The 67,465-nt window shown below is 55.7% G+C and overlaps 4 protein-coding genes across 8 annotated transcripts in view; 3 read left to right on the forward strand and 1 right to left on the reverse strand.

Moving 5' to 3' along the window:
• Positions 1–25,187: 25,187 nt before the first annotated feature.
• LOC122732509 (cytosolic 5'-nucleotidase 1A-like) lies at positions 25,188–33,904 on the reverse strand. 3 transcript variants are annotated; one of them, XM_043972709.1, is made up of 7 exons: positions 33,774–33,904; positions 32,676–32,824; positions 31,900–32,067; positions 30,281–30,410; positions 28,395–28,517; positions 26,192–26,370; positions 25,188–25,933 (listed from the first exon to the last, which is right to left on the reverse strand). In XM_043972709.1, the coding sequence occupies exons 2-7, from the start codon at positions 32,718–32,720 to the stop codon at positions 25,631–25,633; spliced, it is 948 nt and encodes a 315-aa protein (XP_043828644.1). In that variant the 5' UTR covers positions 32,721–32,824; positions 33,774–33,904; the 3' UTR covers positions 25,188–25,630. The 3 variants fall into 3 exon arrangements, with proteins under 3 accessions (XP_043828644.1, XP_043828645.1, XP_043828646.1); XM_043972710.1 differs by having other exon boundaries at positions 32,676–32,815; positions 33,774–33,882; XM_043972711.1 differs by having other exon boundaries at positions 32,676–32,758; positions 33,774–33,867.
• SYT8 (synaptotagmin 8) lies at positions 33,665–46,163 on the forward strand. Its single transcript, XM_043970585.1, has 18 exons — positions 33,665–33,864; positions 33,962–34,008; positions 34,094–34,210; positions 34,590–34,736; positions 38,404–38,474; positions 38,587–38,662; positions 38,850–39,002; positions 39,192–39,293; positions 39,515–39,611; positions 41,310–41,390; positions 41,596–41,717; positions 42,149–42,315; positions 43,669–43,764; positions 43,986–44,153; positions 44,382–44,549; positions 45,508–45,613; positions 45,702–45,838; positions 45,930–46,163. Exons 1-18 carry the CDS (start codon positions 33,665–33,667, stop codon positions 46,161–46,163), a joined length of 2,289 nt encoding a protein of 762 aa, XP_043826520.1.
• Positions 46,164–50,439: 4,276 nt separating this feature from the next.
• On the forward strand, positions 50,440–56,955 carry TNNI2 (troponin I2, fast skeletal type). 2 transcript variants are annotated; one of them, XM_043969486.1, is made up of 8 exons: positions 50,440–50,545; positions 51,259–51,288; positions 51,418–51,424; positions 53,286–53,327; positions 53,837–53,965; positions 54,693–54,782; positions 55,070–55,246; positions 56,394–56,955. In XM_043969486.1, exons 2-8 carry the CDS (start codon positions 51,281–51,283, stop codon positions 56,487–56,489), a joined length of 549 nt encoding a protein of 182 aa, XP_043825421.1. In that variant the 5' UTR covers positions 50,440–50,545; positions 51,259–51,280; the 3' UTR covers positions 56,490–56,955. The 2 variants fall into 2 exon arrangements, with proteins under 2 accessions (XP_043825421.1, XP_043825422.1); XM_043969487.1 differs by lacking the exon at positions 50,440–50,545 and adding an exon at positions 50,591–50,712.
• A 2,941-nt stretch (positions 56,956–59,896) lies between these two features.
• Positions 59,897–67,465, forward strand: part of LSP1 (lymphocyte specific protein 1) — a 60,584-nt gene continuing 53,015 nt past the window's right edge. For both annotated transcript variants that reach the window (XM_043972470.1, XM_043972472.1), the window contains exon 1: positions 59,897–60,104. In XM_043972470.1, coding sequence (XP_043828405.1) covers positions 60,028–60,104 — 77 coding nt within the window. In that variant the 5' untranslated portion in view covers positions 59,897–60,027. The remainder of the gene's footprint in view (positions 60,105–67,465) is intronic.

Consider the following 67,465-nt stretch of genomic DNA (forward strand, 5'->3'; position numbering starts at 1 on the left):
CCCAAGGGGCTCCCCTCCCCCCCAGACCTGTACCGGCAGGTCTTCCTACAGCTTCTCATATACTTTCTAAACAAGCACACCTGGGCTGGTCTGTGCTCCCTGAGAGTAGGGACAGGCCCCAATTTCAGCTGGGCACCCTCCCCCAAGCAGCACCTGCGCCTTCCAGACACTTGATACTTGCTTAGTGAATTGGAAAGTGGTGACCTTGGCGTCTGGGATCTGAGCCTGGGAAGGGGAGCAGACACCCTCTTTAGGGAATTCAGATCTCTCTTTCACCCAAAGGCCATTTTTGGAAATCTAAACCCCCCTTTTCCCCAAAGGGGAGAAAAAGAGGAAGACTATGCCTACGAAATTAAAGAAGCGTTTTTATTCAGCGGCGGGGAAAATTGTCCATGGGGACAGCGGGACCTGTGCTGAACAGAACGCCAGGTAATGGACGGGGAGAGTCGATGTCCCTTCGAAACACAGAAAGGTCAGGAATTTGGGGGAGAGGTGGGCTGAGAACAGAGTGAGTCAATGAGCCCCATCCCCAAGGGGAGGGCAGGGCACGAGTCAGAGCTGTGGTCCTTGGCTACACACATCAGGAGGCATCTGTCAGACCGATAAGATAAGCGGTCTCTCAAAGCAGGATGTTGCCACAGCCCCATGGCTGTAGTCAGTGAAGTCTTTGAAGATAAACTGGCTTTTGAAGACCCATAAACAGCAAAGGGCTCAGGGCTCCTGCAAAGCATTGGTGGTATGTCATGCCTCACTCTGTGTCTGAGTTACTACAGCCCTTCCTCAAGCAGCTCTTCTCCCTCACCTGGACAATTGGGAAGCTCAAGCAAGCCAAGGGAGTCAGATGCACTCATACATCCCTGATTCCTGCTGACCGAGGTCCTGAGCAGCTGACCCTCAGGCCCTGGGTCCCAGCAAGCTGGCGGTATGACCTTGACCAAGTCCATTTCCCTCTTTGGGTTTTAGTTTACTCATCTGTAAGATGATGGACAGCTGGGTGGCTCAGTGGATAGAGTTTAGGGCCTGGAGTCAGGAAGACCTGAGTTCAAATTTGACCTCATACACTTCCTGGCAAGCTACATGGCCTGTTTGCCTCAGTTTCCTCATCTGTAAATGAGCTGGAGAAGGAAATGGCAAACCACTCCGGGATCTTTGCCAAGCAAACCCCAGATGAGGTCCACAAAGAGTTGGATACAACTGATAAATGCCTGATGGGCGTAGGGGGGGGCGGCGTGGATCAATGAAATAGGAATAAAAAGTATTCAATGCGCAGTAATGCCCTACTTGGGGAGCTGTGAATGGGTCCAGTCATTCTGGAAAAGCGATTTGGAATGAAGCCCCCAGAGCCATTAAATGCATAATCCTGGACCCAGCCATGCTAGCCATAGTCCCCAGAGAGCTCAGGAAAATATTGATAGTCACTTGGTTTGGAGGGTGCCAGAACACTGAGCCAGTGATGGTATAAGGAGGTGGCCAGGCTATAAGAAGTGAGGCAGGGAAGTCTGGGAAGACTTTCACATCCTGATGCAGAGCAGAGGGCTCACACCCCGTAGAACACTGAACACAATGCCAGCCAGATAGTAAAGATGGTTTGGAAGGTTCTTGAGAGACTCTGGAACCCAATGCCTTGCCCAGTCAGGATTTCAGGGAAGCAAGGACAGGCCTGCCTCCCCTCCTTCCAGAGGAGGTGGCTCAGAGGGCACTGGACATGGCCAAGGGGAGGGTTGTTGGCGTTGATGATGTATATTTATAATGAGGGTATAATTCTTTAAAGAAGAACCCCCATCTATTTCCCCATAACACCGGCATGGAGAAGGACCCGAGAAGATGCTTCATTTGCTCCAGTTCACTCCAGGTGTCATGGAGAAAACCAGGAGCAGAAGGAAGGGTTCATAAATACATTGCAATACATGTAATGCAGCCTAAGCCTCATCTCCTCGTCTGCAAAATGGATTCAACACCCTTATCCACATGTGGAGACTGTTAGGAAAATGATGCAGGAAACTGGCACAGAAATTCAGTCCAATGGCATTGATGAAGCTCTTGTTGTGTGCTGAGCTCTGTATGTCCTGAAGGAGGGTGGACTCTACTAGGGAAACAGCTACCAGGCACTTGGAGAGGCATGAGAACAGATGCAGCCTGGGTGGGGAGAGAACACAGACCTGCCCAGGAGCCAGCTAGGGCTTCCTGCAGAAGGCACAGGAGGGAGGAGGTCAGGGAAGGGAGGGAGAGAGGGAGGGAGGGGGGAAAGAGAGGGGAGGGAAGAGAGGGAAGGAGGAAGGAAGGAAGAGAGGGAGGGAGGGAAAGGGGAAGAGAGGGAGGGAGGGGGAAAAGAGAGGGGGGGGAAGAGAGGGAAGGAGGGAGGAAGGAAGAGAGGGAGGGAGGGAAAGGGGAAGAGAGGGAGGGAGGGGGGAAAGAGAGGGAGGGGGGAAGAGAGGGAAGGAGGGAGGAAGGAAGAGAGGGAGGGAGGGAGGGAGGGGGAAGGGAGGGAAGGAGGGGGGAAAGAGAGGGAGGGGGGAAGAGAGGGAGGGAAGGAGGGGGAAGAGAGGGAGGGAGGGAAGGGGGAAGAGCAGGAGGGAAGAGGAGAGGGAAGGAGGGAGGAAGGAAGAGAGGGAGGGAGGGAGGGAGGGGGAAGAGAGGGAGGGGGGAAGGGAGGGAGGGAGGGAGGGGGGAAAGAGAGGGAGGGAAGAAGAGAGGGAAGGAGGGGGGAAGAGAGGGAGGGAGGGAGGGAGGGGGAAGAGAGGGAGGGAGGAAGGGAGGGGGAAGATCAGGAGGGAAGAAGAGAGGGAAGGAGGGAGGAAGGAAGAGAGGGAGGGAGGAGGGAGGGGGGAAGAGAGGGAGGGAGGGAGCGAGGGAGGGGGAAGCATTTATTCAGCCCTTTCTTTGTGCCTAGCACGGTGCTGAGGGCTATATAAATACAAGCCAAAACAGAGGCAGGCCTTGCCCCCTAGAAGCTTCTGTTCCCAAGGCAGAAAGTGCCCCATAAAAGGCCTGGCTGTGAGTCAGAAACCCCTGAGGGCAGGAATAGGCCCCAGGGGATGAAGGCATCCCTGCTCTCTTCACAAAGTGGCAGCTGGAAGAAGCCACCACTGGCAGAGGGACAGTCCAAGCTGAGCCAGTCCCAACAATGGAAGGAGGGTGCAGAGTGAGGGATGAATTGGAGGGGGGAGGTGTGCTGCTCCTCCCTTCCCTTGTCACAGAGAAGGCTGTTGTCAGAGAGACCAGGAGAAGCGGGTCAGGGCTAAGCCAGTAGTGCAGGGGCGAGGGTGGGTGGCCTCAGAAGGGCTGGCGGGTCTCAGGAAAGCCCGTGTCCCTTCACAGCGTGACCTTCCCTGCCCCGCTGCCCCTGCTGACTTGTTTCCTGGCGCTGAGATGCTGAGTCACAGGGCACGTGCCTGTCTCCTGCCTTCCTCTGCTGAGTCATGCTGGATAAGGGACTGACTGGGACAAAAGCCAGCCACAGCAGGAGGAGGACAAGCGTGGGCCGGAGCCCACCACGGTTCGGGGCTCCCCTCCATGGGCCTGAGACCCTGGCCACTCCCCTCCTGGAGAGGCACTGACCCCCCACAGGGCAGGAAATCTCCACCCTGGGCTTTGTCACCGGCAGGCCCCTAAGCTTCCACAAGCATGGCGCTGGGAACCACCAGGGAGCTTGTGGGGGAGGGACATGGAGGAGGGCTAGGGGACCTGGACTTGTAGGAATTAGGGTTCCCATTTTACCGTTGGGGAACCTGAAGCTGCCAATGGTTCACTGGCTTCTCCAGAGTCTCACAGGGAACGGGGTGAAATTCAGAGCTGACTCCAAAGTCATCACCCTTTCCCTCACAGAGGAAGGGAGAAGGGAGAGACTGGAATTACTTGACCACAGACTCAGACACAACTGTGTGACCCTGGACAAGTCACTACACCTCTGCTTCAGTTTCCTCAACTGTAAAGTGAGGAAATAACAGCATCTCCCTCAAAGTCTGGTTGTAAAACTCCAATGAGGTGATGTTTGTGAAGTGCTTAGCAAAGCCGGGGCTCCTGGAAGCTTGTCTCTGCCTTACGTGGGAATCTGGGCCTCTGGTAGAATAGAAGCTCTCTGCAGGAAGGGATTGTTTCATCTGTACCCCAGTGCCTGACTCCATACCTGGCATGCAGTAGGTGTTTAATCAATGCAAAGTAGGCAAGCCCTGTGTGGAGGTGGGTAGAAATGGAGGCTGTTAGGAAATGGTCGGGGTGCTCTCCCCGCTTCCCTCCCTCCCCCCTCCCTCCCCTTTATTTCCTCTTGCCTTTCGTGCATCTGCTCCCCCACCCACAGTTGGGCAATCCTGAGGGCAGCCAAGGGTGAAGAGGAGAGCTGGGGCGGGAGGGGGGGGCAGGCAGCCACCTTGGAGCGGACAGGGGAGGCAGGGAGGGGTCCCTTGGGCTTCTCCTGGGACAAGGTGTGAAAAGCCTGTCTGATCATACTGTTCCCTCTGTTCTGGTGTTCTCCCTGGTGCCCTGGGTTGAGCTTGCCTCACCCCACCCCCAAATTGGGGGTGCACTAGGACCATTGGAAGGTAAGACTGAGAGATGGAAGGGAACTTTGAGAGCGACCAGGCCAGCTGCCTCATCCAACAGAAGGGGAAACTGAGGCTGAGAGAGGAGACCAGCCAGGGAGTAAGTCAATCTCCCAGTCTCAGGAGGCAAGGGAGGGCTCTCTACTGACAAGGGCAGGGAAGGACGGAGCTGGGCACAGAACCTGGGTGCTTAGGGATGCCCAGTTCCGTTTGCAGGGAGGGGGTGGCAGCAGGTGCCAAGGAAGGGGGGAGGGGGAGAGGAAGGAGCCCTTGTCGTTTCTCGGCTGGGGGTGCTGGGGGCGGGGGTGGCTGGGATCTCTGGGCAGAATATGTGTGAGCAGGTCCTTGTGTGAGTAGGTGGGGGTGGGCGGCAGTGGTTAGGCAAGTTCCACCCAGCCTACCCCACTGTCCCCAGACAAAGCCAGGTCTGATGGGGGAGGGGAGCATTCCAATGCTCTGGGCCCTTCCCTCCCCCCCTCCCACTGGCTCTAGGCTTGGGTTCAGCCCTGGGGGCTCAGGCTGGACCAGGAACAAAGGGTACATTCAGCACTACCCAGGCCCAAGCCCTCAGTACTGATCACATCCTAGAGGTACTGACAAGCCAGGGCACTGCCCCCCCCCCCGCCCCCGCAGGAGCTGGCTCTCTCCTCCGGCAAGTCCAGGGCACCCCTTGCCGAGGTTTGGGCCCCTGTTCTGAGCTTGGCTGACCCAAGGAGCACCCTTCACATTTTCCCTGCGGGGCTCTGTGGCTTGGACACCAGGCTTAGGAACAAGCCCTCCCCTGGGGCCCCACTCCCCTGCACAGACACCAGTGTGTGGACTGGAGATAAAGCAACATTAGGCAAGTGGGTGGTAAGCGGCTTGGCACCACCTGCCCTTCAAGAGGGTGCCAGCCTCTCTGGGGAAATCGCAGCCCCTCCCAGTAGCCAGGAAAACTGGGAGGCGGCTCTTCCCACTTTTGGGGCCGAGTGACTCAGCAGAGGAGGGAGAGGCCCTGGGCTTGGGGCAGGTGGCCCCTAGTGGCCCCCGGCAGACCTGGAAACAATGGGCCTTTGACACCAGGAGACCAACCCAGGTGGGGGCGGTGGGGGAGCCAGATTCTCAGATCCACTCAGGTCATGTGTGTGGTGGGGAGAAAACACATGGACACCTTCCCCGAAGAAGGGGTGGGCAAGCCCAAAAGCTGGACGACCTGCGTGCCCCTCCCCGAGGGATGCCAGCTGCCCGAGACCCCCCCCCCCCCGTGGGCTTGGAGGGCTAGCCGGGTCCTGGGAAGGAGCCTGAGGGAGAAGACCCAGAAGCTCCTGGTGTGCCCAGCGTCTGGGCCTCAATTTCCTCCCCCATAAGAGTTGGGGCTGAGACTCAATGACTGCTCAGGGCCTTCCCTCCAGTTCTGCCGTGTCTCTTGCCCGAAGCTGGCGCTGGCTTTGGACCGAGCCTGGTGGTGCCCAGCTCACCAGGTGCCTCGCTGACACCCCACTCAAGTCAGCTGCACTCACACCTTCTCCTAGAAGCCTTCTCTGCTAAACCGTTGTCCCCCCAAGCCTGCCTCACATTCGACTGTGGCTCTGACTGCAATGCCCCTTGGCCCAGTGCAACCCCTTCAATCGGCCATTCAGGGATCAATTGTTAGGTGCCAACTGTCTGCCAGGTGCTGTGCTAGGTGCCGGAAACCTCAGACCAAGAAAACCAGTGCCTGCCCTCCAGAAGCCCCGCCTATTGTTTCTGTGAAGGGCTCCTGTCTTCTGTTCTCACAGCATCTTCATTTTCAAACGTATCCAGTCCTGCCGTCCCTTGTAACAAAGAATGAAAAAATAGAAACTCCACAAAAGTAGTTGATGCAGTCTCCAGATGTGACAGTGTGGGCAGTGTCCCGTACCTACAATCCGCCACCTCTCCAGAGAAGACCATAGGGCATCCAAGGACAAAGGAGATCCAGGATATTTGGGGAGGGGAAAGGCACTAGCAGCCGGGGAGATCAGAAAGGTCCCTCCTGAAACAAGTATCTCTGAGAAAGGCCTCGTTTCTCATATACAGAGAGAACTGAGTCACATCTATAAAAACACAAGTCATTCCCCAACTGATAAATGGTCAAAAGCTAGGAACAGGTAGTTTTCAGACAAAGAAAACAGCTATCTATAGTCACATGAAAAAATGTTCTAGGTCACTACTGATCAGAGAAAGGAAAATTAAAACAACTCTCAGGTATCACCTAACACCTGAGTGGCAACTATAACAAAAATGGATGTTGGAGGGGATGTGGGAAAGCTGGTACACTGATCCACCGTTGGTGGAGTTGTAAACTGATCCAACCATTCTGGAGAGCAATTTGGAACCATGCCCAAAGGACATGCTAGGTTTATATCCCAAAGACATCTCCCCAAAAGAGAAAAAGACCTAGCTGTACAAAAGTATTTATAACAGCTCTTTTTGGGGTGTCTAAGAATTAGACACCAAAGGAATGCCCATCAATTGGGGAATGGCGAAACAAGCTGTGGTATATGATGGAATATTATTGTGCTGTAAGAAAGGACAAGCAGGACAATTTCAAAAAGGCCTGGAAAGACTTGTATGAACTGATGTAGAGTGAAGTGAGCAGAACCAAGAGAACCTTGTGCACAGAGGCGGCCATATTGTTTGGTGAAGAACTGTGAGTGACATAACTGTTCTCAGCAACACAATGATCCAAGACAATCCCAAAAACTAATGATGAAGCATATGATCCACCTCCAAAGAAAGAACTGATAGTGATTAAACACAGACTAAAGTGTGCTATTTTTCACTTCATTTTCATTTTTTCTTTTATTTGAGTTTTCTTATATAAAATGACTAATATGGTCATGTTTTACATAATTGCACATGTATAACCTATATCTGATTGCTTACCACCTCAGGGAAGGGGTGAGGAGGGAGTGAAGGACAGATACAGTTTGGAACTCAAAACTATAAGTAAAAATGTTTATTATTTTTTTAAAAAAGGATTTCATGAGAACTACACAAAATATCAAAAGAGGGGGAGAGAGAATATGGAACTAAAAAAATTTAAGAATATTAAAATAAAAATTTTTAATAAAAAAAAAGTTCCCTTCTGTGGGAGGGGGCCCTGGAGCTGAGCCTTGATGGGTACCAGAGGGTGCCCATAAAGGGAAGTGAAGAGGGCATGAAGCTCAGGAACCAGGGACAGCTTGGGCAAAGACACAGGGATGTCTGCATGCACCCTCTCCTCCCTATTCAACTATGAGTTCATTGAGACCAGGCCTAGCTGATGGTTAGGCCAGGTGTCCTCAGGGCTTAGCCCTGGACTCTGCACACAATAGACATGTTTCAATTCTTTGTTGTTGTTGTTCAATCTTCTTCATGACCCCATTTGGGGTTTTCTTAACAAAGATACTGGCCTGGCTTGCCATTTCCTTCTCCAGCTCATTTTCCAGATGAAGAAACTGAGACAAACAGGGTGAAGTGACTTGCCCAGGGTCACACTGCCAGAAAGTATCTGAGGTAAGATTTGAACTCAAGAAGAGGAGTCTTCCTGATTTCAAGCCCAGTGCTCTATCCAGTGTGCCACCTAACTGCCCTATGTTTCAATTCCACAAGCATTTATTAAACACCTACTGAATTCCAAGCCCTGGAAATGTAAAGATAAGAAAAGAAACACACACACATACACACCAAAGAAACAATCTAGCTCACAAGAAGCGTACAGATAACCTCTTCAAAACTCTTGTGACAAGTATGCTGAACCCAGCCTAAGTGTCCCGTTGGCCTCTCTCCATTTCCCCCTGAACTTGTCCCCCTCTGCCAGGAGGCAGGCAGCAGACTTCATCACGGTCCTTGGGCATCGTGGCTGGGATGAGACTTCTCAGGCCTTTGCAACTTTATTGTTGTTGTCGGGGAGGTGCTTCTCTTGCTTCGGGTCCCTTCCCTCTGCATCAATCCTAGTTTCCCAGGATTCTCTGAAGCCGTCTCTTTCATCATTTCTCAGCGCACACATTCAAGGATCACCGTTGGGGCTACCATTCCCGTAGCTGAGGGGCTCCTGTCAGCCTCAGACCAAAAAGAGCCATTGCAAATGTTTTTGTACCCGTAGGTCATTTTCCTCTTACTTTGATGTTCAGGGAAGAGGCCGAGAAGTGGCTGCGAGGACCAAGGAGAGTTGACTTTATCTTGTCCAGAAATCCTTAGCAGGAGGGTGAGCCCATATGCCCAGCTCCCCCATCCAGGGCCCTGGCTTTCTGCAGACCTCCAGAATCTGGCCTTTTCCTTTTTAGCCAGTTCAGATAGGAGTAGTTATTGGCATGAGTCCAGGTGGATGGAGACACTGCATTTTGAACAAGGAGATGAGAGGGAAAAGCTTAACTCAATGGAGCAATGACTAGGGCCAACTTCTCTGACCTGGGACAGGATGAGGGACCCTGATCCCCCCAGAATCACCTCAGCAGATGGTGGGGAGCAGCCTCACTGGCCCCCTTTCCCTGAGCATCCTCCCTTAATTCCCCAGCTTCCACTCCCAGCCCCTCCTCAGGGCCAGCCTTGGGGGGGAGGCTGAGGCAGGAAGGTATACCCCTCTGAGATGCCACAGGGCAGGCACCAGCAGACCTTGGAGTTGATTCCATCCATTCTCCTGCCTCCAAGATAAAAATGAATGTTTGGGACAGTCAAGAGGTGTCACCTGACTTTCATTTCCAGCTTCTCCCCATCAGTACCTGCCCATGGCAGATGGTGAGGTAGCAATTGAAAATAGGAGACATGATGCTGGGAGAGAGATAGAGACAAAGTGGCAGTGAGAGACAGGGCGGGGGGAGGAGAAAAGAAGAGGGGGAAAGAGGGAGAGAGACAGAGTCAGGGAGACAGAGAGAGAAGAGGGAGAAAAAGGAGAGACAGAGAGAGAAACACTTAAAGAGAAACAGAAACTGTGAGGCATCACCTACCTATCCCCACAACACTCACACACATACACACACACACACACACACACACACACACACACACAGAAAGAGACAGGAATTGGGGAGCCAAAGATAGGGAAGACCGGTCCCTATCTACCAGCCCTTGGCCATTCATAGATCTAGCTGGGGCCTCTTTGGGGCCAGGGTGAGTCAGTGGGACTCCCTAACCTGTTAGGAAGGTGGGTCTCTGCCTGGGATGGTTCACTAGCCCTGGAGGGAGGGGCTCCAAGGAATTCAGGTTTTACTGCGGGGGAGTTAGTCCCACCCCTGCACCCCCTCCCTTCATGGCCAGACCAGAGACTTCCGAAGCCTGGTCGGGTGACACTTCTGACCCCAAGAAGCCTCACATGGCTTCCTCCACCCACTCCACCCCTCACCACAGAGACACATCACTCACTTCTGTTCCTTCCTGCTTGTGAAACAAGCTCTCATTCCTTTCTTCCCCTTTCTCAGTCCTGGGGGTGGGGGCTTGGGTTGGGGAGAGATCCTCTGACATGGGGTAGTAGGGCCCTCTAGACTGGGATCTTTGGGATCAGGACTCTCCCCTTCCCCCACCCTCCTCCACACCCACAGTCACAGAATCCCTGAGGGAGGTACATATTATTATCCCCATTTCTCAGATGGGGTACTTGAAGTCAGGGAAGGTCGTGTCACTCGTCCAAGGTCTTGCATTAGCTTTTCTGCAACAAGTCAGTTGTTTGGGGGTGGGGCATGAGGCCTTGAGGGCTGCTTAATGCCCCCCCAGTGTAATAGCTCAGAACCAATGACTGGAGAAAGTGGGATGGCTCTGAGGCTCTGGGTCCAAAACCACTGTGGAAAATGACTCTTGGGATTAATATCTTGGAGATTTAATCCTGACTTCCCCCCATTCCAAAGTCCTTGATAAGATAAAGCCAACTCTCCTTGGGCCTGGTCACAGCCACAAACCTCTCGGAATCTTGATGAGTTTTCTTGTTAGGGCAAGGAAAGTGTGGTCTGAGCCCAAGGTCAGGGGGTGGGGGGTGGGGCTCTGATGAGCCCTTCATTTTAGTACAGCTCAGCTCCCAATTCAGTTCAGCAATCAGAGCTGATTAGGCATTCCTAAGGAACATCTCCTCAAAGGGCACAGAATCTGTGACCGCCCCAACCCGGGGCAGTTAGGGGCCTCTGGTCTGAGAGAGGTTGAGATAGACCTCATTTTCCTGATAACCTGCCAGCGTATTAATAAAATGATTAAATTACCCAGAAACTCTGCCCCTCATATTTTTAATCATCGCACTACCACTCATCCCCACATCCCTGGCAAGTGGTCCCCCAGCCTTTGCAGGGAGGAACCACTCACGCCTTACACTTCCTAAGCCTACTAGCCTCCACCCCTTATTCCCAGTTCTGCCCTCCTCCATAGGGCCTCTTCTATCCCATCTCCCCCAGATCTTTCCTTCTCCAGGATAGACATCTCCAGCTTCTTTAACCAATCCACTCAGAACAATAATCTTGAGAGCCTTCCCCATGCTACTGCCTTTTCCGGGACACTCTTTAGCCCATCAGTGTTCTCTCTACACTGTGGCCCCCAGAACTGATACCAATTCAAGAGTGGGCTGACAAGGGCAGAGGGTGGGGGGGTACCATCACCTGGATTATGGCCTTCATGCTGCCAAAGACTGATGCACTCTGAGCTTGTGGTCCACTAAAACCTCCAGATCCTTTTCCAGCAAACAACTATCCAGCCACATCTCCCACATCTCATACTTGTGAGGCTGACGTTTTGGAACCCAGGACTGTGGCTTCACATGGAACTTTTTAAATGACTCTTATTAGGGACATCCTAACTTCGAACTCTTTTTTCCATGCTACTCTTTCATCCTGTGCATTAGCTCTCCTTCCCAGCTTGGTGCTGCTTGCAAATATAATAAGTGTACTTTTCACACTTTGATCCAGGTGATTGATTAAGACATTAAGCAGTGCAGGGTCACCCACAGCTTTGTGGGGTGCTCCATGCCTGATGCCAAGCCAGCACTGGCTCTCTTTGGGTCTAGCCTTTCAAAATTTCCCCTCACCCCTGATGCACCAAACTTTCCCAGAGGCCATATATCTCCATCTCACCCACCAGAGAAGCAGGAGAGGCTTGTCCAAGGCTCCACTAAAACCTGGCTAAACTATTTCTACACAAAGAACTGGAAACAAAGGGGGTGCCTGTCACCTGAGAATGGCAGGACAAATGAGGGCCTGTGACTAGGATGGAATAAGAGCTACACCACCACGAGAAATTGTGGATTAGCTGGATGAAGAGAAGACTGGAAAGACTTGGACAAGCTGATGCAGACAGAAGTGAGCAGAACCCACAGTGGCCATAGAAAGAATAGGAAGAAAAACCACTTGAAAAGACCTGAGAAGTGTGACCAAAGCTGGGACCAGACGCCTAGGTTTCCAATGCTTGGGCACAGAGAATTGTATCCACCTTGGGGCAGGGAGGCCCCATACAAGTGGGCTATCTCTGACAGGGCCAATGTGGCAGTTTGGTTTGTGTGGGGAAAAAGAAAATGAAACAAAGTCAAGTCAATTTTGGATTCAGCGACATCTCCCTCTGCCTATCCATGTGTCTTTTCCCAGAAGGAGGGTGGGTGAGCCTGGCCCAGCCTGCTTCAGCTATTGGTGATCATGGCTTCTTTTCTCTACAGGGTCACAGTTGTTAGAAACACAGCTGGGGCAGCTAGATGGCGCAGTGGATAGAGCACCAGCCCTGGAGTCAGGAGGACCTGAGTTCAAATCTGACCTCAGACACTTAACACTTACTAGCTATGTGACCCTGGGCAAGTCACTTAACCCCAAATGCCTCACCAAAAAAAAAAAAAGAAAAGAAAAGAAAAGAAAAGAAACACAGCTAACCACTCTTTGTATTGCAAAGCTCTAGTGTTGGCAGCCCTAGTGTTGCTAGCAGGTCCCTGTTCAAAAACTCCAAGCAGGCAGCAGTTGGTGAGTGAAGGCTTTATTCATCTGTGCAAAGATGGGCACTCTTCTGAATGTGCCAGAGAGTGCACTGAAGTGAGGTTTCCCACCTCTATTTATACCCCTCAAGGGGTCCCCTCTGCCCAATCACATTAAGGCCTTTTGATACCCCTCATTTACATTTCAGTTATTACAGTTGCTATTTATACAGAATAACAGTAACAGCCTAAGAACCCATCAGGTGATACCAGTTAACCAATCAGATTTTACAAACTACAATACCAGGCCTTAACCTATTCCAGGCAAGAGTGTCGGCTTTCCCTCAGAACAATATTGTGTTTACATTCATAACTCTTCAAGAAAGAAAACCTGTCTTGGGGTCTGACCAATCAGATTGCTCCATTTACCAACCAATCAGATTGCGGCCTTAGGCCCTAACCTTATGCTGGAGTAAGAATGTCCCCATTCCCCACTAAATGGTGATTGTGTAAACATAACTTTTCAAAACAAAACTCAAGTCAGGGCTTGAGTTCCAAGTCACGTGGGGATCACCTCGGGTGCCTCAAGGTGAACTCCTAGCCCAGCCCAATTTCCACAAATCCCAGGCCCTTCTTCAGGTCCTACTTGGGATTAAGGCTCAGGAGCCTGGAAGCCTCATGTGCCGAGTGGCTCCCTGCTGGGATATTTGGGGCCACAAAGCTGTTGGGCCTGAAACCAGACTCACTCTCTGCCTTTAGAGCTCTGAGAAGAATCCAAATATAGTCTTTTCTCTCACAATAAATCAATCAACAAGCGATTATTAAGCACTTACTATGTGCCAGCCATAGCACAGCTAGGGGGTGCCGTAATGCATAAAACACAGGCCTGAAATCAGGAAGACCTGAGTTCAAATCCAGCCTCAGATTCTTACTAGCTGTGTGACCTTGGATGAGTCACTTCACAATGTTTGCCTCAGTTTCCTTATCTGGCAAATGAGCTGGAGAAGGAAATGGCAAAGCACCCCAGTATCTCTGCCCCAAAATTCCCAAATGGGGTCACAAAGAGTCAGGCACAACTGAAAAAATTGACTAAACAACAACAACCAATGTGCCAGGCACTGTGCTAGGTACTGGGAAGAACAACAATGAATGAAGTGCTGCCCACTCCCAGGAAGCTTCTGTTTGAATGGGGGAGCTCACAGGACGCATCTAAAACCAGAACGGGCATCAATACAAAGGGAAGCATTAGATGGAAAGTGGTTCCGTGCCAGGTGGCTTGGGAGGAAGGGAGAGGGGCAGAAAAGGCTGGAGCATTTCTAGAGAAACAAGTGTGTGCCTAGCACTGAGCTAAGCACTTCATAAATATCATCTTATTTCATCCTCACAACAATCCTGGGCGGTACAAGTTATTATTATCCCCATCTTACAGTTGAGGCAACTTAGGCAAACAGAGGTCAAGGGATTTGCCCAGGGTCACGCAGCCAGGAAGTTCTGATTTGAACTTCTATCTTCCTGATTCTGGTGCCATCCCATTGGCTGCCTCCCTGGAGGGCACTAGTGAAAGGGGAGGGGGACAGAGGAAGGCTTAGAGGAGAAGAAAGAAAAGGGCTCAGTCAGGAGGGACCATGGTCCAGGCATTCCTGGGGGATAGCCAGGGCAAAAGTGCAGAGATGAGAGATGGAGACGGGGAGTGAAGCTGGAGAGGTGGAGGGGCAGGAGGTGAAGGGCTCTTGCAGATGAGCAGAGGAGTTTCCAGTTTGTTCTAGAGGCAACAGGCTCAGTGGGGGTGAGTCACCAGGGGAGTGACGGGGTCAGATTTAATGGTTCTAGCGGCAGCAGGTTCATTGCGGCCTGGAACAAGTCCAGGCTAGAGGCAGGGAGGCCCACTAGGAGGTTGTGTCCATCATCCATCTAGGAGGAAAGGAGACAAGGTTCCACATCTCATTTGGGCAGAGAAGGGGCAGGACACGGCCACTTGTCACTCTCATAAGATTTCTAGATGTGGAATAGACTTGCCAGGAATCCGAGGTGAGCTCCCTGGTATCTCCTGGTTTGCAGACCTCTTTCCTATTCTAAAATCAGAGACTTTTGTATAGGCCTCTCTCCTGTTCCTCCTGAGCCTCTGTTGGCCCCACACCAGGGCTTGGCCACAGCATCTGATGGCTCTCTCAGAGATGGAGCTCATGTGGGGCTGGCTACCAGAACCTACCCCTTTCCATTTCTGGGCCAGTCACATCTGGAGTGAATCTAAGACAGTGAGCTGGTGAGCTCCCTGTGCCGCTGCATCACCCTTCTTCCCACTCCATGCACTTATTTCTCCTTGGGTCTTCAGAATTTCGTTCTAGAGAGTTGTCTGACCCTTCTGGGCTGACTTCCCCAAAGAACATTTATAACATTCATCTGGGAGGTCTTACCCATTGTTCCTCTGAAGCTTTGGAATCTTTTCCCATGTTTTCAAGTATCCTTATCTCAGGACAAGTTACAAAAGATCCCCGTGTCTCTAGTCCAGGCTTCATTTCTGCCTACCTGGCTATTCAGTCAATAATCCAAGCATTTCAGTTAATGGTCTAATAAACATTTATTAAACAACTGCTGTGAACCAGGCTCTAAAAATTAAAAAAAAAAAATCCACCCCCACCACCAGCCCCTCTCTTCCTTGAAGGGTTTGCTTTCCTCCTTGTTTATCCCCCAAACCCCATGGAGCTAATTTAGCCTCTTAAGGCCTAGGAAGGAGTCCCATGGTGAGAATCCTGGCATCTATGGGGAGGAGAGAGAACCAATGGAGGCAGCAATGGGATGAGGAGCAGACTGCAGAGATGGGCCAGGTCCTGGTGTCTCTATTGGTGTTCTGAACACCTCTCTGACAAAGTCCAACAGGAGAGGCTGAGCCAACCATGAGGCCTTCTCCATGGCCGGGTGGGGTTGGGTGGGGGAGAGACAGAGACAAAGAGAGAGAGAAGAGAGAAGAGAGAGGAGAGAGGAGACAGAGAAGAGAGAGACAGAGAGAGAAGAGACAAAGAGAGGGATAGGAGAGAGAGAGAAGAGAGGAGAGAGACAGAGGAGAAACAGATAGAGAAAACAGACAGAGAGGAGAGAGAAGAAGCAGCTAGGTGGTGCAGTGGATAGAGCACTGGCCCTGGATTCAGGAGGACCTGAGTTCAAATCCAGCCCTGGGCAAGTCACTTAAACCTCATTGCCCTGCCAAAAAAAAAGAAAAAAGAGAGAGAGGAGACAGACAGGAGAGAGAGAGACAGAGACAGAGAGAGAGAGAGAGAGAGGAGAGACAGAGAAGAGAAAGACAGAGAGACAGAAAGGAGAGAGAGAGATAGAGAGAAGAGGCAAGTCAGACAGAGGCCCACGCGCGCGCGCGCGCGCGCACACACACACACAGAGCTATCTGTCCCCTGAGTTAGGAAGCTGCTACAAGGAAAATGATCCTACAGAACAGAAAGGACAGGATGCTCTGGAAAGGAGCAGACCCTGGGAAGCCTACCAGGCAGGTAGTCGCTTGATGTAGATTGTTGTTGAGTTGTTTCAGTTGTGTCAGACCTTTGTGACCCCATTTGGGGTTTTCTTGTCATAGATGATGGAATGGTTTGTCATTTCCTCCTCCAGATGAGGAAACTGAGGCAAACAGGATGAAGTGACTTGCCCAAGGTCACACAGCTAGCAAGTGTCTGAGGCTGAATTTGAACTCAGGTCTTCCTGATTCCAAGCCACCTAGCTGCCTACAACATGTATTAAGCACCTACTGTGTGCCAGGTAAAGTGCAAAGTATTGGAGACATACAAAGGCAAAAGCCACCCTCAAAGAAGTAAACAAGTATGTACTAAAATCAAGAGAAACAGGAAGGCGTTAAGAGAGGGAAGGCACTAGAATTAATAGGATTGGGGCAGCCAGGGAGTGCTGCTGTGGAAAGAGGACAGGCCCTGGAGCCAGGAGGACCTGAGTTCAAATCTGATCTCAGACACTCACTAGCTGTGTGACCTTGGACAAGTCACTTAATCCTCTATCGGGGAGCAGCAGAGTATAGTGTGTGAAGGGGCCGCAAACATGCATGTGTCTATGACCAGGCATGTATATGCACATGTGTGTTTGCATGCACCTGTGTGTGATGTGCACATGTGTATCCAAAGTAGGTCTCACTGCCCTTCTGGCAGAGCCAGCTTCTCCGCTCCCAGATGTCCCCAGGCCCAGGCACCCCGCGTAGCCTCTGAGTCATGGAGGCTCGGGCCTCTCCCACACTCCTCAGCCCCAATGTCAATGACCTCTTCCTGGACGGGTGCCTAGGACTGCAGGCTGGTTCTCCATCCTCCCTCCTCTTTGTCCGTTCTTCCCACATGATGCGGCTCTGAGCAGTCAGCTCTGTGTGCTCTGGAGCCATCAATGGCTCCCCATCACCTGGAGGAGACTGCACCAGGGTCTTTGCCCAGTCTTTCCAACCCGGCTCCATCCAGCTCATTGCCTTCTTCTCTTCACAGACACAAGTGGGCACTGCCCCACAACACTTTCTCTCCTACGGCCACTCCTCCCTAGGCCTCAAATGCTGAACGCCTGAATTCCTTCAAGGCTCTTAGCTCAAGAGCCCCCTCCTTAGGGAAGCCCCCTCAGGCCCATAGTTGTCAGCAGGGCTTTCTACTTCATCTCTCCTTATTTCTTTTTCTTTTTCTTTTTTTTCAGGGCAATGAGGGTTAAGTGACTTGCCCAGGGTCACAGCTAGTAAGTGTCAAGTGTCTGAGGTCAGATTTGAACTCAGGTCCCCCTGAATCCAGGGCCAGTGCTCTATCCACTGCACCACCTAGCTGCCCCTCCTTATTTATTTATTTTTCTTTTTTGTTTGTTTATTTGTTTATTTATTTATTTTTGCTGGGCAATGAGGGGGTTAAGTGCCTTGCCCAGGGTCACACAGCTAGTGTCAAGTGTCTGAGGCCAGATTTGAACTCAGGTCCTCCTGAATCCAGGGAAGGTGCTTTATCCACTGTGCCACCTAGCTTATTTATGAGCATACTGGGTGGCCTAAGGAGAAGATAAGCCCCCTGAGGATAGGGCTTGTTCATTCGTGTCTCTGAATCTGCAGTGCCTTGCACATAGTGGGTGCTTTAAAACCACTGGCTGAACCGTACCCAGTGCTCTCCACGGTGCTCGTCATCTGCACAGTCTGTTCCTGCACCCAGTCCCTCCTTGGTGCCGAGACAAGGACTCAGAATAGACTCTTCCCCCTTATTCCCTGGGCTGTTGAAGGGATGGGATTAGCAGGAAGGGGAGCCTGGGATTTATTGAGGGCCAAGTTGGCAGAGGGAGGAGGGAGGGAGGGAGGGAGGAGGGAGGGAGGGAGAAGGGGGAGGGAGGAGGGAGTGAGGATGGGAGGGGGAGGAGGGAGGGAGGGAGAGAGAAGGGGGGAGGGAGGAGGGAGGGAGGGAGAGAGAAGGGGGGAGGGAGGAGGGGGGAGGGAGGAGGGAGGGAGGGAGAAGGGGGAGGGGGGAGGGAGGGAGAAGGAGGGAGGGAGGAGGGAGGGAGGGAGAAGGGGGAAGGGAGGAGGGAGGGAGGGAGAAGGGGGAGGGAGGAGGGAGTGAGGATGGGAGGGGGGAGGAGGGAGGGAGGGAGAGAGAAGGGGGAGGGAGGAGGGAGGGAGAAGGAGGGAGGGAGGAGGGAGGGAGGGAGAAGGGGGGAGGGAGGAGGGAGAAGGGGGAGGGAGGAGGGAGGGAGAAGGAGGGAGGGAGGAGGGAGAGAGGGAGAAGGGGGGAGGGGAATGGGAGGGAAGATGGGAGGGGGGAGGAGGGAGGGAGGGAGAAGGGGGGAGGGAGGAGGGAGGGAGAATGGGAGGGGGGAGGAGGGAGGAAGGGAGAAGGGGGAGGGAGGAGGAGGGAGGGAGAAGGAGGGAGGATGAGAGGGGGGAGGAGGGAGGGAGGGAGGGAGAAGGGGTGAGGGAGATGGGAGGGAGGAGGAGGGAGGAGGGGTGAGGGAGGAGGGAGGGAGGATGGGGAGGGGGAGGACCCTGGCTGGGGGCCTGCAAACTGTAGTACCCTGTGCCTGCTCTCTCATACCCATAATTTGCCTCTTGCCAACATGGGGACCCTGGGGACCAGAGGCTTTGGGACGACCCAGTGACGGAGATGGGGTCAGGTTCTTTCCTGGGGTGGGAGGGGAGAGGTGGGCTCCTGGGCAGCTGCACCACCACCTGGGGCCCAGCCATGAGGGACAGGCCTGGAGGCCAGGATCCTTGCCTGAGCTTGCTCTGAGTAGTTCAAGGCTGAGGCCAGACCCAGAGCCCATGTTGAGATGATATTCGGAAAACTCTCTGCTCAGGGCCTAGGTCATAGAAGGCACCTGATGAATGCTCAGTCCACCCCATGCCCACCCCTCCCTTCCCTTCTCCTCGAAGGGTCAGGGACGGCCCGAGTGACCATGGGGCCAGGGCCACATGTTAGCCTGGGACCACCCTGAGCTCTAAGTGGGCAGTCTGTATGGGAGATCCAATGAGTCCTGTCTCTGACCATTGCTGTGGGTCTCTCTGCTCTCTGGCTCCCAGGTGCTCCCCTTAGGAGTCACTGATCTCCCTGGGCTCCAACCCTGCCCCCCCCCCCCCAGGGGAGCACTGCTCACTTGGGCTGGGAGGAGGCCTGAGCTGATTCTGGCCTGACTGTGAAGATCTCCCCGCTTACTCCCGGATAGTCTCACCCATGTGGCTAGGGGTACATGCAGAGAGTGGGCAACTCGGAGAGAAAAGAGATGGAAGTGGGGTCAGCAAGAGAGCCCAAGGGAAGGTGAGGAGGCAGGGAGGCAGCAATTTGAGCCGTCCAGCCTCCCCAGCATCCACCATCCACCCGCCATCGGCCAGGCTGGCTGGCTCCCTCTGAGGGCAGTGAGCCCCACAGAGCACCCTCACGCTCCAACCAGCCTTCGCTCCCCTTTCCCCTTTATGTCCGATGTCCCCTCTGAGGATCGCCTTCTCCCTGTTCACCCCTCACTTCCCCTGGAGGAGCAGGAGCCCCAGACCCAGGTCTGGCTCCCACCACCCTCAGAGTCCTGAGGGCATTCATTGGAGCTTCCCTGGGGGCTTCTGAGCTGTTTGTGATAATCAATGAACACAAGAATCAATCAATAAACATCTATTAAGCACCTACTAAGAATGAATGAATGAATGAGTGAATGAGGAGTGAAAAGGCATTTCTTAAGCTCTAACTATCTGCCAGACCCTGTTATGTGCTAGGGATGCAAATGCAAAAGTAATTGTGTCCTGGTCTTCAAGGAACAACTGGGTTAGAGTGTGGAGTCCAGAGTCAGGAAGACCTGAGTTCAAATTCAGCCTAGATACTTCCTAGCTGTGTGACCCTGGGCAAGTCACTTCACCCTGTGTGCCTCTGTTTCCTCATAATCATAATAAAAGCGCTTGCCTCCCAAGGTTGTAGGGAGGGTTAACTGAAATGATATTGTACAGTTCTTAGCACAGTAAGCACTCTACAAAGGCTAGCTATCCTTGGGAGAGGTAACGCTCCCGGAGGGGAGTGATGGCTTAAATCCTCAGGTCCTGGGAGTGCTGGGTGTGGACATATCTGAGCCCTGCCCATTGAATCTTCTTGTTGCTGAATCATTTCAGTGTCAGACTCTCCAGGACCCCATTTGGGGTTTTCTGGGCAGAGATCCTGGAGTGGTTTGCCATCTCCTTCTCCAGCTCATTTTACAGATGAGAAAACTGAGGCAAACACAGTAAAGTGACTTGCCCAGGGTCACACAGCTAGGAAGTCTCTGAGGCCAGATTTGAGTCTCCTGATTCCAAAGCCCAGGGCTCTGTGCACGATGGCTCCACCTAGCGGCATCTTTAAGCTATGGATTACAAAATAATTAAGATTTTGGTCTCAAGTCTCCATCAGAATGAGAAACTTTATCACTGCTCAATCATGCTTCAAGGACAACAGTACCCACCACGGTTACTAAAGGCCTGGACACCCTCTCTCTTTTTTTTAAAGTAATAAACATTTTTATTTGTAGTTTGGGGTTTCAATTTTTATCCCTCTTTCCCTCCCTCCCCTCCCTCCTCCCTGGGTCCATAAGCAATCAGAAATAGGTTATACATGTACGATTATGTAAAACATGACCATAGTTGATATTGTGTATAAGAAGACTAGAATAAAAGAGAAAAAAAGAAAGAAAGTAACAAATAGCCTGCTTCAGTCTGTGTTCCATCAATATTAGTTCTTTCAGGGGCAGCTAGGTGGCACAGTGGATAGAGCACCAGCCCTGGAGTCAGGAGGGCCTGAGTTCAAATCCGGCCTCAGACACTTAACACTTACTAGCTGTGTGACCCTGGGCAAGTCACTTAATCCCAATTGCCTCACTGAAAAAAACCAACCAAACAAACAAACAAAAACCCATCAGTTCTTTCTCTGGAAGTGGACGGTGTGTTTCATCTATAGTCCTTTGGGATTGTCTTGGATCATTGCATTGTTGAGAATAGTTGTTATTCACAGTTCTTCATCAAACAATATTGTTGTCTCTGTGCACAAGGTTCTGTTGGTTTTGCTCACTCTGCATCAGTTTGTTGTGAGAGAAATAGGGTAGGGGGTTTGGGGTCCTTAGGAATTCCTCTTTAAAGAATTACACCCTCTTGCACACAAATCCAGTAGAATAGGATAACAGTTTATTTAGGGGCTGAGGAAGGGAAACCAAGAGAGAAATCCTTGGACTTCTTATGGGGAGAAGGCATGGCACAGAGGTCCAATGGTGGTCTGATGAGGAAAGTTCCCCTATTGAGGGAGGACCACCCCCACTGGTGGTGGCTGGAGGAGTTGGGTGAGGGGTGGCTTCGGATCTCTCAAGCCATCTCTCTCCTCCTCCCTCCACAGAGGCAGCAGCTACACCTAATCTTACCTCCCCAGGGGTGAGGGAGTCTGGAATGAAGGGTGGTGGTCCCCGAGCTAACTCAGTAGATCCAGTGCCACTTATCTCTTTAGGTGTGTCTGTCCTTTGGTTTAGTTTCTCAAGGAGAAGGTTCTTTGATGTGCCCCAGAGAACTTCTGGGGTGGCCTGGGCCCGTAACAAGTTCATACAAGTCTTTCCAGGACTTCCTGAAGTCCTCCTGCTTGTCATTTCTTAGAGCACAATAATATTCCATCACCATCATCTACCACAGCTTGTTTACTGGTCACTCTCTTTAAGGAAACTGGAGGACTGCTGAGGGTGGTCAGGCCCCCACTCTGTTGTCCCTGAGGATGGAGCTGGGGTGGGTGGTGACTGAGCCGGGACAGGGTGGGGTGGGCTCACCCTGCACTAATTCACTTAAGGACCAGACTCTGTGACCCAGAGCTTTGACCAGATTAGGGTACTGATCAGCTAAGAAGAGGAAGTCTCTGATTACTTGTGGGAAGCCAAGCATCTCCTTTGGGTGGTGGAGGCACTGAATGTTGGAGTTGGGAGCAGGATTGAGGGCGTGCCTCCTCTGAGTCACTCTCTAATGCTGTTCCCTCCTTCCTGCTGCTCCCCTGTTTGATCTGATCTGTGGAAATTTGCTGCAGAATACTGGGAACCCCAGCCACCAATGGCTGGTGTGAGAAGGGGCTGTCCGGAATTGGGAGGAAACTATCAGGAGGGACTCTGGGACCCTGGAGTCGTCCTCATCCTTTGTGTGTCTAAAGGCACTGACCCCTTTTCTGAATAGGTTTTTAAGTGAACCAAACACATGGAGTTGTGATGAAAGCCAATTAAATGGAAAGTTAGAATAAAAGGATTTTTAAAACCCAGCCCCGCCCCCACAGGGCACAGACCGCAGCTTAATAGCCCTACCCCAAAGTGCTTAGGAGACTTTGATTAACAAGTTGTTTCTGAAAGGCCTGGGACTGTAATACAGAGTGTTTGAGAGCTGGTGAGTTTGGCTCATGGTGGCTGCTTGGTGTTGGCCTGACCTCTTCTGGGCAGGACCAGATCCAGCTTGGAGAGGTAGGACAAGATCAAGGAATCAGACAATGCCAACACGAGGACTTTAGACCTAGTTTGTAGGCAGCTGGGAGCCACGGAAGTTTTTTGAGGAGCAGAGTATTCTGGGCAAGAGGAATATTCCTGGGAAGGGCCCATCCATGGGCTCAATGCAGACCCCGCGATTCCTTCGAAAGCCAAAAAAAACCCCAACAAAACCCTTCCTGGGAATCCTGGGAGCTGCATCGGCCTGCACTGTTACACTGAAGGGTCCTCGAGGGTAAAACCTGTTTTCAAATGTGTGCCCCCAGCACTCGGCCCAGGGCCTGGCACACAGGAAGTCCTGAACAAATGCTTTCACGTTCCTTCGTTGGCTCATCACCGTGAGGATGGTGCAATGCAGTGTTTCCTGGGGCCCAGCTTTGAACAGTGATAGATTGGTGAGGCTGGAGGACTGGTTTGAAGGCCACTGCAATCAGGGCAGGCGAGGAGGGAGGGCAAGGGGAGCGGGTGAGGAAAGCTGAGGACCTGCTCCAGGGAGGTGGCCCTGGGAGGCGTCCTGCAGCCTATCAGGAGATTGCAAAGGCCCTTCACCTGCTGGGGTCAGGAACAAGGGAAGCTGAGGCCTCTCAGCCTGCCGAGTCTGTGGGGGGCTGGGAGGACCAGGGAGGGGAGGACCAGGGAGGGCATGAGCGAGGGTGGCCAAGGGGTCTGCGGGCCAGCTGATGGGTGAGCCTGGAGAACAGCAACCTGCAGGGGTAACTGTGCAGCAGGGAATGAGGACATGGAGAAAGCGCTGAGGTACAGATGGAAGGGTGGGGGTGTTCTAGGGAGGCAGGGGGAGGGATCCAGGCAGAGGTCAGCCAAGGGAGGACCTGTAAGAAGAAGGTGGCCCTGGAGAGGACTGGGTTGGGGCCTGGAAGTCAGAAGGCCAGAGCTGGTGGATGGCTGGGGAGGGCAGCAGGGCCAAGCCCTGGCCAAGATGTTGAGATGTGTGTGTGTGGGGAGGGGGCGATGAGCCTGAGCTATGCGGGTGGGGCCAGGGGGCCTCAGAGGTAATGAGGACGCTGGAAAGTTTTGAGGGGAGAGATAATGAGATCCATCAGGAAATGCAGAGTTGGGGGGGGGTGAGGTGGAGATGACCTTGTGACACCCCCTCCATCCTCACCTCTGGCATTCTCTCTGGCCATCCACCCTAATCAGGATGCCCTCTCCTCATCTCTCACCTCTGGGCTTTCTTCAAGTCTCCCTCCTCCAGGAAGCCTTCCAGGGCCTTCCCTTGGTACCTCTCTCCTCTGGATCTTGCATGGACCTTGCTTTGTCTACCTTTGCCTGCCTGTTGTCTCTCTCCCTTAAGTTATGAGCTCCTTGTGGACAGAGACCGGCAGAAGACAGAGCTTATCACGTGCCTGGCACATAGTGAGGGAGTCTAGAAGTATGGTGGTGAGAGGGCACCATAGTGTACCAAGCACCAGGCCTGTGGTCAGGAAGATCTGAGTTCAAATCCAGCCTCAGACACTTCCTCGCTGTGTGACCTTGGACACGTTGCATCACCCTGTCTGCCTCATTTCCCTCCTCTGTAGAATGAGCCGGGGAAGGAAAAGCAAAGGGCTCCAGCCCGTCTGCCAAGAAAGCCCCGGATGGGGCCTTGAAGGGTCGAACAGGACGGAACAACCTCAAAAGTCTGGCTAGAGCTTGCTGAGCCTGCTCTGAGCGAGGCTCTGGTTGGGTTTGTCAGGCCTGGCCTCACCGGCAAAGCAGGGCTGAGCTAGACCAGAGGCTTCACTCCCTGGCGGCCCAGACCACATTCAGACCAACAGGCAAATCCTTCCCAGAATGAAGCAAGGGCAGAAGTCAGTGTCCCACCCCCAGTTTAGTGAGCCCTGTTCCTATTTGAGTTGGCCCCACCTCATTGGACTAGGCAGCCCAGCCCAGCAAAGGCTGGTCCTAAGGGGGTGCTCACTACCTGCCTTTGATCCTCAGGCTGGGGGGGTGGGGATGAGAGTCAGCCACAGCTATGGGGGGGTGGCCTGGAGATGGGCCTCACAGGTCTGGTTAGAGGATGATAACTGGGTAGCCTTGTCAGGCCTCCGGGCCGGTACGTGGTCCCTTCAAGCTCTGAAGACAGCCAATGCTGAGCTCTCCTGGGCACCTTCTCTACCCACCTCTGGCTGGGAAGGGTCCCACCCACCCCCGTACTGGCCCTGCTGCTTCTGCCCCGGCTAGCTCTGTGAGCAGCGTCTCCCGGCCTCCTCGCGGCTCTGGGGGGGGGGAGCCCCTCTCCCCACTATTGCCAGTCCCCAGTCTCTCGGTCTGCAGACTCTGCCTGTCCCTTATTCTGGAGGAGAGCCCCACCTCTCCAGGAAGGGAGGCTGTGGCCCAAGTGATGAGGGGCGGCCTGGACCAGCCTCCCACTCCGAGCCCCAGGTAACCCTTCCATGGTGCATTTTACAGGCCGTGGAAAGGAAGAAGACATGAGTGAATTGAATGCTGGCTGGAAAAGCCCCTTGGTTTGCAGAAGGGGTCCCTAAGGTCAGACAGAGGGGCAGGCTGCCCGAGGCCTTCTGGGTGAAGCTGTAGAGGTTAGCTCTCAGGATCCCCAAGGGAGAGCCAGCTAATCTGTGATAAATAGTCTTTCTTCGAGGCAGCCCAGTGGGCAAGGAGTCAGGAAGACCCAGCCTAACCATAGACTCAGAAACTTCCTGGCTGGGTGACCTTGGGCAAGTCACTTCATTGCCCTCTGCTTCAGTTTCCTCAACTGTAAGAAGAATCCTAATAGCACCTACTTCTATAGGTTGAGATAATATCTGTGGGCAGTTAGCACTGCCTAGCACACAGTAGGCACTCAATAAAAGCTTTTCTCCCACCCTTCCCCCTACCCCTTGCCCAGGCCCAGGGCCTCAGAAGGTGTGGTCTGTGTGTGGCTTGGGACTTTTTGTGCATAGAGCAGAGGGACTTGATGTCAGCCCTCCAGAGGGACCTCTCATAGTCACTGCTACCAGGAAGGCCAAGGATTCCCCATCCTGTGATTTTTTTTTTTTTTTTAGTGAGGCAATTGGGGTTAAGTGACTTGCCCAGGGTCACACAGCTGGTAAGTGTTAAGTGTCTGAGGTCGAATTTGAACTCAGGTCCTCCTGAATACAGGGCCAGCACCTAGCTGCCGCCCCCCCCCCCCATGATTTTAAAGGAAAGGGGCAGGGTTGAGTGTGGCCCTGCTTGGAGACAGGGGGATGGATGAGATGACCTCGGAAGGTGAGAGACATAGGCAGATGCACAGATAGAGGCGTGGGAGAGGGGAAGGAAGTTGGGGAGGGGTTAATGCTGGGGAGGCCCCTCAGCAGTCACAGGGCACCAGGGCAGAGGGGACACCGGCATCCTGAGCCCCCTGGATGTTGTGCATGGAATCATCAAAGAAGATGTGGGGGCAGATCTGGGCCAGGGTGGGGCCCTTGGGGGCCCCATCCATGAAGAAGATCTCATCAAGGCGCAGACCCCAGGCCTGCAGGGTGTTCAGCGCCCGGAGGCTCATGTCACCTTTGCTACGAGCGGTCACTAGGTAGGTGCGCACGGGTGAGTCATCTACGCCAAACTTCTCTCGAAGCCGTCCCAGCCGCATGGCGAAGGCTTTCATAGGCCCCTGGGGTTAGAGAGAGAGAGGAGAGGGGGAGACACATGACACAGAGGGAGGGAGAGAGACAGAGAGACATTCATATCCTTGCTGGTGCTGCACACACCAGCATGGGCCTCTCTGGACAGGGACAGAGGGGGCTGCAGGCCTCAGGACCCGACTGCCCTGGCCTGGCCTCCTGGCTCGAGGCAGGGGTGTGTTTCACCCTGGACCTGGGGAGACTTTGCTACTTGCTGCTCCGGGACTTGGGCCAGAGCTGCCACCTACTTCGCCAATGGGCACAGCCTCCAAGTCCTTCTCGTACTGCATGGCCCCCTGCAGCCCCCTCTCCTGGAACACGCGGTCGGTCTCATTGGAGAAGAGCACGGCATCCCCATCAAAGGCCAAGCGAAGCTGGGTGCTGGGGGCCTGGACCTCCTGCTGGAAAATGAGGGCAGCCGGCACCCCTGGGAAGACACAGAGGTGGGGAGGTGTCAGGGGGCTGAGCCCTCCCTGGGCCCAGGCCCAGTGTCTGGAGAACACCAGGTTTTCAGAGCCCTCCACGTGCACCATCTTATCTGAACCTCATGGCAGCCTTGGGAGGTCAGTGCTCTGAAGATGCTGCTTTTATAGAGAGGAAAGTGAGGCAGACGGGTGACTTGTCCAGGGTCTCACTGCTAGTAAGTATCTGATCAGGTCTTGCTAATTCTAGGCAGAGCACTCTGTGCACTGGGGCGCCCCCTGGTGGCTATCGCGTTGTTTTCCGCGCGCGCCCCCCCCCCCCCCCTTAGGGAAGACATCGGCCTTCGCAAGGGCTCAAATACATTCAAATACGCAAAAGTCTTTGAAACCCCTAAGCAGCTCCACAAATGCCAGCTGCACTTATTAGGACCGCTGGTCCCGGGCTGGGCCAGAGAGAGCCGGAGACCGAGGCTCTGCGGGCCGGGGCCGCGGGGCGGGGCAGCAGCCTGCGCGGGGCCGGCCCCCAGCTCCCCTTCAGGCCTGGCCGCAGTGACAGCCAGCGGCCATAAGATGGCGCTGTGGGACAGCCCAAAAGTCTGGCCGGCCCAGGCCTTCAGAAAACCCCTGGTTTGGGGCCCATCCGCTGAAACCTCCGCACTTAGCAGCTGTGGGACCCTGGGCAAGTCCCTTAAGCTCCCTAGCCTCAGCTTCCTTATTTGCACACTGGGAGCAGAGTTCCCCAGCCCCGAGTCCTGGCTGAAATCCCCCCTCGCGCAGGGAGCCCTTTCCCAAGGCCCTTCATGCTGGTGCCTCCCTCTGTGGGTGATTCCCGATTTCTCCATCTACAGCTCGTGGGTACCCCAGGTGTTTGTCTGTCGTCTTTCCCACTAGACTAGGAGCTTCCTGAGGGCAGGGCCTGGCTTTTGCCTTTTCTGTATGGCCAGCACAGTGGATGGCACATAGTAGGCACTTAATCAGTGCCAGCCAATTGACTGACTGGCTGCCATCCCTCTCCCAGGGTTCCTGTTAGGCCCAAATGAGACTCCAGTGCCCAGAATTAGCACGATTCTTATTTCTTCTCCCTCTCCTCACTCAGGAAGGGGCCTGAAGGCCATGTCCAGAACACAGGCTATAGTCAGGCCAGGGAACCCCCAGGTTGGCCGGCAAAAGCCCGGGACAGCCAGGTTGTGGCCAGCCACCTTCCTCAGGCAAGAACAGTGACAGCCCCCCAAATAAGGGAGGCAGGGTCAAAGGCAGGATTCCCACCCATACTTCCCTGCCTGCCAGGGTTCCCTTTCCCAAGAGGCAGGAAAATCCCCTGCCTTTGACACTTAAAAGCTGGTGAGTTGGGAAGTCTCTTCCCCTTTGCTTGCCTCAGTGTCCTCATCTGTAAAATGGGGGTAATAACGGCCCCTCCCTTTGGGGAGCGTCCTTGGTAAGAGATCGGACAAGCCCAGCTGTTTTCAGTCTGTTACCATGGCCGATTGCCAGGAGCTGGCAGAGGTAGGAGCCTGTACTCCACTGGAGAGACTCTGGGTGTCCGGGGCACCCCCAAAGCCGAGGGGAAGCCTGGCAGGGGAGGGGTGGCAGGGAGAGGCTTTCTGCCCCAGTTGGCTCCCTCTCCTTGCTCTCCAGCTGCCCTCCTGACTCTGGGCTCTCTCTGGGGGGGGGGGGGCAATCTCCTTGAGGCCAAACTCTTTGTTTCTGATTGTATACACTAAGTGCTTAATAAATTGCTCATTGCCACGGACAGGGAAAAGAGCCCTGGATTTGGAGACCAAGGATCTGGGTTCAAATCTGCCCAGTGATTTACTGGCTGCATGACCTGGAACAAGTCGGCCCCATATGAATCTGCCCACTGGTAATATGAAGGTCTTAGGTGAAAGCTCTTGGATCCTCCAGAGTTGTAGGGTCCCCTTTGTTTGTGCAGATTTCCCTCCCTCTTCCTCAGGTAGGCCCTGGGGCTTTGGGGTGGAGCGTGTAGTGTCAGGGGTGGAGGGAGGGCCTGGGAGGAACAGGGGAGGCTCACCCCTCCTCAGGGCGTTGCAGACATCAGTCTTGTCTGCTGACAGAAACAACCCCACGCGGTGGTCTCTCAGGTACTGGGTGGAGTCCTTCTCGCTGACAAAGCAGAATTTGGAGATCTCCAGGCCTGGGGTGGGGGAGAGGAGGGATGATTCAGGCACCCAGTGCCCCCCCTCCCCCGGGCAGGGCAGGGACATTTCTCCCAGATGTCGGGGCCTGGCTCCAGCCCAGGCCAGGGGTCTCAGTGTAGAAGAAGCCATGGATGGCTTTGTCAAGGTGTCACTGACCCTGGGCAGGCCCTTCCTCTCTGTAGGACTCTCATTTGGAAAGTAAGAGGGGTAGACACCATTGGCCTTCCCAGGGACAATACATCCTTATCGCAAGTTTTTGATGGTTGGCAAAACTTAGGCTGAAGGTCTTAAGATGCTTAACCTCATTCTGCTTCTGCTCCCCGCCCCCCCCCCCCCAGCCCCTGTTCCCTCTGTGGCAGTGAGGGCTGGCTTACCTCAGGAGAGAGCAGCTCCATTAACTTACCACAGAGGGCTTGGCTTGGGAAGCCTGCTCTTAGGTGGTCTCGGGGCCACCCACTTCTCAAGGGCCCCATTATGGGTTCTATGGTCCCTGCCCCACCTCAGTTTCCAGGACCCTCCCAGCATGGGTGCCCACCAAGGCTGGGGGTCACTCCTTTATCCCAGCCACAGAGGACTTGGTCCATTCCCCAGAGTCAAGGAGGAAGGTGGGGGCCTGTCCCAACTCCACCAATTCTAGCTGGGGGCCTTTGGGGGCAAGTCCCTTCTCATTTCCTAACCTCAGTTTTGTCATCTGGCCCATGTTACAGATGACAAAACTGCCCAGGAGCTCACAGGGCTGTTGAGAGGAAATGGAAGGTGGGGGCTGGAGCCTCGTCCTGGGGTCTGCTGGGCACCAGGGGGCAGAAATAGGAGCAATGGGGAGGGCTCTTCACCAGCTCTTCTGGTCTCATGGCCTGGCAGTGCCCGCCCCCTAGAATGCCATCCCTTTTCCTCTCTCCCTCAGAGAATTCCCAGCCTCCTTGGGGAAGGGCTTGGCCCAGCAGTGCTGGGGCAGGAGCCCCGACTGAACAACTAGCCCTATAAAGGAGGGTTCTCCATGCCGAACCAAGGAACTGAAAACAAATTCTATAATGATGACGTCGCCAAAGAGTTGGTTCCCTCGGACTTCCTGTTCTTTTATTTTAAGCACTGAAAGCCCTTGTCCCAGGGCTGCCTGCCAGCCCAGGCCCTGCTCTGAGGGTCTGTTAGAATATCCCTGAGACTACTGCCCCCCCTTTAGAATCAGGGGCCCCGTCACCTTTCTTTGTCCCCAGGACTCATGCCACAGTCAGTACCTAAGAAATGCTTGTGCCCGATTGGCTGAGCAGGCCCAGCATGGCCTGGGCTTCCCCTCCCCTGTCCACTGCTGCCCTCTAGCAAGGAGGGCTGGAGAGCTCCTGCTGGGGCTGCTTGGTTGGTTGGGGGAGGTTGGGGGGGTGGCTGGACGGGGCTTTCCTATTCTCTTATGGCCAAAATTCTGGGGGTTCTGTTTATGCCCTGGGAGGGATGCTAATGGCCCCTGCTCTAGTCTTATTGTTCATTCCCCTGCCCTCCAGGATGTAGGCTCCTGAGCCTCCTGGAGGCCAGTGGTGTTGGTGGGGGGAGGGACCAAGGCTAGTGAAGCCTCCTGGGATTCATCTGGGCCTGGCGCTCCTGGAGAAGGGGGAGACTGGGAGCGGGAGCAGGAAGGGTCTGTGTTCAAGCAGAAGAGGGTTTGGGGAGAAGAGACGGGGCCCTCCAGTCAGCCCCACAGGAAAGCCTCCCTTGGTCTTTCTTCCTCTGGCCTCCTCCAGAAGAGGACGAGGGAATCCGCCCTCACCTGCCCGCCTGGCACAATGGACAATTCGGATGCCAGCCTCTGGGCTGTTGTTGGAAAGGACGATGACATCCAGGAGTCCCCGCTCCTCTGGGTCACGCTCCAACAACCTCTGATTGACCAGCTGCACAGCCTGGAAGGGCAAGTTTGCAAAGCAGGGTGAGCTCAGCCTGTGCCCGCCCTCCCTGGGCCCTGGCTTAAGCCACAGCGACCTGAGATCGGGACTCGGTGAAGGGCCAAGGGGTTGTTCCAGGCTGAGGGAGGGAGGCACCTGTCAGGTGGGATGATGCCATGCAGGGTTGGGCTCTGCCAGGAGGGTTGGGGCTGGATCTAACGCCCTGCACTCCCAGCCATGGCCCAAGAAGGAGGCAGCCAGGGCGGCTGGGAAAGTCAGAGGACCTGGGTGTGAGTCCAGTCTTGTCACCCTGTGCCTGGGGGACAGTGGCCCAGAAGGGCAGGGTGAGGCAAGAACTTACTCTCAGGTCCTGGATCAACCCAAACCCCACATCTGACACCACCTTGAGGACTTTGGGCAGTCATTAGGCCTCAGTTTCCTCATTTGTGTAATGAGAAGATTCCTCCCTCTCAGATCAGGCCATGAACTTGTGTGTTCCTGAGCAAAGTCTTTGAATGAGTGAGTGAGGGAATGAATGAATGAGTGAATGAATGAATGAGAATGAATGAATGAATGAGTGAGTGGATGAGTGAGTGAGTGAATGAGTGAGTGAATGAATAAGTGAATGAATGAGAATGAATGAATGAATGAATGAGTGAGTGGATGAGTGAGTGAGAGTGAATGAGTGAGTGAGTGAATGAATGAATGAGTGAATGGATGAGTGAGTGAGTGAATGAATGAATGAGAATGAATGAGTGAATGAATGAGAATGAATGAGTGAGTGAGTAAGTGAATGAATGAGAATGAATGAATGAATGAATGAGTGAGTGGATGAGTGAGAGTGAATGAGTGAGTGAATGAGTGAATGGATGAGTGAGTGAGTGAATGAATGAATGAGTGAGAATGAATGAATGAGTGAGTGGATGAGTGAGTGAGTGAGTGAATGAGTGAGTGAATGAATGAATGAATGAGTCAGCAGTCAGCTGACCTGAGACCCTGCCCTGCCTCCTTCACCTGTCCCTTTCTTGAGGGTCTGTGCCTTGGGTCTCCCCTGTCCCACAAACAAGACAGGGAGGCTCACACCTGAATTGTGACGCTTGGGAAGACCTTTGTCAATGGGCCGAGGCCTGCCCCATTTCCCCTGCTAAGCCCCTTGGCCTGGGCTTGCTCTATCTTGGGCCAGGAGGGGAGAGGTGCCACTGAGAGATAGCTCAAGCTGCCTGGGGGAAGGTGGGGCAGGCAAGGCCTACCGGGATCTCACCTGCCTGCCTGGGAAGTGTGGGGGTGGGGGGCGGGGTTAGGCCCCAGGAGGCCCCCTGCTGTAATGGAACTTCTGGAAGGATGACAGGGGAGGGGCAGGAGGGGGAGATATTGGAGGCCGGGGGGCTTCTGGCATTCCTCACACCCTTGGAACAGCACGGAGGCCCCCGCTGGCCCCTGCGGAGGGAAGAGGGGCTGAGCCCAGGCCTTGCTCGGCCCCTTGGAGCCTGCACATGGAGGTCAGCACCTGGATGAAGGGGAAGGCTGTGCCCGGGGGCAGCGGGTCCTGGGCATGGGCCGTCTGATACTTAGTGTACTCTTGGGTGCCCTCAGCCAGAAACAGCTGGTGCTCAGCCTCCAGGTTGAAGATGGCTCTCGCAGTGACCGCGATGACCAGCGCTTCCCGTGGGTCTTTCTGCAGGGGCCAAGAGGCAACAAATGTCACCAGGGCTTCCTCAGGGCACTGCCCAGTGCCCCGGGGCTCCCTGGGGGGTCCAAAGAGCTGGGTCCTTCTCCCCTTCCAACCGTGGGCTCTCCGAAGGCGGGTCCCCAGGGCACTATCTCCCCCCACATCCCCGGGGGCTCCCTGAGGCCAGGGCTCTGTCTGAACCAGGGCAGCCTCGGGCCAGAGTTTGTCTCCTTCGCTCTTCCCCTGTCCTTGCTCAGCCCGGCCCAGCTGGCCCATCACCCAGTTGCTAGGTAGCAGAAGCTCTGCCCTGGCTGGGGCTGCTACTGGAAGCCCCCCACCCTCAGCCACTTCTTCACTGGGGTGGGGGGGGTGGGCAGTTTGAAATGGTTTCTTTATTAGCGTGTTTTAATAGAATGCTCATCCTTGGCAGCCCAGTGGTTTTGCTTTAGGTATTCAACAAGCTTATCTTGAGAAGGGGTCCAGGGGCCTGGCCCTCCCTGCTCTTTGAGGTCCTTCTCCCCTTGTCTTCCTCCAGGGAGCCCTTCTTAGACCGTGGGCAACAGGGCATGGATGGTCTGAGGAGGGGGAGAATGTGGAGCGGTGCCTGGACTCACCTGGACGACCTCAGGGTTCAGGATGACTGCCCCAGACTGGGCCATGGTGCCCAGACCCCCACCACTGAGGCAAAAGATGAGCCCTGGTAGCAGAAAGTTCAGTCACCAAGGATGGTGCAGGGGGTACCTTCACTGGGCTTCTGCCAGAACTCAATGAATAGACCCAGAGTTAATCCTGTGCTTTCACACACACACACACACACACACACACACACACACACACACACACACACACACACACACACTCTCACACCCCCAGCCCCACCCCAGCTTCCAGGCCTCTGAATGGAAGGTGGTGAGGGCGCCTGCCTGTGCTAGGCAAGATTAGACCAGGATCTGAGCTGCCAGAGACCAGGGGCTTCCTAACTGAACTGAGGACCAGAAGAAACCTTTGGGTACAGGCTGAGACAGGGACCTTCTACTGGCCCCCAACTTTAATCCCAAACCCTAGGACCCTACCCAAAGGGCACCATCCCAGGCTGGCCCTTCAGGCAAGAAGAACCAGGTTCAACTCTCACCTCCAACTTTTACCAGAGCCCTGAGCTAGTCCAGATAAAGGTTGGGCCTCGGTTTCCCTCCTCTAAAGTGGGGTTGATAGCAATCCCTCTCCCAGGAGATGTGCTGTGTCTTATCATCTGTTTACTCAGCCAATTCTGAAGGGTTTGAGGAAGGGCAGCGCTCTGCGGGGGCGGCGGGGGGGGGGGGGGGGGCGGGGTAGATGTCCACTTCAGAGATTACTGGGAGGAGGAGGAGGCCCAGAGGAAAGTGCTCCCCACTCCCCCAGGGAAGCAGCAGACCTGGGACCTACACCCTCCACCTCCCCAGGACCCTAAAGTGAAAGTGAACCCCAAGCCTTGGCGTTATTGGTCCCTAGGCTCTCAGCCTGGCCCAAAGGGATCGCTTTTCCCTTGTACCCCCACCTCCAGGGCTCATGGTAGCCCCTTTATCCATCCCCTCTATCCTTTGGCCAAACGGGTCCTAGCACCCTGATGTGGCGACCCCTGAAGCTGGTCTCGTTGGGCCCAAGGCAACAGGGTTTTGTTGAGGGCGGGATTGGCCTGGAGACTCTGGGGGGGGGGGCGTGCCTGGGGGACTCACCGGGCCACGGGCTGGGGCTCCCTCTCCCCACCAGCCAGCCGGATCAGAAAGGTGCCCCTCCCATGCCTGGCTTCCAGGAAGAGGCTGGCGGGTGGGGTGCCCAGGGTTGGGGTGGAAGGGGGCAGTCCCTGTTCCTCCCCAGGCACGCATGCTCCCCCCACACTGAGCTGGCATTCTGGGACTCGTAGCCGGCACCTGGCCCGCCTGCTGCGGTTGGGACTAGACAGACAGGCTGGTGGGGGTGGTGGCGGGCCTGGGATGGGACCAGAGCTGGGCCTGCTGCCTAATTACCTCTCTGGGCTTGCGCCCCCCCCCCCCAGCTCATGAAAAGGTGGCTTTGAGAGCAGGGCCCCCCGGCCCAGACCCCGCCCCCACCCCTTCCTGCCCCCCCATCCCCTGCACCGCGGGGGCCCCCCACTCTGCTGCAGGCGGCTTCCGTAGGCAGTTACATTGGGGTTTGCTTTGGCTTTGACCCAAACCCAGGAATGTTCTTGCTGGTTACAGGGTGCAGGCGAGATGGATGGGGTACAGGCAGTCCTGGAGCCAGACGGATAGGGGTCCAGGGTTTCGGGAACGGGTGGATGGACAGACAGGCTCCAGGGCTCTCCCAGGGACAGACAGACTGACTGACTGACTGACTGACTGATGGACAGACTGGCTCCAGGCTCTCCCAGGGACAGACAGACTGACTGATGGACAGATGGCCTATTTCCAGGGACAGAAAGCAAAACAAACAAAAGGGAGTTCAGTCTGTCTCAGGAAAAGACAGAGGGACCAATGGGTCCAGTCTCTTCCAGAGCCCACTCCCATGGACAGAGAAACAGAAGTCCATTCTGCAGCAGACAGAGAATGATGGACAGAGGACAGAGCGGTGGACAGCCAGCCAGGAGACCAGTCTGTCTCAGGAATGGTCAGACGAACAAATAGGCTTCCGGCTCTTTCAGAGGCAGATGGACAAAGAGGGTCTGGTCTCTCCCAGGAACAGATGGACAGATGGACAGAGGGCATCCAGCCTGTCCCAGGGACAAAGGAGCGGGCAGCCAAGGCACCGGTTGTCCCAAGGACATGGATGGCTGGAGACAGAGGCCGAGCCAGGAACAGAGACAGATGAGGGTTCATGTTGTGCCATTGATTGACAGATGCACAAACAAGGATCTGATCTGTCCCAGGCTCCAAGGCAGGGTCGGGGTTGGGACTGTCCCCCGCGTGCCCCTGGCTGATGGGGACACAGTCAATCCCATTGTCTCCCTAGAAGACCCCTTCCTTGTCCTTTAACCCAATGTCTTGGCCGACACACAGAGAACCTTGGATGGCCCAGCTCCCCCCTTCCCCCCACCTCAGAAGACCCCACCAGGCTGGGACATGGCAGCCCAGCCAGAGCCTCCCCACCCTCTTGGGACCCCGGGGCCGGGGCCTTGGCCACCAGGCCTGATTGCCTCAGACACAGAGCCAGGCCTCCCTGGGTGACCATATATCTCCCCTAGAGCTCTGTGTCTCTCCATGTTGCCCCCACCATCTCCCCATCCAGCCCACTGTGGCCACATGTCTCAGCCATAGATCATCTCTCCCACCCCCACGCCCCTCGAGGCCATGTCTGGCCATGCAATCATATATCCTCCCTCCCATCCCAGCCTGTGTCACACGGAGGTCATTGCACAGCCGTAGAAACAGAAAATGGAGAGTTTGAAGGCAGCTGGAGGCCATTGTTGGGGCTGCCTTTGGTCACTGCTCCCCTGCCCAAATCACATAGATGCATGGGACTAGCCAAAGAGAGACCACACACACACACACACACACACACACACACACACACACAGCCATATGTGTACACATGGGTTGGTACACATGCCTGTGCACTTACCTTCAAGATCCCCCCACCCCTGCCAGAAAACCTTACTTACAACTTCACCCTGTAGTCCCCAAACCTAAGACCCTCCTTAGCAGGAGATGCCCAACCTGGCACCAGGAGTCCCCATGGGGGCAGGGGGCAGCCCAGGCTCCAGACTGAATCAGTTCAGCTTGGATCACCCACTGAGGCCAAGCAGGAAAGCCTCATGCCTGCTGACCTCACAGATGGGCCTGAGGCTGGCCAGGGAGATCCCAGATGGGGCTGGGGGAGTCACTGCTCTGCTTGGCCACATTGGTCAGGATGAGGAAGGGGACAGAGGGAGATGTCAGGAAGCATTTCCTAACAATGAAAGGGACCCAATGTGAAAAAGGGGGGGCAGGGCTGGGCAGGTAGTGAGCTCCCCCTCCAGGGGGCCTGCAAGCTTGGGTTCAGGCTCCAACTTGCTGAGGATGTAGGAGAAGCATCTTGGTTCAGGTCTGGGTTGGCCAGACAGCCTTGGCCATGCTGTCTAACTCAGAGATTTTGTGATTCTGAGAAAAGCCTGAGCCAAGCTCATTTGCAGGCCCAGGGTGCCCTAAAAGGATGATCCTTTCTTTTTTTAATAGTATTTTATTTTATTTTTGTCCAATGGCATGTAAAGATAGTCTTCAACTTCATTTTTGTAAGATTTTGAGTTCCAAGTTTTTCTCCCTCCCCGCTCCCAAAGCCAGCAAGCAATCTGACATAGGTTATACATTACAATCATGTTAAACATATTTCCACATGAAAAGGAAAAACCCTAAGAAAGAAACAACTATAAAACAACATGAGTGAAAACAGTCTGCTCCGATCTGCATTCAGAACCCACAGTTCTTTTTTCTGGGTGTGGAGAACGTTTTCCATCATGAGTCCTTTGGCATTGTCTTGGACCATTGCACTGCTGAGAAGAGCCAAGTCTATCCCAGGTGATCATCACACAATATTTCTGTTCCTGTGTACAATGTTCTCCTGGTTCTGTTCACTTCACTCAGCATCAGTCCCCTTAAGTCTTTCCAGGTTTTTCTGAAATCTGCCTGCTCACCATTTCTTACAGTACAATAGTATTCCATTACATTCGTATACCACGCCTTGTTTAGCCATTCCCCAATTGATGGGCATCCCCTGAATTTCCAATTCTTTGTTACTACAAAAAGAACAGCTATAAATAATAAATATTTTGGAACATGTGGTTCCTTTTCCTTTTTTTATGATTTCTTTGGGATACAGAGCTAGAAGTGGTATTGCTGGGTCAAAGGGGATGCACAGTTTGATAGTCCTTTGGGCGTAGCTCCAAATTGCTCTCCAGAATGGTTGGATCAGTTCACAGCTCCACCAACAATGTTCTAATTTTCCCACATCTCCAACATTTATCATTTTCTTTTTCTGTCATATTAGCCGATTGGATATGTGAGAGGTGGTACTTCAGAGTTGTTTTAATTTGCATTTCTCAAATCAGTAGTGATTGAGAACTGTAGGGATTGAGATTTTCATATGGCTGTAGATAGATTTAATTTCTTCATCTAAAAACTGCCTGTTCATATCCTTTGACCATTTCTCAATTGGAGAATGACATATTTATTTTTTAATGTAATAAACATTTTTATTTATAGCTTTGGGTTTCAATTTTTATCCCTCCTTCCCTCCATTCCCTGCTCCCTGAGGTGACAAGCTATCAGATATATGTTATACATGTATGATTATATAAAACATGACCATATTTTTCATTTTGTACAAGAAAACTTGATTAAAAGAAAAAAAATTAAAGAAAGTGAAAAATACCCTTCTTCAGTCTGTTCCATAAATATCAGTTCTTTCTCTGGAGGTGGATAGTACGTTTCATCAATAGTCCTTTGGGATTGGCTTGGATCATTGCATTGTTGAGATTAGTTGTAATTCACAGTTCTTCATTGAGCAATATTACTGTCACTGTGCATAAGGTTCTCTTGGTTCTGCTCACTTTACTATACATTGTTTCTCTTTTTTCCTTTTTTTTTTTTTTTTGGCAAGGCAATTGGGGTTAAGTGACTTGCCCAGGGTCACACAGCTAGTAAGTGTCAAGTGTCTGAGGCCAGATTTGAACTCAGGTCCTCCTGAATCCAGAGTCGGTGCTTTATCCACTGTGCCACCTAGCCACCCCCTTTCTATATATTTTAGAAATTAGGCCTTGATCAGAAACACTGGCTGTAAAATATGTTTCCCCGTTTTCTACTTTCCTTCTTATCTTGGTTGCATTGGTTTTGTTTGTGCAAAAACTTTTTTAATTGAATTTAATCAAAATCATTCATTTTGTTTTTCATAATGTTCTCTATCTCATCCTTGGTCACAAATTCTTCCCCTCTCCATAGATCTGATAAGCAAATTATTCCTTCCTCTTCTGATTTGCCAGTGGGAGCTCCCTCTGTTTAGATCTTGTCCTCATTTTGACTTGACTTTGGTGTACGGTGGAAGATGTTGGTCTATAACTACTTTTTGCCGTGCTTTCCTAGCAGTTTTTGAAGGACAATCCTTTCTGTCTGAGGAGTCTGGGAGCCCCCCACCCAAAGAGCCTCAGTCTACTGTGGGTTGAGGAGGAGGGGTCCCTCTGCCCAGCCACAGTCCTACCTTCCTGTAGTAAGAGGAAGCTAATGCTCCCCATCTTGTGCCCAGGTTCCAGGGCTCATTGCTAAAAATCTGAAGCAAAGATGTTCAGAAATGTCCTCCCACATCCCTCCCCCATTTCCTCCTCAGGCACCTTCCCTTCTTCCCCTCTCTGGGCCTGGGAAGGGACCCCAGCACCCACACCCTGGTTCCTGGCAGAGCCTGCTCCTAAAGGTTCAGGACTTCCGGGCCTCAAGGTGGGGCTCCTCCAAGTCCTTCCCCACCCCCCCTCCCCTACAGTGCCAAGAAGAATTTCCAGTCCAGCAGGAGGCCAGAGGATAGGCAGCCTTTGGCTATGCAGCCCCTCAGGTCAGCCCAGGGTGCCGAGAGGAAAGGACCCACGACTCCTCCCTGAGCCTTCGTCTGTCTGCCCAAGCGGCCACAGGTAAGTGGTCTTCCCCGGCTCCCCCCTTCCCTCCCCGCCCCCCCTCCTCCTGTTCCTAAAAGCACCTCAAGGCCTTCTTCAGCAGCACCAGTGATTCTGATTAGACTGCTCAGGCAGAAGAGAGAACGACATGAGGCTGAGTCTCTGTCAAGGGTGTTTGGTCCTGGGTTCTACTCTGGACTGACAGACCTGGGGAGATGGGAGGAGGAGGAGCTCCTGCCCACGAGGAGGCCCCAGTCTAGAGGTGGAGGGGACTGGGAGACAGGATTCTCAGAACAGAGACTACTGCGTATGGCCATGAGCAGCAGGGCAGGAGCAGAGGGAGAGATCCTTGTGCAAGGTGAGGGGTGTACCAGGAGGGGAAACCTGAGGGGCAAAGATGTGGAGGGAGGATTGAGCCAAGGTTGGTTAGTTACTCAGTAGGTCCCAAGAGCTCAGTGTAAATGTTGAAGAGAAGTCAGGTTGTAGGAATGGGGAGTGGGGAATGGAAGAGTTTCTCATGGCTGTGAAAATCACCCCAAACTCATAGGGCCCAAATGGCCAGGGGCTCCGGGGCTCAGGCCGCAGGTGCCCACACTCTTCCAGATGCCCCTTAGCCCAGTGCTTTATCAAGGCACTGCAGGCTGCGCAGGTGAGCAGGTTTGCTGATGGGTGGGCCAAGGCTGCCCTCAGCAGTTCAGGAGCCACCTGCCCAGCAAATACTTACTTGGTGACTGCTCCCTGATAAGTGAGGAATGCATGGCCCATCCTGGGCCCTGTAGGAACTTACAAGGAGATGGGCAAAGGAAGGACGAAGTTCCTACAAGCCGGGGCTCCTGGCTCCCACATCTGGGGACCCTTCTCTGCCCTTAGCCTGCTCTGAGAAGGCCCAGCAAGGCCAGGAGGGCTGTCTCCTGCCTCATGGTCTTGGAGGCAACTGCCTCCCATTCCCCCGCACCCATGAGCTGTGGTGAGCAGGCTGGGTGAGGCCCTGACTCACGCAAGAGGAACGCTCCCCAATGTCCCCTCAGCTCCAACAGAGCCTTCTTCCATGTCTGCTGCCCCCACTCCCTACTACCCCTCTACTCCCTACTACCCCCTCCTCCCTGCTGTCCCCCAACTTTCTGCTGCCCCCCACTTTCTGCTGCCCCACTTTCTGCCGTCCCCCACTCCCTGCTGCCCCCCACTCCCTACTACCCCCCTACTCCCTGCTGCCCCCCACTCCCTACTACCCCCCTACTCCCTGCTGCCCCCCACTCCCTACTACCCCTCTACTCCCTACTACCCCCCTACTCCCTGCTGTCCCCCCACTTTCTGCTGACCCCCACTTTCTGCTGACCCCTGCTCCCTGCTGCTCCCCTGCTCCCTGTTGCCCCCCACTCCCTGCTGCTCCCACTCCCTACTACCCCCTCCTCCCTGCTGTCCCCCCACTTTCTGCTTCCCCCCACTTTCTGCTGCCCCCACTCCCTGCTGCCCCCCACTTTCTGTGTCCCCCCATTTTCTGCTGCCCCCACTCCCTGCTGCCCCCCACTCCCTACTACCCCTCTACTCCCTACTACCCCCCTACTCCCTGCTGTCCCCCCACTTTCTGCTGCCCTCCACTTTCTGCTGCCCTCTGCTCCCTGCTACTCCCCTGCTCCCTGTTGCCCCCCACTCCCTGCTGCTCCCACTGTCTACTACCCCCTCACTCCCTACTACCCCCCATGCCTTGCTGTCCCCCACTTCCTGCTGCCCCCACTCCCTGCTGCCCCCCACTTCCTACTAACCCCCCACTCCCTACTACCCCCCACGACTTGCTGTCCCCCACTCCCTGCTGTCCCCCACTTCCTGCTGCCCCCACTCCCTGCTGCCCCCCACTTCCTACTAACCCCTCACTCCCTGCTGCCCTCCACTCCCTGCTGCTCCCCTGCTCCCTGCTGCCCATGGCCCCCTGACCAGACCTCCTGACTTCAGGGGGTCCCAGCTGGCCTGTGGGGAAGGGTCTGGGCACAAGCCTGCCCTTGGTCATGAGCACAGGCCAGAAGGGATGGGAGTAGGAAGCACAGCACCCCTGACCTGGGTCACTCTGGTCTTGTTCATCAAGTCCCCTCTCCTCATCCCTGTTTTCTTGCTCAGCTTGAACCCCATGATAAGGTTGCAGGGACCTGGCGTGTGCCCAGCACTGTCCTAGACATTGGGTATGCTGAGGGCCCTTCCAAGTCTCCAAGTCCATGAGTCTGGTGGGAATGAAGCTCAGAGGGGGGAATAGGGCAGCCATGTTTGGCTGCCCTCAGAAAGCCTGCACTCTAGTCAATGACACACAATGTGAGTGAATAGCAAAGACACAGTCATGTGGGGAAGAGAATTGCAAAGGACTGTAGGGAGAGGTACCTGAGCTGAGCCTGGAAGGGGGCTGGGGATTCCACAGATTAGAGGGAAGGAAGGCAAGAATTCTATCCGGGGCACAGCCTGTGCAAAGGTGTGGAGGTAGGAAATGCTGTGTCCTGTCTGCAGAGTCTGTTCTTCCATCTGCCTTGTTACCACAAGCCTCAGCTCTCCGGGAAGCCTTTCTGCACACTTCCTGTATGTTCAGGTATATTTAAGGGGGGAGGAGTAACCCCACCCTCCATAGTGTGCACCCCCCCTCCTGCCCGTTATGCTGCCTTCCTCCCCATTTCTCTGCCCACAGGGGCAGGCTATCTCCTCTGACCAGCGACTGTGGTCCCGGCCAGCAAGGACAGCTTTGTTTTGGCCTTCAGAGCCTTCACTGGTGACACAAAAGCAGTCCATGGCTTCACTTCTGAATCTGGTCGACACTTCCCTCCTGGAGGTGTCCTGAGCTCTTAATCCATCAGGGCCCCCTGCCTCGGCCCCTAGGATGCCCTCAGTGTAGTGGGCAGCCCCTGCTGATGGCTATGGTAGCTGGGTTTGTCCACAGGCCACTGCCCAGGCTGACGGAGCCACGTTTCCTCTAGGTTCCCCAGAAACATGAGCAGGCCGGGCCTCTCTTCTGCCTACTCCCCCACTCCGTCCCCCTCCCCGGTTCAGACCCAAGGGGCACCAGGATTCATCCGGGACATCTGGGACAAGATTCCCTGTGAGTTCTTGGGCTGGGCTGGGAGAGGAGGCCTTTTAGAAGGTTCCCCTAGAAGCTATTTGTGAGCAGTGGGAGCTTGCCCAAGTCCCTACCACGTTCTCAACCTAAGTTTCCCCATCTCTAAGATAAGTGATTTGGGGCAGCTAGGTGGCACAGTGGATAGAGCACCAGCCCTGGAGTCAGGAGGACCTGAGTTCAGATCCAGCCTCAGACACTTGACACTTACTAGCTGTGTGACCCTGGGCAAGTCACTTAACCCTGATTGCTTTGTGAAAAACCAAAAACCAAAATCAAAAACAAACAAATAAAGAGTGCTTTGGGCCAGATAGCTCTGGAGAACCTAGGGTCCCCCAAGTGTGGAGGTGGGGAGCTGGCTTGGGGTACGGGGCCCAGAGCCAGCCGGCCCCCACTCTCTGACACCTACCCCACAGTACCTCGGTGGGTGCTCATCACCATCCTTGTGGGAGCTGTCTTCCTGCTGGCCTCCTGCCTGGTCTGCATTGTCTGCTGTTGGTGCCGCCGCCGGCGGAGGAAGAAGGGGGCAAAGAAGGAGACTGTAGGCCTGGGTGGGGCCCCAAATGCTACCAATACCCACCTGGTGAGTGCCCGCAGGGAGTAGAAGCCAGCCAGCCCAGCTGTGGGCCTGGTGCCCAGGTGCCCTTTGGTCAGGGGCCCGCTCCTGGAATGGAGGCTCCCAGTAGGGGGCAGTGTCCTCACACATATGACAAAGGAGGGCTGAGGGCAGCTAGATTGGGGGCTCTGAGGAGGGGGAGACTGTTGTGAGCTACGATGGGTCACCATTTTATAGAGGAGGAAACCGAGGCCAGAGAGTAGGAGGCACCTAGGGTAGAGTCCCTCCCAAGCCGGGCCTGGGTCACAGGATGCAAATCCGAACCCACTTCAGCAGGGCCTTGGAGGGGAGGGAGTGTTCACACAGGAAGAGAGGGGCCGGCCACAAGGACAGAAGTGTGGGGGGTGGGTCTCGAGAAGCTGCTGGCACTTGAGGGAAGACTCAGGGAGACCCTGGGCTATCTCTAACATTCTGTGGCCTCATTGGCTACACGGGATCAGTGGAGGGCAGAGGCGGAGGGAGCCAAGAGCTCTCCCAGCATGGAAGGGGTGGCCTCCCCCTCCCCGGAGGTCTCCAGGCCCAGGGGATTGTGGGACCTCACGGTGTGTGTGGCACAGGAAGGATTCTTGCTGAGGAGAGTCTAGTCTGGGCTGGGAGGGGAGGGGAGGGGGAGGCGGAGCTTTGATGGCCAGGCTCACAAAATCTCAGGCCCCAGAGGCCGCCCTGTAGAACCCAGCCCAGAACCAGAACAAGGGAGCCGGGGCACAGATGGCGACGATCCCAATGAACGCTTGTCTGGACCGAACGTCTCGGTCTGTTCTCTCCTGCGCCTCCCGGGCTCCTGGGGAGAATGTTCTTCCCTGACATACCCAAAGAGTTGAGGTCTGATCCTAAAGATACTGGGAGGGATCTGGTCCTAGAGGGACCAGTCAGGAAGACCTGAGTTCTAATCCCGCCTCGGACACTAGCTGTGTGACCCTGGATAAGCCACCTGCCTTCTCTTAGCCTGTCTTCTCCTCTGTAAAGCGTGGATCATGATGGCACCTCCCTCCCTCCCAGAGTTGTTGTGAGTGAGGATCGAGTAAGACCCCCTAGTGAAGTGTGCTGGGAACCTGCACAGGCTCTAAGAAATGACTGGGAGGAGGGGGGAGGAAGGCAGAGCAGGTTTTTGAAGAGGGGAATGGCTTGTGCAGAAGACCATCAGGCCCAGCCCCTCTGCTGGCAGCATTCCAGCCTCCCCCCAAATGCCCCCTGCCCCCTCAGCCCCACAGAGGCCCCAGAGCAGCCTCTCTGCCCTGTGCCAGCCCAGTCCCGGACTCCCTGGAGGACCCAAGTGGAAGTAGGGGGCAGGGTCTGTCCTGGTGGCTTCTTCCCACACAGGTGCAGCCCGACGTGGAGGACGTGGAGCTGGGGCTGGAGGACCCCAACAGAGGACGGGTGCAGGTCTCCCTAGAATACAGCTTCCGGGCCCAGGAGGTGGGCAGCTGAAGGGAGAACCCGAGATGATTCTCCCCATTGAAGAAAGGGGCAAGCTAAGGCCCGGAGAAGGCCAGTGACTTTGCCCAGGCCACCCATCGAGGCTGGGCTGGGGGATAATAGAGTGGGACGGGGACACCTGGTGGGGGCCACAGAAGGGGCTGGGCAGAGGCTGGAGGCTGCCCTCCCCCTGAGTCTGAGGGCCCTCCCCATGCCCCCAGCTGAGGGTTGGCCTGAAACAGGCCGCTGATCTGAAGGCCCTGCGAGCCAGTGGCACGGCTGACGCCTACGCCAGGATCTACCTGACCTCAGACCCCCGGAAGATTCATGAGACCAAGGTGCACCGGCAGACTCTTAGTCCCATCTTCAATGAAAGCTGCATCTTCCAGGTGGAGCTTGATGGGGGAAGAAGGGGGGGGGCCAGGCTGGGCTGGGGTACCTGGGAGGAGAAGGGGGGACCAGGCTGGGCTGGGGTGCCTGGGGGGAGAAGGGGGGACCAGGCTGAGCTGGGGTGCCTGGAGGAAGAAGGGGGGGCCAGGCTGGGTTGGGGTGCCTGGGGGGAGGGGGGCTAGGTCAGGGGGGCTAATTTCAGGGCTCTCCTCCCTCCTCCCTGCCAGGTCTCCCAGGCAGAGCTGCCAGAGGCCACGCTGGTGATCCAGGTCCTGGACTTCAGCCGCTTCTCCCAGCATGCTCCCATTGGGGAGGTCCTTGTTCCCCTGGACATGACTGACCTTCACCATGTCCTGGAGCAGTGGCATGAGCTGGGGCCACCAGGCCGGGCCAAGGTGAGGCATCGGGTCACGTGCCTGAGGCACCTTTCATCCTCCTAAGGATGGATGGAAAGAACACTTGGGAAAAGGCCAGAGCTGGGGAGGGGAGGCACTGGTGGTCTTCTCACCCCACCCCTCCCTGTACCAGTACTGGGAAGGAACATCTCCAAGGCCTCTAGGACCTGGGCAAGCTCATGAGAGCTGAGGGCCTGCTCCAAGGTCCTTGGGAAGGGGCTGGCCCTGGAGGCCAGAAAGGAAGTCCCGCCGCTGTCTCTTAGGGGCGTCCTCTGGGTGAGAGTCCGTACTGGGTATGGGGTGTCCAGTGTGGTCCTCAGGGAACTAGAGAGGTTTTAGGGAGCAGGTGTGACCAAGCTCAGCCTCGAAGGAAGAGGAGCCTTTGGTAAGGTCCAGGAGATGAGGGGGTGTATTCTGCCTGAGGGACCGTGCGCTGCAGGTGGGTGGGGGGAGAGCTCTGGGAAGAAGCGGACACTAAGGTGGGAGAAGTGGGCGATGGGCATCCACAAAGGGGGGACGCTGGAAGAGGAGAGGAGAGGCCCGTCAGGTGGGGGAGAGCCGGAAGCAGAGACCCAGAGAGGGGTCACCAGCTCAGAAGCAAGAGGCCCGAGAAGAGGCCACGGGACTGGAGCGCCTGGTCACCCTGGACAGAGCATGGAGGAGGGCATGGAGTGGATTGTGGGGGCTTTTGGTGGGAGTGGGAGGGGAAGCAGTGGAGACAGGCAGCGGGTGTAGACATCTCTTTCTCAGAGTCTGGTAGTAAAAGAGGGGAATGGCGTGGGGTCAGTGAGCATCTTGTACTCCATCACAGAGAAGCCGAGTGGAGACAAGGAAAACAGACAGGCTGCTTCCACCCATTTCACAGAATGAGAAAATGGAGGTGGGGAGAGCCTAGATTGTATACAGCAAGGGCTGGGGGGCCCAGCGACACCAGCTCTGTTTTCTGTGCCCCACGCAGCAGGAGCAGACGGGGGAGCTGTGCTTCTCTCTCCGCTATGTCCCCAGCACAGGGAAGCTGACCGTAGTGGTTCTTGAGGCTCGAGGCCTGCGGCAGGGGCTGTCAGGTGGGTGGTCCCGGTCGGGTCTGGGGGGAGGGCTCCAGGGACCACCCTGTGCCTCCGCACAGGAATCGGCGCCTTCTCCCCTCTCCAGAGTCCTATGTGAAGGTTCAGCTTCTCCTGAACCGGAAAAAATGGAAGAAGAAGACAGCGATGAGTGTGAAGAGCAGCACGGCCAGCCCCTACTTTAACACAGCCTTCGTCTTTTCCGTGCCTTTTGGTCAGATCCAGGTGGGCTTCCCAGCAGAGGCGTGGGGTGCACGGGGCCTCCAAGGAAGGGCTAATGCTGTGTTCTTGTCTCCTTCCTCCCCCTCCTGCCTAGAATGTGGACCTGCTGGTGTCCGTCTGGGGCCACAGCCGCGGATCCAGGGCAGAGCCCCTGGGCAAGCTACTCTTGGGCTGCCGAGCCACCGGCCACCAGCTGCACCACTGGTCAGACATGCTGGCTCATGCCCGGCGGCCCATAGCCCAGTGGCACAGACTGCAGCCTCCCGAGGAGGTGGACAAGGCACTCTGGCTAAAGAGGGGCCTGCGGCTCCCTCTGCCCCGCCCCTAGCAGGTCCCCTGGGCAGCTTTGGGGGCCTCAGTCTTCCCAGATGGGAAATGGGTGGAACGGCTTGTTCCTTACACCACCTATCACCATGGAGGCACGCCCACAATAAACAGGAGACAAGCAGGCAGCACTGACCTTTGTCCAGTTCCTTGGTGGTAGCGTTCTGGCAGCTCCTGGTTCTCCCCACACTAAGAGCTTGGCTATGGCAGAGGCAGATGGGAGCTTTCAGCAGCTCAGGGCCTCTGCAAGGGCCGGTTCTGGGGAGCCCTGGCCTCTGGGAGAGGCTGCAGGTGGCTCACTGGTGCACCAAGGAGTTCGGGCAGGCCATAGGGCTGGAAGTACCAGGGGAGGTGGGACTGCCCCCTTTCTTGTCACCTTCTCTGGGTCAGGGGTCTCTGCCCCTTCCAATTCCCCGCCCCCCCACTCCACTCCTACCCGCAGGGGACACCACCTGATGTCCAGGAGGAGTGAAGACACTCCTGGGCACATGGCAGGAACTTTCCTAGCCCCTGCTGTCTTTCCCCAACAGGGTCACTCCACATCATCCGATATGAGCTTGGTCTTTCTTCTGCCCATTCCTGGACTGGACACAAGGGGGAGACAGAGAGAGAGAGCAGGAAAGATGCCTCTTTCTCCCTGTCAGCCAAGCCAGCAGGAAGGGGACCCGGTCTGATGGGTGGGGGAGGGCGAATGGGCGAATGTGGTCTTCCAAGCCTGGAATGCCAGAGCAGCCTCCCTCCAGCGCAATAATGCCCTCTGAAGCCTCTGAGGAGCAAGGGCAGATGGCCTCTTCTTGGATACTTGCAGGGATGAGGAGCTCATTACCTCTACCTTCTAAGCCAGTCCATTCTGGGCCTGAACAGTTAGGATTCTTGGGAAGGTCTTACATCAAAGCACAATCTGCCTTCCTCAGGTTTCTCCTCCTGGCTTCTAAGAAGCTGAGCAGCAGAGAATAGCTCAGCTCCCTTCCCCCACACACACCTGGTACTTCAGTGCATTCATTCTGTGTGACCTTGGACAAGTGCCTTCTCCTTTCAGGCCCCCAGTTTCTTCTGCTGCAAAGGCAAGGGACTGGAGCAGTTGGTCTCTGAGGCCCTTTTTTTCTCCAGCCTCTCCTAGACTAATGTCGGGAGCTAAAGGCAGCCTTTGAGCCAGGGTCCAGCTGGTCTGTGATTATGGGGGGGGTGTAGAGGAGGAGGGCGCGAGGGGAATGGTTCCCTTTACTCCCACACATCAATGCTCTTCATGGTTGTTGTTGCTCCAACGTTTCTGCCCTGGTGGTGGCCCCCAAAGAGGGCACAGCCCCGGGAGATGTTGAGATCCCTCCCCAACATGGTCCAATTTAATTGTGTCATTAACATTTTCTCCATCACTTTTTGAAGTCTACCCAATCAGAGAAATGCCAAATCAGGCCCTGGTTTGCTATTTCCTTTGCCTTTGCTATTTCCGAAAGCATAATTGTTCATGATGGAGATTTAACAACCAACTCTCAAGAGCCAGTGTGCACTGACCCGAGTACCCACGGGATGCTGCCCTCCCTCAGGACTGGCTGGTCTCGGGTCAGCCCCGGAAGCCACAGACACACACCCCTTCTGTCAGGGCTCTTCTGTTGGCCAGAATTTCCCATGCACCTCTCAGCCAAGCCGCCCAGCAGCCCCAGGAGGGAGATGAGTCAGGCCAGGACTCTCCTGACTGGTTTGCCGATGGAGGGACTGAGGCCCAGAATGGGCAGGGACTGGCCCAAGGTCACCCAGACAGCCAGCACCAAAGCCTCTGGGCTTTTGACCAGAGACATTCAGCCTCTTTCATCCTGGGGCATTTGGGGTTTTTAAATGTTTTACTGATGCTGTTACCCCAGGATTAGAGGAGATGAGACGGGACAGATCAGGAGGGGCTGGGACCGAAGGGAAGGGAGCTGGGTTCTTATTTTCCTGCTGGCTCAACAGGGGAGACAGGGGAAAAAAGATGTCCAAGCTCCATTCTATAGTAACGTATGGAGCCTGTATTTCCCAGTTTGACCAGCAGGTGGTAGTAGGTGACTATTACCTAAAAATGCACCATCAAGAGTTAGCCGGGAGTGAGGGGGACGAGGAAGTTGGGAGGGGGACCCTGGACAAGAGGCTGACTGCTCACACGGTGGGAATGCAGGAGGCATTCCCCTTAAAGACCGAGAGATGTATGTGGGCCTGTGAAGAGTGCCTTGGAAAGCTGCCCCTGAGCCCTTGCCCTCATTTTGAGGTTTGCAAAGTCACTGTCAAATCCAATGACCTTTTTTCAATGTTCCTTCTCCTGGACCTCTCTCCTCCAAGATACTCTTATCTCTAGCTTTTCCAGGCATCTCCTTATCTGATGGCTTTTTCACTATCTCCTTTGCTGGAACATCCTCCCCATCAGGCCAGATTAGGCCAGGTGTCCTTCTGGGCTCTGTCCTAGGCCTCTTCCCTTCTCCCTCTATATTTTCTTCCTTGATGATCTCATCAACTCCCAGGGATTTAATGATCATCTCTAGGCTGATGGTTCTCAAATATACTTGTCCAGGCCTAACCTCTCTCCAGAAGTCTCACGTCTTCAAGTGCCTTTCAGACATCTCCTATTGGATGTGTCAGAGACATCTTAAACTTAATGTGTTCCAAGCTTAACCCATTACTGTTCCCCTGAAGCTCGCCCCCTTCTTCCTAACTTCCCAGTAACTGTCAAGGGTAACATCTTCCTCCCAGTCCCTCAGGCTCCCATCCTGGGAGTCATCCTGGATTCCTCTCTCCCTCTCTCCCTCTCCCTCTCTCCCTCTCTCTCTCCCTCTCTCTCTCCCTCTCTCTCTCTCTCTCACTCTCCATATATAATATGATACCAAAGCCTGTCAATTTCACTTCTGCTGCATCTCTTGTTGATTTCACTTCTATAGTTTCTCTGGTCCATTTCACCTCTGCTACATCTCTGGTCCATTTCACCTCTGTTACATCTCTGGTCTATTTCACCTCTGTTACATCTCTGGTCTATTTCACCTCTGTTACATCTCTGGTCCATTTCACCTCTGTTACATCTCTGGTCATTTGTAATAGCTGCTGGGGGATGGGGGGAGAGGGTCTCCCTGCCTCCAGTCCCTCCCTCTTTGGTCTCTCCACTTAACTGCCAAGGTAAATTTCTTTTAAAGCATAGATCAGGGGCGGCTAGGTGGCACAGTGGATAAAGCACCGGCCCTGGATTCAGAAGTACCTGAGTTCAAATCCGGCCTCAAACACTTGACACTTACTAGCTGTGTGACCCTGGGCAAGTCACTTAACCCCCATTGCCCCGCAAAAAAAAAAAAAAAAAAAATTTAAAAAAAAAAAAAAAAAGCATAGATCAGAGTGTGTTACCCTCCTCCAGAATCAAATATAAGATCCTCTGGTGTTTAAGGCCCTTCACAGTGAGGCACCTTCCCACCTTTCTAGTCTTCTTCCCTCCCCCCAGTTATGATTCAGCCCCACTGGCCAATACTCCATCTCCTGACTCCATGTCTTTGCATTGGCTGTCCCCAATGTCTGGAATGCCCTTCCCTCCTCAATTCCACCTCCTGACTTTCCTCCAGCAGGAGGCCTTTCCAAGCCCCTCCCACTGCTAGTGCTTTTCTCTGGAGCTAACTTTTTATGTTCTGTGTGTAGCTCTTCAATGTACCTGATTAAATTAAATGTTGTCTTCCCCATTAGGCTGTGACCCCCCCTTGAGGGAAGGGAATGTGTGTTTGCCTTTTTGGTACCCTCAGCACTTGGCACGGTACCTTGTACACAGTAGATGCTTAATAAATGCTCTCTGACCCTCAGTAGCCCCATAAGGAGTCTGGTCTTCGATGTGTTAGCTTCATTCTACACTTGAGAAAACAAGGCTAAATCAGTAAGTTGCCTCGGGTCACACAGACAGCAAGGGTTGGAGGGGAGATGGACACCTAGGTTTTCCTGATTCCCACCCTCCACTTGTCTGTATGATCCGTAGGCAGAGGCAGGACAGTGCTGTGGAGCCTTGGGAAAAGCGATGACTCTCTCTGGACCTTGGCTTTCTGCTGCAGCCCCAGGAAGGCTGGGCTGGGCTGGGCAGACACTCTGCCCAGGGTAACTCCTTAGAAGCCCAAGGCATCTTGGGCTCATCATAAAGCCCTAAATAGACTTGCCCCTGCCCAGCCCTCCCCACCTCCCAGCCTCCCCACCCCGCCCCCCATATCTCCAGAACTCCCTAGGGAGGTTTCTGAGTCTCTGTCCCTCATTGGTCTGAGGAAGCTGCCATGCCCTTACAGAGCTGGGGCCCCCGCCCCAGACGCCCATTTATACCCCCTCCCACCGGGCCCAGCTGCTGGGACTCCATCTCGTGTCCTGACCTCTTACCATCTGCTGGGTACTTTTCAGGGAAGCTAGGTGAGCGTCTGGGGGCAGGGGTCCCTGAGGGCTGGGGGCTCTGAGGACTGGAGCCAGGCTGCCAGGGAGGAGGAAGGTGAAAGTCAAGGTGGAGACCCTCCCCTGGGGACAAGTCTGCTCTTCGAGGGCGCACTCTAGCTGACTCCCACTGGGCCTTCATGGTGGTGGTGAGCAGCACATCCCTTGGGTTATACCTAGAGGCTCAAGATGGGGATGAGCATGGGGCCTCACTTGGAGAAGCACTTCCTGGGTGTTTAGATCTCCCTCCTGAAGAAGGTGGGGTGGGGGTGCAGGGATGGTCACTCTTCTGCCCATCCCAAAGACCTGAGGAGAGCTCCCCCCCCCCCCCATTGACTGAAGGGTGGAGCCATTCTCTTCTCTCTTGGGTGAGGGGCTGAAGGGGACCAGGGCTATAAATATCTCCTCCTGAGAGGCCACCTGTGCTGGCCTGTCCCTTGAGTGAAGACTCAGCCCTAGTTGGGAGGGGAAGGAGTCACCCAAGGAGACAGCTGCTGCGGCAATTTCTAATCCCCGCCCCCGCCCCCACCCCCAAATAGCATCCCATTTTTAGAAGCACTTTCTCCAGCTCCTGGGCATTTTCCAAGATCAGGTTGGCCTGGGAGGAAACGGCCCTTGGGTGGGGGTCCCAGGAACCCCTTGACCCTCTTGGGGGGAGGGGACCCCATTCACCTTTTATCTTCCTCTCCCCACAGGTTCTAACACCAAGACCTCAAGATGGGAGAGTGAGTACCCCTTTTTCTGGCCCTTCCCAACCTCCTCACCCTCACCTGATTTTCTAGCTCTTACTGTCTAGGCCTGACCCTAACTTGTCTTCTTTCTTTCCTCCTCCCCTTTCCCCCCTCCCTGACCAGTGAAGAGGTAAGTACTCACTGGGGGTGCGGTTTGGGAACAAGACTCGAGTGAGGGATGGAGAAGGGATGCAGGCCCAGGGCTTAGAGAAGCTCTTAATTCCCTGAGGGGGGGCATTCTCTCTCCCCCCCCAGCCCCCACCCCGATCCGCCCCAGCATCTGAGATGCTCTGCCTGAGTCAGGTCTCCCCAGACTAAATCTGTCGTCTAAGGGGCAGGGGCGGCCACGGTTTCAGAGCCTAAGCAGCCCTCACCCCAACCTCCCGCGGTGTCCTGGGCCAGCCACCCCCCAAGCACAGGGATTGATTAGGAGAAATTCGATGAAGAATAAAGTGTCTGGCTGACTCCTGCTAAGTAGTGGAGGCTGGATGTGAGTTTGGGGGAGGCTGAGCCCAATGCATGGAGAGGCTGCCTGCAGGGTGGTCAGGCCCCTGCCCTTGAGCCCCTGACTTCTCAAGGCTCATGGTCCAGTCTCTGGGTGTGTGACCTGGACGGCCCTTCCTCGCCTGCTGGGCCCCTCTGGGGGCCTGTCCCTCAGCCTCTCGCCCCATAAAAGAGTCAGAGGCCCACTCGCCCTCACCCAAATTTGAACATCCAGCGGTGCCCCCCCCCCCCCCCCCCCCGCCACCAGCCCATTCCCGATTGACCCTCCCCTTCCCATCTCTGGTTCCCTTCCTCTGACCAGGGTCCTACCCCCCTCGAATCCCTCCAGCCGAGCTCCTCAGACTCTCAACCCCCAGGCTCAGTCTCATCCCTCTTGCCCACCTAAAACCAGGCCTGCTCACTGGTCAATCCTCTTTGTTCCTTGCACCCTATTTCTCCCCCCTCCCCCATCCACGTTAGCCTGGTGAAACTGAGGAAGTGGCCAAGGTCTACAGAGGAGGAGGGGGAGTGAAGAAAGAGAGGCCTCCCCCTCCTCCTCTCCACGTGCCCCCCCCAGGGTTCACACCCACACCTCCAGCTTCCCCCCCCCAGACAAACCCCTCCCCCATCCTCTGGAGGTCCTTCTAATGAAGGTGTGGGGAAGAGGGAGAGATGCCTTCAGGGCAGGGAGAAGAAGGAGGGGAGGGAGAGGAAGGAGGGGAGGGGCCCCCGCCCCCCCTAACAAAAAGAGGTTTACCAAGTGCTTCACCCCCTGAGGTGGGCAGAACCAGAATGTCTAATTGACAGATGAAGACACTGAGGCTGAGTCACAGCTGAGGGGGGAGGAGCGGGCCAGAGCTGGTGCAGGTGTCTGAATAGGAGGCAAGGGGGCCTGTCTTGGCTCCGGCCATTTTGAGGGGGGCCATGGTGGGGGGTCTGCCTCTGGAGCTGGAGAACTCCAGGGCTCTCATCGCACCTCAAACGCTACCCTGACTGGGCCAGTCACCTCACCTCTGCCAGCCTCAGTTTCCTTAACTATACAATGGGAATAACGCCTGCAGGGTCTAGCTTAGGGTTACTGTGGGGCTCCAATGAGATAGAGGGGGTTAAGCCCTGGTGGCAACTGCAGTAGAAAAGAAGGCCACCCCTCAGGGAGCCTGCGGGCCAGCCTGCACGCTGACTGACGGAGAAAACCACCGAGAGCTGTCATTTCCTCGCATTTTTACTAAATATTTCTCGGGTTAGCCTCGTTTTCACCAGAGACCCAGGCTGTGTGTCTGACAACTCTGCTGTAACAAACCTGAAGACAGTGATTATTATGATCATTCTGGGCCCAATGTCTACGGGGCCAAGGCTACCTATTGAGAGGCTAGAAGTAAAGTATGATGCAGCTGATGGGTGACTAATGGGTGGGGGCCTGAATACCTGGAGAGGGGTTGGAGGAGGCACTGGGGACCTAGGGAGGGGTGAACACAACACACCTGACCTGTCTCCCTCTGCCCCTGCAGAAAAGGAACAGGGCCATCACAGCCCGCAGGCAGCACCTGAAGGTAAGCCCCTGAGCCCCCTCATCTCCCCCACCCCCAGCCTTTCTCCCCAAGGGTTGGCCTCTTTGCCCTCCTTGCCCACCAGCGGCTCTGTTGGAGGAGCCTGGGGGGCCAGAACCACAGGGTTCCCTGCTCTGGGGCAATTCAGTTCAGTGGAACAAGCCTTTGCTGAGGCCGTGGGCCACTGTCCTAAGCCGAGGCGCAGACCGGAGATGGATACGGGGCTTCTCTTGGGTGGGGGGGGGCTGCATCCAAAGCTGGAGGTAGGATGAGATAGAAGGGACCCCAAAGAAGGACCTGAGAGTAAAGATAGATGGTGGGGCATGATGGAGGGAATTGAAAATGGGCTGCTCTGAATGGGGAGTGGAAGTGGGGCAGAAGCTGGGGAGGGAAGGCTCCCTGAAGGGGTATGGTGCCCTTGGGTATTTTGGGGGGCAGGGGGTCTGCTGCCCCATGGGACTCGCTCCAGCTGTCCCTGTCCCACCCACACGTCTCCCACCTGCTCCTCCCAGAGTGTCATGCTCCAGATAGCGGCCACTGAGCTGGAGAAGGAAGAAAGTCGCCGTGAATCGGAGAAGTCCAACTACCTGGCTGAGCACTGCCCACCCTTGCACCTGCCAGGGTCGATGTCTGAAGTGCAGGTAATGGGCCAGCCCCCAGCCCCTTGCCCCCTGCCCCCTGCCCCCAGCTCCCTGCCCCTTGTCTTCTGCCCTCTGCCCCCTGCCCCCAGCCCCCTGCCCTCTGCCCCCTGCCCCCATGCCCCCATGTCCCCAGCCCCTTGTCCTCTGCCCCCTGCCCCCAGCCCCCTGCCCTCTGCCCCCTGCCCCTAGCCCCCAGCCCCCTACCCTCTGCCCCCTGCCCCATGCCCCCATGCCCCCTGCCCTCTGCCCCCTGCCCCCTGCCCCTTGCCCCCTGCCCCCTGCTCTCTGCCAGGACACAGGGCTTGGGCCCAGGACCCTCGAGTCCTCTCACCATGTCTCCTCTGCCTCTCTGTGCCCCCAGGGAGGCCCTTCCAGAATCCCCCCATGTCCTCCCCAGCCCCGCACTGTGCGAGTCTCCCTTTCTGGACACTGTCCAAATCCTTGCTTGGGTCTCCAGGTGCCCAACCTGGGTCACCCTCCAGGGATGCCATGGACCCAGAATCCCAGCGGCAGGCACCCGGGAGGCGTCCATCCAGTCTAGGCCTGGGGTGTGTCCTCCACAGCACCCCCAGCAGCTCCCCAAGGGACCTTCTGAGGCAGCTCTCCCCATCAGCTCCGTCCTGGCCCCAGACATGGAAGAGTTAAATGCCAAGAGCAGGTCTGGGATCAAGGTGGCGAGTCTTAGTGTTGGCTTGGCCATTAACCCAGACCTCCCCCTGCCCCCCAGGACCTTTGCAGGCAGCTCCATGCCAAGGTTGATGCCGCCGAAGAGGAGAAATATGACATGGAAATGAAGGTTCAGAAGAGCACCAAGGAGGTGCGTAGATGGTGGGGGTCCCTGCCCCAGCCCCTGCTGCAGGTCCTGGGCCCGCTTGGCTAGGCTCGGTCCTGCCATGGCTCTGTCTTCCCCAGCTCCAGTGGGCGCCTGGGTCTGCCTCTTCTTCCCTGCTCTGTCCTGGGGGTGGGGGGGTCAGTGGAGCCTCCAGGAAGGAGACCTTCAGGGAACCAGGGCAAGGCCTCCTCCTGTGTGGGGGTGTGGGACCTTCCAGTCACTGAGGATGACACAGCCCTTCTCATCCTGGGCATTGCCCTGCCTCCCTGCAGCTGGAAGACATGAACCAGAAACTCTTTGACCTTCGGGGCAAGTTCAAGAGGCCTCCTCTGAGGAGGGTGCGGATGTCCGCTGATGCCATGCTAAAGGCACTGCTGGGCTCCAAGCACAAGGTGTGCATGGACCTGAGAGCCAACCTGAAACAAGTGAAGAAGGAGGACACCGAAAAGGTAAAGGGGGAGGGGAGCATCCCTCCTCCTCCTCTGAGCACTCAGCCCTAGTTCTGTCAGCCCTCCACCCTCCTCCCTCTACCCTCCACTCTCCTCTCTCCCCCTCCTCCCTCCTCCCTCAGCCCTCCACCTTCCTCCCTCAGCCCTCCACCCTCCTCCCTCAGCCCTCCACCCTCCTCTCTCAGCCCTCCACCCTCCTCCCTCAGCCCTCTACCCTCCTCCCTCCACCTTCCTCCCTCTTCTCTCAGCCCTCCACCCTCCTCCCTCAGCCCTCTACCCTCCTTCCTCCACCTTCCTTCTTCCTCCCTCAGCCCTCCACCCTCCTCCCTCAACCCTCTACCCTCCTCCCTCATCCCTCTTCCCTCCTCCCTCAGCCCTCCACTCTCCTCCCTCAGCCCTCCTGGCTCACTGCTTTCTCTTCCTTCTTTTGAGCTGCCCATACCCACCCTCCATGGCCTTGGTGCCAGGCTGAGCACAGCTTTCCCCGCAGTAGTCAGGGCAGTAGGTGGGGGAGGCCTGTTTCACACCCCAGGAAAGGGGAGCAGAGGGGTTAAGGTTTGTGCCCACAGCCACAGAAACCACATGGTGGATCTGGGTATCAGAGCTACGTGTGCACTGGGCATTCTAGGGACATCTGGGAATGAACCTTTAGGACTCAGGAAGATACCCAGCCTCCATCTGGTGCCTCCTTCCAGCCCCAGGCACCTCCCCTCCCACCCATGCTTCAGGAAACTCCCTACCCCTGCAGGAGAAAGGGGGCCAGGAAGGGGGATTTCTCTTGTAGGCCATGAAGAAGGGTCTGACCCTTCCCAGAGCAGCCACAATCCCATCCCCACCCCCAGTTCCATAAAGTGCTTCTATCTCTGTTGTCTGAGGAAGTGGGGAGAGGGTGGGGCTTTTCCCCTCCCTTCCAAGAGAGGGAAACTGAGGCCCAGGGGGACCCAGGGTATGAGTGGGGGGGCTAGGTTGGGCTGACTCCTGTCCCCCAGGACAGGCCTGCTTCTCCTTGACCCTCAGGATGTCTGACATCTGGGGGACCTCCTGCCCCAGAGGGAATCAGTGAGGCCAAAGCCCCCTGCTGTGGATGGGCTGGGCTAGGGACAGGAGGAGCAGGTAAGACTGAGTTAAGTCTGTTATCACCTCTCAGGAAAGGGATCTTCGTGATGTGGGTGATTGGAGGAAGAACATTGAAGAAAAGTCTGGAATGGAGGGCAGAAAGAAGATGTTTGAGACTGAGTCCTAGGCCTGCCTGCCTGCCCTCTTCACCCTCCTACCCAGTTGGCCACCTGCTTGCCCACTTGCCCGCTGGCCAGCTTGTCTACCTGGTCACCCACCTGCTCGCCTGCTTGCCCGCCAGCCCGCTTGCCCACTGGCCAGCTTATCTGCCTGGTTGCCTGCCTGCCTGCCTCTCACCTAGGCTTCCCTGCTCCCACCCCAGCCCTATTTATTCCAGGCCCCTGTCTCCTGCCCCTCCCCCACCTCTCTGAACCCCAGCTCCTCTCCCTGCCCTGTGGCCCCCAGCACCCCCGCACAGGCTCCGCTCTGCTTGGCCACCCTTTCCAAAGGACCCAAGAGAGTGAATGGATGGAGAGAGAAGCATGGAGTCAGTCTTGCCTAACAGCAGCCCCCCAACCCCCAGGGGTGTAGTAAGGTGGGGCCCCAGCCTCTCCCAGAATCCTTAGCTGTGTAAATAAAGCTTTCCAAGTCCAGCCACTCGGTCTGTCCCTTCCCTCTTAATGGTCCCTACAAGCGTCCCTAGGCCGTGGGGCCGCCATGTCCAAAGTGTCACTGGGGCCAGCCAACAGTCACACAGAATCATGTGACATATGGGGAAACTGAGGCCCAGAAGGGCAGGGCCTTCCCCAAAGTCACATCCTAAGCCTTCACTGCCGGCCAGCTGACAGCCATTTCCTTCCTGCTCAATTTAATTGAATCATTTCCATTGACCCTCCAGCTGCTTATTGGTTAGCAGTTGCAGCCAATCTGTTGATTGGTTGGTGAAAGCAGGGCGCAGGTCCTTGCCCGCTTCACCTTCAAATGCTATTGGTTGTGTCTGGGCTCCAGCTCCAGGGGAGCCCCGTGCCCTCTTCCACCGGGGTGCCAACGACATGGCCAAGACAGGGAGGGCCAAGCTGGAAATCCTGGCTCTTGGAGAACCTTGACTGGGGGCATGGGGGGAAGAGATGAACATTGGAGGCCAGTGGCTTCCATTCTTCATCCCCACTCAGCCTGGCACTCGGCCCCACTTGGGCACAACTGTGCCGCCTTGGGTGGTAGGGGAAGCTGGGAGCCGGCATGAAACCCCGTCATGGGCACATGCTTAGCCCAGGGGCCAGACTGGGGGGAGGGAGGGGATGTTGTTCTAGGTAGTCCTCTCAAAGGAGGGGCACCTACTCACCCCCCCCATCCCCTACATAACTGCCCTGTAGAGCAAGTACACCTGCTTCTGGGTATTGGCGCCTGGGGTGCCCCCACGGGCAGAGAAGGGGGCATCAGTCTGTCTGAGGCTGCTGTCAGACCCCTGGGAAGAGGAGAGCTTGCACTATGCCCCCCTCTCTCTTCTGACCCTGCCCTCACCCCCTCACGCCTGGCGCTGCCTGCCTCATTCTCTCCCCTTCAGGAGCAAGCACGAGCTGCTCTGCTTAGGGCTCAGAGACCCTCAGGGGCTGCTCCTCCTTCCCATCTCACTCCCCTACACGTCCCCCTCCCTTCCACAAACAAGGGCCCTCTGGGCATCTCCTCTTGTCTGGGATGCTCCCCTTCCTCTTCTGGGCCCCTTGGCACCAGAGCCTGCCTCTGTTCATCGTGCCCATCACCCCTGGCCCAAGCCATTTATCCAGAGCAGTCTGCACTCTCTCCCCCATTAGCCAGGGAGCTCTGGGCTAAGGCAGGGGTGTCTTTCTTAGTATCCCTTACACTTGGCACAATGCCTGCTGTATCCTGGGTGCTTAATAAGCTACACATAGTAGGTGCTTAATAAATGCTTGTTACCCGACTGGCAGAGGAGTTAGCCCATGCCGTGGGCCCCCTGAGGACCTCAGACCCTCTTTGGGTACAAGCTTTCAGGGGAACTGTAGGCCCTCCACCTACTTGTCCCGTCCTGCTTAGCCTCATCTACACTTTACTACCTGTAGTCTGAGCTAGAAGCCCAAGCCTCCAAACTTCACCCCCGAATCGTGAGGTTCTCGGCGTTGCCCTGCAGCTGTTGCCACACACTCCTACCCCCTCGCCCCTCCCCACCTCTTGGGTCTCCCTCTCTCTCCTGCCATCACATTCATGCTCCCCACTTCAGGGATACCTCCCCCCACAAGGGACCAGGATGTGTAACTCTGGCCATGCCACACCCAAGCCACCCAGGTGGATGGACAAAGCTGCCCCCAAGCTTCCTACCCCATCTGCAATGTGAGGCTGAAGTGCAGCATTGCCATGGGGTGGCTGGCCAGCAGTGGGTCCTCTCTAAGACAGAGCAGGTGGGCCTAGTGGGCCACCAGCTCATTGGGAGGCTGCACCTCAGGTCAAGGCTGCCTTAAGGCGTGGTGTCTAGGACGCTGCCCAGCTGGGCGGTCAGCTGGTCAAGAAGACCTGCCTCTGACACTCATCAGCTGCATGACCCAGGACATGACTGAGGCCGTCTGAGCCTCCAACATCTCATTGGGTTGTAAGGAACGTCAGTCCTCAGCCTCACACAGCCTCACAACACTTGCGGCCTTGGTTCTGGGTCCAAACCACTAGACCTCCTGTGGGCCAGCTGGGTCACCCATGAGTGTCTCATCTCTGGGGACAGGAGGCTGGTTTTTCCAGCATAATGGGCACCATCTGAGGGGTGTTCTGTCTCTTTCCTTAAGTGGAGACTGGGAGGGGTGTTGGGGAGGAGTGGGGGGAGGCAGAAGACCCCAAGGCCGGGCCTGTCTGTGGCCTTGGGGAGAGGACAAATGAGCTGGATTCCAACCAGGGGGATGCCACCTTTGGGGAAGGACAGTGCTCAGTGTGTGGCAGCACCTGCCCCAGAATGAGGCCTCCCAATGGCTCCAGTCTGAACAGAAACCTCACCTCGATCCTGGCTGGAGCCCGGCTCTGGAGATCACCAGGAACAGGGGCCTCACTACCTGCCCCCAGGCAGCTCCTCCCTCCCTGGGCAGCTTCTGGCCTGACAACTGCCTAACCCTGCCTCTGGCACCTTCCCCCTTGGGTCCTGCCTTTGCCCTCTGGGGCCAAGCTGAGCAAAGCTGGCTCCCCCTCTCCAAGCTGGAAGCCGGCAAGTAGCCCCCCGATCTCCTGTCCAGACTACACAGCCCACCTTCACCTGAGGCAAGGCTCTGTTAGGAGGAAGGTGCTGTGAAGGCTATGTCAGAAGGTCTCCCCTAGCTCTGCTCCCAGGGCCGGGGCACCCCCAGGCCTCAGCTGTGGCTGCACCACGGACAGGCCCTGACACCCCTTGGCCCTGCTCCAGCTAGGACATCACCACCTCCAGAAGCTTGCTCAACACTTCCTGCAGGGTCTGAGGTTTTTCTTCATAAATTATTTTCCTTTTTTTGAGTTGATTTTTAAAGAGAACAAAACACCCCCCCCCACCCCACACCCCACCCCGCCAAACCTCAGCCTGTAATAGCGGAAGGAGGAAGTAGGACTGTCCTGAATAAGTCACACCCGCCCCTGAGCAGGAGCCCACAGGCCCGCACACACCTGCACGCACGCACACACACACACACACACACACACACACACACAGCCCACCACCCAGCACCCCGCCCCAGCAGGCCCACACGGACAGGCCAGGGTCAATGGCGGAGGCAGAGATGGACCGGGACCCAACAGAGGGCGGCCCTGATGAGGAACAGCAGCTGCTGGTGGAAACTGGGTAAGGAAGGCCCTGGTGGCGCTGGCCAGCCCCAGGATGCTCCCTCACAGTCAGAGGACCAGTGGCCCGATTCTGGCCCAGTGCTTCCTGCATTTTTGGTCCTTCTGTGAAATGTGGGGGTTACACTAGGGAGCCTCCAGTTCCTGCCAGTTCCTAGTCTCTGGCCACCCCGGGAGGCCTTTCTCCTTCCCTTCTACCCGGCTTCTCTGGTCAAAAAGGGGCCAGGCATGTCCGACCTGGAAAGCAGGAGACTCAGGGCGGGGGGCAGAGGGATGTGCCCAAGAGGCTCTGGTCTCGGGGGGAGCAGACTCGTGCTCCTTGGCTCCGACTGGCAATGAGTGGAGGCTGCAGATGGAGGGAGTGCCTCCCTCCGCGGAGGGATTCAAGCAGAGGGAAGGGCTCTGTCGGGCATGGTGTGGAGGGAGCGGAGTCTCTTGGGGGCCTGGGTTGGACCCACTGGCCATCTTGGGGTGTAGGTGACCTGGATGCTTTAGTGGAGACTCTTCAGGGACAGTGATTGGCTCCAGGGGCTCCTCCAACGCTGAGATGCTCTTCTGAGCCTGTGGGAGTCAGGGGAGGATAGAAGCATTTCTATGAGCACTTGTTCTTATTTTACACTTGAGGAAACTGAGGCAAGCAGCAGCTAGGTGACTTGCCCAGGCTCACACAGTGCACAAGTAGCTGAGGCCAGCTTTTTTCTCAGGTCTTCCTGACTCCAGACCCAGAGCTCTATCCATTGCATCAGCAGCCAGTGGAGAACACTCCCAGGGTGGGGTGGGGAGGGGAGGAGAGCCCTGGGATGCGGCTCTCACATCTTGGCCCGCTGGGCACAGCCTGGGCCGGCTCTGGTGTCTGGGCCTTGGCTGGGAAAGAATGGGCCCCCCTTGCTAGGCTAAGTCAAGCCTGAGAGCTGGTGATAGGCAGAACATGGCTCGAGGGGAAAGGGGGAAGGAAGGTAGGCTTCAGGAGGGGGAAGAAGGACCCAGATCTCCCAGCCGACCCCCAAGAGGCCCAGGAAGGGCCAGGCACGGCCTCTGCTGTGGCTGGAGGAAGTGCTGCCTGGGAGACAGGGAGGGCTAGTTCCTGTTATTATTTCCTCCCACCGCCAGCCCAAACCGGGGCAGGGCCCAGGTCTCTCCTACATCCCCCTGTGGGTGTCTTGGCCGCAGCTTCTCCAAGCCTCCTCCGTTTTCCTAATGCCAGGGTCAGAGCAGGTCGAGGATGCCCTGCCCCATCTTGGCCCCCTGGCCTGGGCTGGGGGAGGCCGGGACTAACTCCTTTGGCCTCAGTAGCCCAGCACAAACGTGGGCTGATTGTATGGATGCCAAGGTCTTTGAAAGGTTTCACATTGGCGGTCAGCCCTGGCATGCCAGGAGCCTGAGCTAACCGATCCCTTGGCCCTATCTACCCATGTTACAGAGGTGGAGACTGAGGCATCCCAGACTGGGAAAGGGCCTGGCCCAAGGTCCCAAAGTCCTGACCCAAACCCTGCCCTCCTGCTGCTCCAGGGAGCTGAATGGGAGTGGGCCAGAGGGAGGCCCGTCCGTCAGCCACGCTAAAGTTGGTCAGCAGCCTAGGCCAGCTGAATGTATTTCAGGGATAAACTGTGTCATTGCCACTTGGGGAAAGGAGACATTGGTGTGGAGTGGGGTGATACAGGTTCTAGGGAGAGCTTCTGTGGAATCTTGAAGGGGGGGACCCAGGGAAAAGCACAATGGCGGTGGGGGGGGGCTGGCACCAAGAATGGTGCCCCTGGCTGGAGGTGGGGGTCGGGCAAAGTGGGTGAGGAGCTTCTTTGGCCACCCCAGGGGAGCAGTGGGAGAAAGAAGGCAGGAGAGGTTGGGCGTGGTGCTGACTGTACAAGGCCTTGAATGCCAGGCTGAGGTATTGAGACCCGATCTCACGGCTGACCCAGTTGCTAGTCTGAATGTTTCCAGAAGTCCAAAGGTTCCTGCTCCTTGTTTTGGGGAGTGGTCTATCTGCCCAGACTTACCTGTGGCCAGCATGGAGGGCCCTGTGGGCCCAGACCTGAGGGAAAGAAGGATTCTAGGGGGGTTCTGGCCCCTGGCCCCTGGGTGGCTCCATTGGCCATTAGCACCCCAATAACCCATGAGGAGGCTCTCAGCTCCCAGAGGGGGGACAGTGCACCCCCCAATCCCTCCCCAACATGTCCCACCATTCTTGGATTGGGGTGTGGCTCTGGCTGGGTAAAGGGTAAGCACCCTGAGGACAGTGCTCAGGGCATTAAGCTGACCTCTCTGAGCCTCAGTTTCCCAGTCTGCACAGGCCCCTCACAGGGCCACAAAGAGGCAGGGAAATGTTCAGCAAGTGTCCGAGGGGCTTGGGGATGGCACGTAGGGCTCCCGGAGCTAGTGACAGATGCTCTCTTGAGCTTGAGTTCTCAGGACAGCTGCCCGGCCCCAGCAGCTTTCCCCCCCTCAGGCAGAGTCTAACGTCACCAGAGTGGGTGGCTGGTGCCAGCGGCCCTGTCCCCGATGTCCTCGTCCTTCTCGGGCTCACATGTTGCCCATGAATGGACATGGACTCGGGTCAGGGGCACAGCCCCCCCCAGCCCGTCTTCCTTGGCCTCCTCCTTACCCCACCCTCCCCATCTTTCAGCTGTTGTGAATTCCTCAGATCCCTGGGTGAGCCAGCAGCACCCATCCAAAGTGGGCCTGTTGCTAAGGGGGCTCCGGGCCAGGGAAGGAAAAGGGGCCAAGACACTGAGCCTTCTGAATGTCTCAGGCTTCTTTGGAAGCTGATTCCAAGAGGCCGGGGCCAGGGGAGGGGGAAACGTTCCTGGGTGCACCTGTGTTCCTTCCATCAAGAAAATGGGGCCCAGGAAGGGCAGGGCCAGGGGGTGTCTTGCTTGGATTATTTCTAGCTAGCCAGGCTGTGGACAAATGAGGCATTTGGGGAGAAATCCCCCAGGGACCTCAAAAAGGAAGAGAAAAAGCAAGGAGGGGGAGAGAGGGGAGAGACAGAGACTCCTGGGGTAAGAACTGAGGCCAGCCTGGACGCCCCTCGCCCCCGGGGGGTGATGTCACCCACCCTTTTCCCGCTCCCCTTCACAATGCAGAACTGAGACACATCAGGCCTTCAGAATGAAACTGAGATCCAGACATTAGCCTGGAGAAATGGGACTTTTTCATAGGAGGGAAATGGGATTTCTCAAGGCCTCTGTCAGGTTGACGTGAGCAGAAAATTCCCTGTCCCCCTCCCTGCAGTGGCGGGGGGGATCTTAACCATGGCCTCCATTAGCTGTCCCAGCCCCCGTGACCTCATTCCCAGGCGCACCAGAGCTGGGGCAGAAATGTCAAGCTAGGGAGGATCTGAGAATAAGAGCAAGGCAACCTGGGTAAAAAGAGGCCCTTCCCTCTCCCCAACTTCCCCATCTCTGTGGGGGCCGCCAGGGCTGCCCGGTCACGGAATCACCCCGGACGTTTCCCAGAATCCAAGAATTCTGGGTCTAGGGAGCCCCCATCTTGCCCGACCTCCATGGGAACATGGGACCTCCAAGGCTTCCTTCTGCCAGGCGGGCACCCCAACGCTCAGGCAGTCCCAGTGGGAGATGCTGGAGGAGGAGGTGGTAGTCACGAGCCTGAGCTCTGCCAGCCAGTACCCGTATGACCTTGGACAAGTCACAGGATCCCCCCCCCTGTAAATCCAAGGGGTCGAACAAGGCAGTCTCTGAGGTCCCTGAGTCTTCCCCACCTAAAACCTATTGTTGGCTCTATTTTGTCAGACCAGATGCAGCCCCAGGAGCTGGACATGCAGAGGCCCCTCACTTTCAGCTCCTTCTTACTGTATTTCTCAAGCCAGGACCATTCTCTATGATGAGCTGGGCCCAGGCCGGGACTCCAGTCCCTTGAGAACAGGCTAGAACTCTTGGGCAAATCTCCAAGTCCTGCCCTTTGGCTCCAAAATCAACATCATCAGCACAAGGTGGGGAGAGGGCTAGGCAGAAGTTTATCAGAAAAAGATCTGGGGGTGTGAGTGGACCACAAGCTCAACCAGCGTCAACAGCACAATATGGCAGCCAAGAAGGCTGGTGCCATTTTAGATTGCATGAAGAAGGAAGGGTACAGAGCCCAGGAGTAGGGAGGTGAAAGTGCCAAGGGCCTCACTCTGGTCAAACCTCAAGGGCAGTGTTGTTTCCAGTCGAGATCATCAGTGCTCATCTTAGGGCCTGGAATCCATGGAGAGGTAGGAAGCCCTTCTGAACTTTGATGATACAGGCTCAGCTGAGGGAGCTGCCTCCTCAGAGAAGCGTTCTGTGATTGCCTCAGGGGAAGCACTCTGGCTCTGGGATATCTGTGTATCCTCCAGGCACCTTGGATTGGCTTCCCCCATAGCTGCTATCCCCCAGCCCTTTCTCTCTGCATCCCTACCTGGGGCATGGGCCCTGAAGAGAGGACTCCAAGATCAGAGACTGGGAGGAGTCTGGGGAGAATCTGATTGACCTTGTTAGATAGAAGGGGAGCCTGCGGCCCAAAGTGCTCCAGTTTTAGTCCAAATAAACTCTCAGATTTGGGTTGGCTGCCACCTATGGGGCCCTGAGGTCTGATGACAGGGACAGCTAAGCAGGTAGGATTCTGTAGGGAGTGGCCCTAGGCCCGGGCCCCAAGAGTGACCCCTTCAAAGCCTGTTTCCCTACTCCTACCCCAGACTTCCCTTGTTCTTTTTCTTCTTCTTCTGGGCAATGAGGGTTAAGTGACTTGTCCAGGGTCACACAGCTAGTAAGTGTCAAGTGTCTGAGGTAAGATTTGAACTCAGGTCCTCCTGAATCCAGGGCTGGTGCTTTTATCCACTGCACCTCCTAGCTGCCCCCCCACCCCCCCCACACACACACTTCCCTTGTTCTTAGAAAGGAACTAAACACACTTTGTTTCCTAGTGGAGTCTCTGAGATCTGTTCCCCCCACCCAATCCCTCTTGCCCAGTTAAGACGCAGGTGTCCCTTTCGACCACCAGAGGGCTCACTCCCCTCGTCCCTGACTCCCCAGCTCACCTGCCCAGACCTATCTCTGCAGATCCCTTGGGACAAGCCCATGCAGTGAGGGCTGGGAGGGACCTCAGAGGCCACGGGTCCCAGAGGACAAGGGACTTGCTCAGGGTCTTGGTGTCGGTAACAGAGAAATTGTTCCAACTCTTCCAAACTCAGGGGTCTCTCCACCGCCACTGTGGGCCACAGGGCTGACCGTCACTGTGTCCGTGTGTGGGTGTCGGGGTGAGATTCTGGCTCCGACAAAAACCATCTCCATCCCCCTCAACTGGTGGGTCAGGTCCCACAGGCCCAGGCCAGAGAGCAAGGGGAGGGGGTGCAGCAGAGGGGGGCCTAGGGAAGCGGCAAAGGAAGCGCTGTCATTGAACCAAAGAAAGTGGCGGGGGTGTCCCAGTCAATGGTGAAGGGAGGGGAGCAGGAGGCGGCCGCGGGGGCACAGCCACTGGCAAAGGGGATTTCAGCAGCGTTTGCCATGCTTGTGCATGGTTGTCACTGGGCAAGGAGCAGTCATAGAATTCTGTGGATTCCGGAGGAATGGAGAACTCCTTGAGGGCGGAGCTGTCCTTTGTCCTTCTGTAGCCCCTGCATTTAGCACAGGGCTTGGCTGGGGTGAGGCGTGCCCAACTCTTAGTGAGCCCGCTTGGATTTTCTTGGCAGAGGGTTGTCATTTCCTCCTCCAGCTCATTTGACACCTAAGGAAACAGAGGCAAACGGAGCACGTGACTTGCCCAGGGTCACACAGCTCGTCTTCCTGACTCCAGGCCGGTGCTTTGTGCACTGCACAGCTGGGCTGCCTACCGGCGTCTAGTATGGGCCAGGGGGCTGATTGACCAATGGTTGTGCGCGACCAGACCAAAGCTGTGACAGAGTCTGGGAAGGTGCCCTGGATGACAGGCAGGATTCAGGGGAGCTGGAGGGGCGGAGCCCTGAGTTCAACCCACTTGGTGGTGAAGTCCGCCCCCGCCATGACGTCTTGAGTTCAGAAAAGTGGCCCCCAGCTGCGAGCCTCGAGGGAACGTGTTCTCAGGGTGGCCAAAGGAGCAGAGATACCAAGGGAGACTCTACCTCAGGCCTCACTGGCACAGGAAAAGGGCAACCGAGAGGCGCCAACAACCCCAGACCAGCGGCCTTTCTCTCATGAGAAAGATCTACTTGTGTAGCGGGGCGCCCCATCCGGCGGGAGTCAGAGGGTGCCCGAGCACCCCTCCCCCTCCCCCGCCCAGGCTGCTCGGTATGACCACCACACAGTGAACAGCAGAGAGATGGAGAGCTCTCTAGCTACGGCTTGGCGGCCATTTCCAAAAGAGCCTGGGGCTCAGCATATGGGGGCTCAGCATATCGGGCTCGGTATATCGGGGGTTCAGCATATCGGGGCTCGGTGCATTAGGGTTCATTATATCGGGCTCGGCATATCGGGGTTCAGCATATCGGGGCTCAGCACATTGGGGTTCATCATATCGGGGTCGATATATCGGGGTTCAGCATATCGGGGCTCAGCACATTGGGGTTCATCCTATCGGGCTCGGCATATCAGAGTTCATCATATCGGGGCTCAGCACATTGGGGTTCATCCTATCGGGCTCGGCATATCGGAGTTCAGCATACCGGGGCTCAGCACATTGGGGTTCATTATATCGGGCTCGGCATATCGGGGTTCAGCATATTGAACGTCTCCTATCCAGACTACAGCGTGCTTTTGGAGCTCCTCCATTGATGTATATACATTGGATGGTGTGTGCAGCTGGGACTAGAAGTTAAGGGGGAGTGTCATGGGGGAAGTGGTGGGGGGGCCTTAGTTATTCTTCTGTAAAGAATAACACTCTTGGGGCAGCTAGGTAGCCCAGTGGATAAAGCACCGGCCCTGGATTCAGGAGGACCTGAGTTCAAATCCAGCCTCAGACACTTGACACTTGCTGGCTGTGTGACCCCGGGTGAGTCATTTAATCCTCCCACAAAAACAAAAAACCAGAAAAGAATTACACTCTCACACACCTTCCAGTTAGAATTAAAATGAATTTTTATTTGGTGCTAGAGAAAGTGACTGAGTGGGAAGTCAAGGACTTCACCCTCCGGGGAGAAGGTGATTTAGAGACATCCTCCTCCCAGACCAAAAGGGGAGGCCAATTTTTTTTTTTAGGGCAATGAGGATTAAATTGACTTGCCCAGGGTCACACAGCTAGTAAGTGTCAAGTGTCTGAGGCCGAATTTGAACTCAGGTCCTCCTGACTCCAGGGCCGGTGCTCTATCCACTGAGCCACCTGGCCGCCCCCAGGCCAAAGCTTTTATGGAGGAAAGATGGACAATGGAAAGTTCCCTTGGCAGGGGAGGGCGGGCAGGGGAGGGGGCCTGAAGGCTTG

Source organism: Dromiciops gliroides, chromosome 6 (assembly GCF_019393635.1).
Source record: "Dromiciops gliroides isolate mDroGli1 chromosome 6, mDroGli1.pri, whole genome shotgun sequence".
Classification (NCBI taxonomy): Eukaryota; Metazoa; Chordata; class Mammalia; order Microbiotheria; family Microbiotheriidae; genus Dromiciops; species Dromiciops gliroides.

What these genes read in the sequence shown, in the direction of transcription:
- SYT8 (XM_043970585.1), top strand. Translation starts at nt 33,665, where the DNA reads ATGTGGCGACCCCTGAAGCTGGTCTCGTTGGGCCCAAGGCAACAGGGT. An exon ending in GGGAGAGATCCTTGTGCAAG is followed by an intron (nt 39,003 to 39,191) that starts GTGAGGGGTGTA and finishes CCAAACTCATAG; the next exon opens with GGCCCAAATGGCCAGGGGCT. An exon ending in CCTGCGGCAGGGGCTGTCAG is followed by an intron (nt 45,614 to 45,701) that starts GTGGGTGGTCCC and finishes TCCCCTCTCCAG; the next exon opens with AGTCCTATGTGAAGGTTCAG.
- TNNI2 (XM_043969486.1), top strand. An exon ending in GGTCGATGTCTGAAGTGCAG is followed by an intron (nt 53,966 to 54,692) that starts GTAATGGGCCAG and finishes CCTGCCCCCCAG; the next exon opens with GACCTTTGCAGGCAGCTCCA. An exon ending in AGAAGGAGGACACCGAAAAG is followed by an intron (nt 55,247 to 56,393) that starts GTAAAGGGGGAG and finishes ATCACCTCTCAG; the next exon opens with GAAAGGGATCTTCGTGATGT.
- LOC122732509 (XM_043972709.1), bottom strand. Translation starts at nt 32,720, where the DNA reads ATGGCCCAGTCTGGGGCAGTCATCCTGAACCCTGAGGTCGTCCAG. An exon ending in TGAACCCTGAGGTCGTCCAG is followed by an intron (nt 32,068 to 32,675) that starts GTGAGTCCAGGC and finishes TGGCCCCTGCAG; the next exon opens with AAAGACCCACGGGAAGCGCT. An exon ending in CCATTGTGCCAGGCGGGCAG is followed by an intron (nt 28,518 to 30,280) that starts GTGAGGGCGGAT and finishes CCCCCACCCCAG; the next exon opens with GCCTGGAGATCTCCAAATTC.